At 29.4% G+C, this 72,089-nt stretch overlaps 2 protein-coding genes across 6 annotated transcripts; both read right to left on the minus strand.

Moving 5' to 3' along the window:
- Positions 1 to 4,849: 4,849 nt before the first annotated feature.
- On the minus strand, positions 4,850 to 26,331 carry LOC113376594 (epidermal retinol dehydrogenase 2-like). 5 transcript variants are annotated; one of them, XM_026616566.1, is made up of 9 exons: positions 26,206 to 26,321; positions 26,036 to 26,073; positions 25,202 to 25,389; positions 9,799 to 9,961; positions 8,628 to 8,779; positions 7,474 to 7,651; positions 6,697 to 6,879; positions 5,386 to 5,576; positions 4,916 to 5,042 (listed from the first exon to the last, which is right to left on the minus strand). In XM_026616566.1, exons 3-9 carry the CDS (start codon positions 25,237 to 25,239, stop codon positions 4,964 to 4,966), a joined length of 984 nt encoding a protein of 327 aa, XP_026472351.1. In that variant the 5' UTR covers positions 25,240 to 25,389; positions 26,036 to 26,073; positions 26,206 to 26,321; the 3' UTR covers positions 4,916 to 4,963. The 5 variants fall into 5 exon arrangements, with proteins under 5 accessions (XP_026472354.1, XP_026472351.1, XP_026472352.1 ...); XM_026616569.1 differs by lacking the exon at positions 26,206 to 26,321 and having other exon boundaries at positions 4,850 to 5,042; positions 26,036 to 26,174; XM_026616567.1 differs by lacking the exon at positions 26,036 to 26,073 and having other exon boundaries at positions 26,206 to 26,331.
- A 12,146-nt stretch (positions 26,332 to 38,477) lies between these two features.
- On the minus strand, positions 38,478 to 51,260 carry LOC113375291 (EF-hand calcium-binding domain-containing protein 1-like). Its single transcript, XM_026615231.1, has 6 exons — positions 51,062 to 51,260; positions 50,254 to 50,452; positions 43,090 to 43,213; positions 42,773 to 43,026; positions 39,952 to 40,054; positions 38,478 to 38,597 (listed from the first exon to the last, which is right to left on the minus strand). The coding sequence occupies exons 1-6, from the start codon at positions 51,258 to 51,260 to the stop codon at positions 38,478 to 38,480; spliced, it is 999 nt and encodes a 332-aa protein (XP_026471016.1).
- Positions 51,261 to 72,089: the final 20,829 nt, after the last annotated feature.

Here is a 72,089-nt window from a genome sequence, read left to right on the forward strand (position 1 = left end):
ATGTATTATATATATATATATATATATATATATATATATATGTTATGTATTATCTGGATGGATGCCTGTTAATCAAGTGATTCGAATCATCCCAATCAGGCCCTTAACAACCTGATTTAAATCACATTTTACTTGATGATCATTATCAGATTGAACCGAATCATTTAAGTTACTCTAAATTCACTTTACATTCAGCTCTTCGTTTATATAAATAAAATAAACACCGTCAACCCTAGAAGCCAAATGTTGTTTTAAATGCTTTAGTGATGCGAAAGTGTTTGGTTATCTATTATTGTAAATTAATTTGAAACTATATTTTAGCCATCTTCAGAATGAATTCATTTTTATTAATTTTTATATATATATTTTTATGATTATTACATCATTTACATATTTACTAAATAAATACATCAATAAGGCCTTTTTGCCTTTTGAATCAGGTTTTTTACTAATCCAAATCATTTGAATCAAGAAGTTTCCAGTCCGCACATCACTCATGTCCCCTTTACCATGCCCCCTTTCTGATTGAAATTATGCTAAGGATGTACAACGCACATTAACATTTTAAAGCTTAACATCAAGATTATACTCTTTTTGATTCACTATATATATATATATATATATATATATATATATATATATATTTTGAAATATGTGAGTTTGGTGTTGATATATATTTTGATGAGTTATTTAGAATCGGGCAGTAACACCAAGTAAAGAAAAAAAAACTAAAGTAGTTTTTAAATACTTTATTTATCCATACGTTTCGGTCTTCATCGAGACCGTCATTCAGTGGAAAACTAAAAGATTTTATATGATAACTTATATATAAGTACTTACAGAATTAATTATACAAAAATACACTACACTATTACACTGTGATAACCAGGCTATTAATAATTGGAACATTTAAACTAATTAATTTTTTAGACAATTTTTTCTTACATTCTAGTGTGTACAAATTGACTAACGTCTAAAAACTGAATGAATTGTGTTTACAATTTTTTTGAGAAAGTGTAAAAAAGACCGGCAGACATATGTTTTTTGTAAAATAATAAAATAATAAAAATACACGCTTCATTCAGATGTGGTGGTGTTTTTGAAAATAGTCGAGAGTTATTTTATAGTCATTGCAAAGCGAATTGTTGTCAGTTCTTAAATTTATGGCTGTATCCTTGTGTAAAGATATTAAGCAACCTTCGCTAAATCGTCTTTTAAATAAATTATTTTCGAAATGTAGGATCGTACATATAAATTTAAGAACTGACAACAATTCGCTTTGCAATGACTATAAAATAACTCTCGACTATTTTCAAAAACACCACCACATCTGAATGAAGCGTGTATTTTTATTATTTTATTATTTTACAAAAAACATATGTCTGCCGGTCTTTTTTACACTTTCTCAAAAAAATTGTAAACACAATTCATTCAGTTTTTAGACGTTAGTCAATTTGTACACACTAGAATGTAAGAAAAAATTGTCTAAAAAATTAATTAGTTTAAATGTTCCAATTATTAATAGCCTGGTTATCACAGTGTAATAGTGTAGTGTATTTTTATATAATTAATTCTGTAAGTACTTATATATAAGTTATAACTTTATATTATTGCCTCCTACATCATATAAAATCTTTTAGTTTTCCACTGAATGACGGTCTCGATGAAGACCGAAACGTATGGATAAATAAAGTATTTAAAAACTACTTTAGTTTTTTTTTCTTTACTTGGTGTTACTGCCCGATTCTAAATAACTCATCAAAATATATATATATATATATATATATATATATATATCAAACATTTTTAAGAAACATATTCGATAGTATAATTCAACAATTCATTTTAGCAGTACTAGTAATCAATATTGGTAAATTCATAACTAAAGCTATGAATGATTCTTGGCAATATGTAAAATATTTTTTAATTGTATACTATTCAGACCAACATTTATACATGACTTATTTGCAAAGCAACTTACTTACTTACGTGTACTCTTTTTGATTCACAATATATATAGATCAAACATTTTTAAGAAACCTATTCAATAGTATAATTCAAAAATTCATTTTAGCAGTACTAATAATTGATTTTGGTAAATTCATAACTAAAGCTATGAATGATTCTTGATAATGAGTCAAATATTTTTTAATTGTACGCCATTCAGATCAACAATTATAGAATATTTGCAAAGCAACACACTTACTTACGTGTTTGTAATGTGTATAGTATTTATTTCAAAATTTCACTATTTCTTACATATAGTATATCTTTTGCATCAGTTAACTAAACACTTGCCTAAATTGTCTTCAAAATAATTTCATTTTCATGTATCCAAATAATATTACTTGATATTCTTGATATTCCTGAAATATAATTTATTATTAATAACATATCTAAATTTTAATACACTTAAATTATTATTATACTTAAATAAAAAAATAGGCCTAAAAATTCAAAAACAAAAGGGCATTACCATAATATATTATGAGTATATTATATTCTCATATGGTCTAGGAGACATGGCAACCAGAAAGCAGAAAGAGGCTTAAGGAAGGTGACACGAAAAAGTTAAATGACTATTGAAGTTTAGATTATTGCGTGTTTTTAAAATGAAGGAAACTGTAACTATTTCGAAAACAAATAAATGATTACTTACGCTCAGTCAATTCACAGTATTAAAAGTCACTAATATTTTGAAAGGAAATTTGGTTTTGTATAAAACTTTAAAAAGAAAATTTGGTTTTTGTACTAAACTAACTGTGAACTTTTGACGTGTTCACAATAATTTCAATTCATAACCGTTTTTTATTCAAAAATTATTGTACGTATTTAAAGTCAATAAATTTGAAATTAATTTTTTGAAATGTTTCAATACTTTCAATTTATTATAAAAACTTATAACCAATTTTTATTCGAAAATTATACTGTCGTAACTAAGGGTAGCCAACATTCAGCATTTTTGAAGTTTATAACTCAACTCATACTCAACTTCATGCTTATTTATCTATACTCAACTTCATACACAACAGTAAACACGATCGAAAAATACGTTCGATATTTATCAATTTTAAAATTGTTGTTGAATGTAGTAGACAGTTTGAATCTATTTAGTGAAGTCATCAATTTGAATAATGATAAATCTTCTAATTTATTGTTTTATTTATATAGATTATTCATATTAATTTTTTTTCTTCATATCGAACCATATTATCGATACACTGATTCTTGTTTGAAAGAACAGTCAGTATAAAGCTTACCTTTAAACTTTATAATAATAGTTATTAGATTGTGTTAACTATTTCTTTTTCTGTTTCTTGTCTTGCTATGTTAAACTTGCTGAAACTATATCAGTTTTATAATTATGCATTTATAAGTATGCCAGTTGAAGAAAAAATGAAAAATCAACATTGTTCAGGTAAGCCCCCATAGATATATAAGTATAAAGCCCTTATCTATAATCAGCTATAGCTGATGTAAGTATACTTATATTTTGTATTTTTATAATGCATATTATTTCCAATAAATAATTGTTTTGTTAGTGTTTGATGATTGAGATTGAGATTTGAATTATTATTAGTAATCATACATTATATTGATATTTCTAATTTACTATATATAGTTATAACATTCACTTCGATATAAGCATAGATTCTTGCTAGAGGATTATTGACTATGTTTTTCTAGATCTATCTTATATACTTTTGATAAGAGATCTATTAACACTCAATTCGATATAAGCAAAGATTCTTGGTAGAGGATTATTGACTATGTTTTTCTAGATCTATCTTATATACTTGATAAGAGATCTACTATAACATTCAATTCTATATAAACATAGATTTTTGCTAGAGGATTATTGACTATGTTTTTCTAGATCTATCTTATATACTTAATAGGAGGTTTGGATCTACCTTATAAACTTAATAATAACATGTATCTTATTAAAAATTTCAATTGTGCATCAGGATTATACTATAAACTGAAGGGCCATAATATCATACTTCAACAAATTTCCATACACGATAGAGTTATATTACCTAAACAATAAAAGAATATAATATATTCATATTGTAATATATGTAATTATATTATTGTTTTATATATGTTATTAGGCTGTTGTGGTTAACTGGATTGGAAATACTTACCTATTATGCACTATATCCGGAAAAGAGTTTTATATATGTTTTATGAAGCATTACAAATATAGAATTTGCTATATTTGTGAAAATATATATTAAATTTTAAATATAAGTAAAGTAAGTAGTTTTTATTTGCAAAATTGAAATTTGTGTAAGAATTCATTAATGTTATGCAGACTTGTTCAGATATGAGGAAATAATAGACAGATCTATAATTTAAATCATAATTGCTGTATGATGCAAATCAAATGCAAACTATTGAACTAATATGTAAAAATTCTTATAATATTCTTTTTTTTACAAAATATCATTAGATACTGTTTTTATAACTTTATAACTATGTTTATGAATATAATAATTTTGCGCAGTCATCTGATATGAGTATTTGATTAACAGAAAAACTAATATGCAGCATTGAGTAGCATTCAAGATTTAAAATTTTTGTATTTTTTTGAAATGATATGTATATATATATATATATATATATATATATATATATATATATATATATATGTATATTACAGCATATAGTGCACATAAATTTGTTTCAAAGATTTCTCCAAACATTAATAGGATTTTATTATGATTTATTATGACATACTTTCATATGAACATGCATAACAATGATAATGTAAACTAATCACATATTTAACAACTATGTACACAATTTTATATAAAAATATTACAATCTTAAAATATATTTTTGCGCTTACGATAATATCATAGAGTAGTGAAACACAAGGCAATCAAATGAATATTAATTGTTTGTAACCTATTCATTTATAATACATCTTTAATAGATCACTAAAACCACTGTATTATTATTGCAGATGCAAATCTGAGCCAACACCACTATCAAAGAAGTCCTTAATCAAAATACCAGCTTTGATGGGGAACAATCTGGAATTTAAGAAAAATTTATATGTGGGAGTATTAAGGTAAGATTATCATTACACAATAAGTCAAAAGTTATGAGTAATAAGAGATGATCTTTTCATAGTATAGAAAATGATTGATCATTTACGCATAATACATTCCTTTAAATTTTGTTAGCAATGGTTCAACTTTTGCTCATATTTATAATACATTAAAAAGCTTCAGTTCGAGAACATAACATAAAAAAAAAATTTAAGCACCATAGCTTAAAAATCAAAAGTGTTTCAAATAGTAATAGCAATAGTAATAACTGTAGTAAAATAGTAATAGTAATAACTGATTTATCAATACTAAGTTATATACTCACCTAACGAAATTATTTAAATGCAACAGATATCCTGGAATTGTTATTTCTTCAATTCCTTGCCTTTGAGCTTTTATGATAGCACTAGCACAATTTTTAGGATTAACCATTGGCATGAAACCCGGGAAACGTATTTTCACAACTTTGCAAAGTCCTGTATCTACCATATAAGGGCAAACTGTGGTCAACTTGATCTGTAAAAGGAATAGTACTTAGTACAATTTTTTTTTCAACACTTTAAATATAGCAAAAATTATTTTACATTTAAATTTGATAATGAATAGTTTAGATTATAAATAGATTAGCAGAAAATGGTATAAAGCATATAGTTCATTGTTATACGTTGAGCGTCGTTGTCGCATTCTTGCCGCAGTAATCAATTCAAATGTGCATAGCGTTTTCAAAATTTTACTTGGAAGTCAATTTCATTAATATTTGTAATTATTTCTATCAAATTCAATAAGCTTATGCTTGTACAAGTGTCTACTATCAATTTACTACTAGCAATAATCAGGTATTTGAGTGGTTTTTTGGTGTTTTATTCTTATTTTTCACTTTCGGACAAAATGACATACTTATGCAATGGACAAAATGACACTACTATTTTGTAAGCGCTATACGGCAGACCGAAAAAAAAATGAAAACCTGCCAAAGGTGATTGTCTTTTAATTTCAACTCTAACTGCTTCTAAAAGCAGTCCACAGAAATCACCGCTTAAAACAAGAGACTTGCATCTATTGCAAAGATCTCTTTTAACGTTCTGAGCCGGCAAAAATTGGTTACGATGTATAATTTGTTCCCTCTGGGCTTATGCTTCATATGCTGATGTTCCAAAGAGAACCAAGCGATTTATTTGTGAACTGCTTTCTTAAAAATTAACATCACAATTTGTCTGTACCCTATATGTCATTTTATCCACACTATATGGTTTCCTTAATAAATAAGTTATTAGAGTTCCTACTTGATGAAAAACTATGTTACTTGTAGTCAAAGAACCAAAGACGACTAAAAACGATTGTGACTGGTTATAATATCATTAGTAATTAGTAAGTAAATATCATTAAAAATAAATATCGAACTTTAATCTCTTTCTGGAATTAAACGGTGAATAATTTCTAAGGTTTAAGTGTTATATTACAAAACCTTAATTGAAAATTGAGTGTTATACCATATTACAAAATGGCACAAACACTGTCGAACCTGCAATGTATTTTCTACCAACAACTTAAATGTTAACTTAAATGTTAACCATGAATTAATAATGGATTGATTAATTTAACTTTGCAGTCTAACAATAAGAAAATCGTTGCATACTTTCAACTGCCTGGGATCCTCGCGAAGTTCCTCGTGTAATGCTTCCATTAAACCTCGTACAGCAAATTTAGAACCACAGTACGGAACGAGGTTCGGAAAACCGCCAATGCCAGCCATCGAAGACAAAGCGACAATGTGACCTTTGTTCTTCTTGATCATTGTTGGCAAGTACGCCTCGAACATCTGAATGATATATTATAATTAATAAGGTTTTTCAAGTTGTTTATTTATTTAGACAACCAACTTATGATCTAATTTTTATTAATAATTTCATAACGAGGGACGTGATTACCAACTATAACGTCCCTTGTTAATCCATTACTGTCATTCATATAATTTTATATCCCTACAATACTTGATATCAAGCTTGCCAAAGTGGTTGCAAAACAGTTTCTTTCCACGCATCCATGGTCGGCTCACACTATATAAATATGTAAATAATTGGTCTTGGGACGAGTTTGGCGAATTTGCAGATGGGATTACGATGATTCGAAAGTCTGGGAGATTTTTTTTACAGAAGTTATTTAATCCACCTAGTTTTTATATGAAGCAAATGTTCATTATTACAAATTTCTCATTCTCAGTTTTATTTTCTTATATTATAACCCTTTTAAATATTGTTCAAACATTTATGATACGTAAGTTACGTAACGTTTCATGAGTTAGATAGATTCGCAATTTTTATTTCACTGTATATCGAAATGATTATTATGGTTTAAAGTTTAAATTATTGCATGTCTTTGATTTTTATTGTAATACTGTGTGTAATGTACTTACATGGAAATGTGCAAATACATTGATATCAAATATTTTCCTTATTTCTTCTGTGGTATGGTCCAGCATAGCATGAGAAGGCATAATTCCTGCATTGTTGATCAGGATCGTAACATCTCCAACTTCCTTTTGTACTTGCTTGGCGACTTCAAGAACTTGTTCTTTGTTTGTAACATCACAACTAAAATATCAGGCAGCTCGTTAATGTGATAAATATTTTTATGCGTTGCTATAAAATGAATTACTGATACAAAATCTAACATGCCTCGGCACATAACTAAATCATAATTAGTAAAATATATCTCCTTAGAAGCTATAATAATATTAGCTGATGAAAATTAGTGGTAAAGAAATCGGAAAATATTGGAAAGTCCCTTTCAGAAAAAAACTATCAGATATAAACTTTATTTTATATTTTTATACGTTTTTACTCATTGTTAAATCACTTATTTTTTCAATTACTAAACCATAATAGCACAGACTTTAAGCTTCAAAACTTGAATTTCAATTTTTTTCATATATTCATAAATAATTGAACATTTAAAAGCATGCGTTAAAAGCAAAAATACAAAATCTATTTATGAGTGGTAGATTTCAAATAAAAAATAGTGCATGATTTTGAATATCAAAGTAACTTGGCCAAGTGTTATTAATGCGTAAATCATGGAATAATATCATGTTAAACTGGTTTTTCGACTATTTCTTTGAAACTCTTTTATATAGTTTCTGTTGTTTAAAACAAAGGTGTTTGCGTTGTGCTATATACGCTCCTTCTCTGCTAAACGGCTCATGCATCCTTTTAAATGCTGTTTGGGAAAAATTTAAAAGTATATTATAAATAATACATTTTTTTAGGATTACAGCAAAAAATAATTTGAACAAAACGAGATGCATAAAATATACCAATATTTTTATTGATATCTCGACCATATGAGGAGGTAGAGAGTTGAAAATTCGTACATCGCATTTATCTGAATTTCCTTTAATGCCATAAAAACCATTTAAATATCAGGCTAGTTCCAATTATATATGGCTTTGGACACCAATTAGCTAAATTTGTAATGGTACGTTAGAATAGTGTAATAACCTTATTTATAGCTGACGGAGTATCTCATAGATGATCACAATTAATCAGTAACAAATAATTAATTACTTACACGTATGCATGTGCTTTTCCCATATTTGATTTGATCTCATTCACTGTTTGCTCATTATTTTGTTTATTTAAATCTAAACAGACCACGGTGGCACCCAAAGCTGAATATTGCAGCGCCATTTCTTTTCCTATTCCATGACCCGCACCGGTAATCTGTAACGTAACGAAGATGCATTTTGAATTTTCAATAATATATATATATATATATATAATCAAATGATCGATAATTAATTTATTTGATAAAGTAAAAATAACATTCATCTCATTTATCATCGCTACGTCGACTTTACTCTTAAAAATATGCGACCAAAAATGACGCACGATACCTTACTGTAATTATTAATCTTATATAATTATGCATAATAATATATTGTAACTAGTCCATCATTTTTTTTTTCAAAACAAAAAATCGCATCTAGTTCATATGAGTAAATAGTTCGCAGTTTGCAGAACCGGTGTCATAATTAAAACTCAATTAGGTAGTCGTGACTCATCTGGTTTAGTAACTTAAACTAGTTTTATGAAAAAATAAATTGTTGATAGTATAAAGTCCTTGCATATATATAATAAATTGAACAAAATTTATTGTAATTCCCAATTAACATGTAATTAGATCTGTTGTGCAACACTAATAACGTATGAGCAGCAATACTCGGTAGTTGTTACTCTTGAAAATGATCAAATCGAAATTATTAGAATACGATCTAAATGAGGTTAGTGTTAAAAGCCACAATAAAAAACTAACGAATTCATAAATTGTTCATTGCAGATATAAAATAGAAACGAATTGCAATATAATGATATCGTTTTGCCAACAAATAGCAACAATAAATTTTATTAATTGAGTGAGGTGTACGAATCGGCAAAATGTTATTAGTTTACCGTATTTCAATAATTATTTTCTATATTTAGAGTACGCAGTTCTTTGTAGCAAAATCTTTATTTTTTCTGACAAAGAAGTAATATAAATGCTGAATTAGTCAAAAGCGTTTCCTCGTTTCACAAATAACATATCTAGAAAAACGTACAAGCAAATGTAGACTGAAAGTATAATTCGGTGTCGTTCGTAATTAAAACATATATTAATTCCAATGAGTCATTTACATTCAGAATGTAATATTGAAATTATTGTTCGACGTCAGGTGATGTCCTTTAGTACCTGGATGACTTACCAATACAATTTCACCGACAACCGGCCTTTCTTCGAAAGGTACGAATTTTCTAAAGATGGCATACCCTGCTTCGTAGAAAACTCGCAAAATAAGCAGAAGAATTTCTAATGTTAGTGAAATGGCTGTGAAAATCTTAGCAGCTACTTGCATCGTGCCTCCTCCGCTAAAACAAATAATCAATTGTTAATGTCATGTGCTACTAATAATTTTTAAGTTGCTTGATGCAAAATGATCAAATTATCGTTTGATACAAAAATAATCGCAACGAAAATGATGAACAATATATAACCAAGATAAGAGGTGTCAACTCTACCTCTCTTACTATCTCAGAGAATAGTAGGATTTCCCATGCCATTTCAAGTGGCATTGAGCATATCAGCTATTTCAATGGAAATCACATTTTCAATCTATATTTTAACACCTTATCAAAATGTAGGTCTCGCCGTCGCTGACCACTGATTCATAATTGTTTAACATTTGGCCATGTAAACAGCCCCCGTCCACAAACTTTTATGTTTTTCTAAGCACTTTGATTACCGAGACTTCGCTGCTGACAATAACGTGAACAAGTGCGACCAGTTCAATAAACAAATTATATCATGTACATGCGAATTTAAGGACATCGACAAAATTCACCGGATAGAACGATTTAAAGTGGAAATAGATATTACTTCACTGTTTATTATTAACTGATTATTATTAACCCTATGCCGTCCGGCAGTGATGTCATGAGCTCAGTATCGTGTTTTTGACCTGAGCTAGAAATCTTTCCATTCTGCTGGTGTTTTATTCATGTAACAAATAGTTACACCCGTCAATATTAATAAGACCTAAAAATTTATAATTTTTCGATAATATCCAGCGCGAGCAAAGTAAGACGAATTAACTTTTCATACTTATATAAGTTAATTGAAACAAATAACTAAATAACAAATATATATATATATATATATATATATATATATGTATATATATATATATATGCAAACGATATTATATTATGATAGTATAATGATATTCCCAGAATAGGTGTATACAATTTGTATCTTTATATAAAAATCAATGTATATATTTAAAGGGCACAACTAGTGTGAAATTTTCAAAAAATTGAATTTTCAATTTTTCCATATTTCGATAAGATATACGTTTAAAAATAACATACCAAAATTTTAAATCGATATCTTAAACAGTTTTTGAGTCACAGCCATTTGAAGAGTATTTATACAGTATATACTATATAGTATAACGATCATTCAATCTTTAAACGCGTTTTTCTCGAAACGGCATTTTCGGAATTTGCTGCAGCGATTTCTCAAAAACAAATGATCCGATCACTTTAAATTTTTTTTTACATGCTCTATATATAGTTCTCCGTAAAATGAACTATCGATTTTTTGATCGGATCAAAAATCGAATTTTGGCAGTCCAAAAACGACCAAAATTTTCGGTAAAATTCGACTTTTATTTAAAAGAACGCCGTCATTTTGTCAATTTTCGATTTTTTTTCTTTATCATAGTTCATTTTACAGACAATATTATCTAATTTAACAAGATTTTTTTTTTAATTTCATCCACGTAGAAGGCCGCAATCACTGCAGCAGTGAAGAGCCTTTTTTTGTTGCGCCGTTGGAGATCGACGATAACTTAAAAAAATATTTAATTTTTTTTTTCAAAAATTTCACTGTGTATTCTTAAAACATGTATAAATATATTCCTTGAATTTTGAAATGATTGGTGAAGTAGTTTTTCTAATATAAATTCCCAAAAATCACCTTTATTTTAGGCGGTTACACTGGTTGTGCCCCTTAAGTCAAATAAAGCAAATATTCAAATTAAAAAAAAAAATTAAAAACGAATTAGCACTACCGTCGCCAAGCGAAGAAATTTTTAAGAGACGTGCGGACGGCAAAGTGTTAAGAACTAAGTAAGCGAGAATACATGTTTACCTAAAAAATAGAATTTAATTTATAGCTGTTTCTAAAATTATGTTTTGAGAGATTTTCGTAAAAGTCAATTCGTTTTCTTCACCCCAGACCCCAGTTCGATTCGCCTCATTGTCAGAAGTTTGACTATAACAAACGATTCTATTTCACGAGGGTCTTATCAGCTAGACTCTAGACTAGAGACAATAACCTGGACTTGCTTGCTATCCAGGCGATTATTTTTGTTATGTATATATTATATATATTCTTGAAATTTTCATTTACACCCTAAGAGTAAACAAATTCATTTACAATTTGTCAATTATGTGACTAACTAAATAATTTTATTATTTAACGCTTAGTTTATTATTTTATTTTATTGATTTTTTTTTTATTAAACAATGTCTTCCTTGTGTGTGTTTTTACTAGTTTGAATTTGTAAACTTTTTGAATGATACACATACAGTGTCGAAACATACATAACAAATAGTTAATTATGTATTGCATTTTATTTCGACTATTTGACTGCAAATAAACATTTCAAGAATATGATTAACGTCGACAAAAACATCTAAAATGTATTATGTTTATAATAACTAATAACTTTTCTTCCTTTATTTTATTACATTTTTTTCTTCTTTTTAATGGATACTTTAAGAGGCATGCTGCTACTACAGCTAAGCCCCCACTGCACATACGTATGCTGCAGCAATGCTCACACAAGAAAATAGCACATATGCATATATTAAAATCTTCAATAAACTATTTACTACTAGCAGTATTTAAAATTTGAAATGTTAATAGGGTCGTAAATTTTATACCATGTATTATTCACTATTTACAACTAGCTATATTTAAAATTTGCAATGTTAATATGATCATCAATTTCATACCATGTTTGATATCTTATATATGTTGTTCATACTCGTAATAAAAATTATGTCAAAGTCGCTTAAACTTCATGACAATGATGAACTGCCGCAGCAGGTTTTAACATCATTATATTATATATGAACGATGTATTGCTAATGAAATTTGTTAATATACATACAACTTTTATATGAAACTGACTGGTGTCAAATCATTACCAAAATGGTTGCAAGATTTTGCTTTCAGTTAATAAACAAGAATTGAAATATTTTTAAAAATCTTATTTTCTAATTGCCTACGCCAGACCGTTTTATTATAACATTTAAACACTTTTTCTTATTTTAAAAATTCTAACAAGTTTCAATATCATAAGTTTCACATGTGAAATATAAGATTGTAAAATATAACATGTGAAAAAACATAATAATCATTTATTATAAGTTTCTTTTATGAAAATTGACCTAACCGATTCTTTTTAATTTGTGATATAATCCTTCATCTCTTGTTTTTTCAGGATATCCTAATACAATGAGAAATTTTTATTGATTTAAATTGTCACTGTTGGGAATTAGCTTTATTAACTTTTGATAACGGTATGGGTCTAGTAGATGTAAGTTATTAGGTGTAAGTTAAGTCCATGAACTTTTCTTACATAAAATGCTATTTACATGTAGTGTATCTCTAAATATAAAAACCTCTTTCAATGTAATAATTGTAATAACATAGTATTTTTTTATTGTTGTTGAAACGATTTTCGAGCAGAGATTAAAAGTCTTTTCTATTTTAAATTTTAGTTTTTTTTTCGGTTTTAATTTTATAACAGACATATACTAATAATCACATAAATTTAATGAATATGTAATTATATTGCAATGCATTGCTCTTACCTCCTATTACTACGAATATTGATTTTGAATCGCAAACGCTGAAATATTTGTTATAGGCAACACATTCATGATAATAATATCAAGAAGATAATATTTATATAAAAATCCTATAGATTTATCAATTTGATAATGTTATCGCTTTTTGGATTTTATTATCAATATTTATTGTTACGTAATTTAGATGCGTACATTTAATCCTCATGCAATCAAGAAAATCTCGAGCAGATAAAGAATAATTTTGCAATATAAATAAAAGCCTGCTTTTTAAATTTATGTTATAAAAATATCGATACAAAATGTATTAAGGGGGTTGTTCTTTTTTTATTTTTCTTTGTTTCGGTTTTGAGATTTTTTGATATCATGAAAGCTAAAAACCTTAGAATTATTTAAAAAAAAAAATCATCTCAATATCTATTTTTTTGACGAAGTTATAGATATATATATATCTCTATACGTATGATCCTATGAAAGCGTTTTTTTTATCGTTCCGCGAGCTATTGTATGCCAGCTGCCTCTTTTTCATTATAATAACTCATGCACATGACCTTTTTAATGTGTCAGCATCTTTGAACACGATGGTGTATTTCGTACATTAAATTAAATGGTGTATTTAGTACATTATATTAAAAACTTTAAATACGTTTTTCTCAAATTGACTTTTTTCAATGCGGTGCCACAAATTAAAAAAAAACTACAAGTCGGATCGACTTGCATTTTTTTTTAATTTGTTCACCACTGCAATACCTAGTCCCCCTACCTCAGACAACTTGATAACATTACGCAAAAAAATTTTGCGAACCTTCTCGTCCCAAAAAAAGGCCTTTTTTGACACTTTTTTTTTTAAATAGCTGCCATTTTTTTCCTTCTTGCTTTTTTTCTTTCATTTTGGTAGGGGGACTGGATTAAAACTTCTTCTTCAACGTAGTTTCGTTTTTTTTTGTTTCAGGCGATGCGCAACGGATTTATCTGTGGCACCGCAAACGAGATCGATTTTGCAATGCCCACTTTGGCGCCCCCTGGTTAAAAAATGACGGCGAAAAAAAATAATTAAAAAATTTCTTAATATTCTATGATTTTGTAATTTTTGTTTAAAAAAAACCGCATGTCTTTATGATAAATACATTTCGAGAAAAACAGAAACAAATACCTTGCATGTTTTGTAACAAAAAAAAGAACAACCCCCTTAAAAAAATTTTTTGGATAATAAAAATTTATAACAGGAAAAAGCTGTTCGGCTTCAATGAAAGGAGTTATACTGTCGTTAATCATTAACATGTTCTGGTTAACATATTTCTTTATTGCTTTATTACTAATTGTGAGTAAATTATACTGATTATTTTCGATTCGTGCATTTAATATGATTTGTATAAAAATGTTTTAATTTAATGTTTATGTTCATAGATTATGAACAAAAAAAAATATTTTTTAAAGAATACTCAATAGTTGAATACTATATTGAACTATCTTCGGATTAAAGTAATCTAGAACTTCTATTAGTCTAATCTCCAACTTAAATTAGCAGACTATATTGCTTCTCAACTGTAAGTAAGATCCAGATCCAATGGCAGTATAAATTTTAAATAAAAATAGAAATAGAAGCCTATTAGAACTAGAAACTTTTTGTACCAGTTTATCCAGACGTCTACACCGCGTTTATTGCAGTTTTGGAATAAGACATTGAAAACCGATCAGCAAAAAATAATCAAAATTTGTTTAGTTATACAAAATATTTTAAAATAAACAAGTAATGTTTTAAACGACAATTTATGCGCATAAATTGAAACCTGTTTCGCTTTAAATTGGATTTATTGAATTATATCAAAACACAATATATACAATGTGTGCTAGTAATAGGAAATGACATTGTTAGTACCATATACCCAAAAAGTTTGCGAATGAGAATTTTATTATCGAGTCAGCCGTGGCGTAACCGGTAGTAACTAACAAGACATTGTAAAATAACTCTACTTAATATTGCATAGATAATAAAACAGTTCTAATGATACGCGTTTGATATTTGCCCATCCAGACGACATGTATATAAATAGACATAGGCATATTCTAAATTTGTTTTAAATAGTAGTTCTCATAAAAAGAGTTCATAAAATCTTTACACATCTTATACAAAACCAGATTTGACTACAATTCAAAAAGTTCACTTTCGGTCATCACTATGATGGAATTTCGGCACTTAATGCAATTACTATAACTATAAGTACATACTAACAATAAGTATTCGAGTCAAGCACATGAAAATGAAACGTTATATTTGATCACAGATACAAATACTTGAATATTATTATACCCAGCCAGGTATTGAGTCCGACATGCCCAGACTCTGGCGCTATATATGAAAAGTGGCTCGCCCGTAGGTAAGCGGTTAAGAACGACGGGACTTGTTACAGAGGTCCCGGGTTCGATACCGATTCCGAGCAGCCTTTTGTCAGGCAGCAGTGACTACGATTTTCACTTGAAAATATAAATAGCAATATGTTTCCAAGTGAAAATAGACCTTGCCCGGCATTGCTGCACCAATAAAATGTCAACCCTATTAAATTAATTCTAATAACAAAAAATCAACAAATATGGATGGATTAACCATTGGGTTACCATCTAAAAAATATGAAGTAAGGAGAAGTTCTGATTGCTGTTCAAAAAAAAAAAAAAGTATATGAAAAGTGATATAAGAAATGATCGGGAAAGAAGTATATAAAAATTTAATACAATAGAATGTTAATTCTCAAGGATTCGCCTTGAGGCACAATGTTTTTTTTAATTATTCAAATCGGTTAATCCGTGTTCTCGAAATTGTCGACAAAAATTTGTATCCATGCATCCATTTTTTCTAAGGTATGACAAAATGATCAGATTTGAAATGTAAAGATATATAAAAATTTTCATTTTTAATTTTTTTGCGATTATGTACTGTAACATGCCGTATGGAAAGTTTATAATGTATGTTGAAATCATTATGATAAATTCTCAATAATAATGTATATTTAGCTAAATAAGTATCGCTAATAAATAAATGTGAGGCAGAAGAAAAATCAAAATAAATTATTATATTAAATGACGAATATTAACGTATAATATTGAAATCATTAAATATTTTACTTGGCCGTGATTGTGATAAGCGTATTTTATCTTTCGCTTGACATTTGTTCTTCCATACTTTACTATTTAGTATCAGCATCCGTGTTGAATTCATACACAATGGAAAAAGCAATTTTAATCGTTAATTCGCATTATCTGCCGAGACATGTGTTCATACAATCGCTATTGTTGGAAACCATAGTCATATTCATTTTCAAACTGGGTGCCGTGGGTATGCACCGACTATGTTTTATATTGTATTGTATATGCAATGAACCAATTTCTCGAACTATTCACTTTTTGTTATTTGGTTCATTATTTATTAGAAGTATAATCTATGGAATCTGCCTTCTAAATTGACATATTGCTAGCAAAATTTGTAAACATTCCTTCGGTTCTTACCGTATAATGGAAAAAAAAAATTAAATGCAAATCTAATTTATAGGGTCAGGTCAGAACAATAGTATTAAAACAATATTTATTATTATAGTTTAAACATAGTATAGCTATTATAAAAATATGAATTTTAAAAAATTATTGGCAATAATGGAATAAAGGTTTAAAGAGAAACTACATTAAGAATACAGAACAAATATTTAGCTGATATGATTTACAAAATCGAATCAAAATAAATATCAGAACAAAATTGAAACTTAGTTATTAAACTTTACATTCAATGTATTTTTAATTTCATGGTTCAATGTACATGTTATCGATGTGTCATCGATAACGTAATATACATCATATGATTACTTAATTTCTGTGATATATATATATATATATATATATATATATATATATATCATATATATCATATATCCAAAGTCAACGCTCTATATAATTATCTGACGAGTCCAATGAAAATTTGGACTTCGCAAGATTAATCATATACTCTAGTAATGACTTTTATAAATATATAATTTTAATGGGTATATAGAATATCTATTATAAATTAGTATGCAGGAAATAAATGCATTTATTGAGGACTACAATGATTGTTTCATAAAAGATAATGTATGAATATATAAAAAACATTGCGAAGTGGTGAAATATTTATCTATAATGAAAAATTACTATAAAGTTAGATTTCAATTCTAATTAACTATAATATTCATTAACAATTATCAAAAATGTCTTATAAATATATATATTTTTTTTAAATAATACAATTATGTTTGGATTTTTTAAATTAAATACTATTTTGTAGTTTATAATATACGAATATAATATGTGAACTACTACTAATACAAAATATTAAAATCATTGACTGATAAATTCCAGTATGTTTAGCATTCATAGAGTCGTTTTTGGAATTAATTTTCGAAATATTTATTTTATCAGACAACTTGTGGCGGGTATTGTTCAGTCAGTAGCATGCCCGATTCACACACCGGGGTTACTCGGTTCGAGTCCTGGCACTGATATAAAATTGTCATTTGATTTGTTACATTGAAAGTAAGTAGAATTTGAATTGCTGATAGTATAAAAATAAAAGTTAGAGGAAAAAAGTCACTTATAAAGATAATTTTGAAGTATATGATATGTTAAAAAAAATGGTATATGATATAATAAAGATAGTATAAAATGTAAAAAAGTTGTAGGTATGGATAATGCTGCAAGTAATCGACGTCAATAAATAAATATCAGGCAACTTTTTATAACTAACTAAAAGATTATCTACAAATTTGATAAAAGAGGGAATATTTCGTAGTTTTCGGCACTCTATATTTTATTTTATTTTTATATTTCTCAAGTGTTGAATATATTCTTTATATAGTTGAAAATCGTAAATGCATTTTTAAAACATTACGTATAAATGAATTTTATGATATCTAAAATCAATATAAATTGGTGTTAAGTTATATAAATAATACATATTTGTAATATGTGAACGATGTGACAAATTTATAGTTTACAATGACAATTTTTAAATCTATAAAAATGATTTTATAGATCAAATTAAAAAAAAAAACACCTTGAATCAAATAAATCATTATCACTGCCACATATTAATCTCAAAAATATAATAGTAATCAACTATCTACTAATAACATACTTGTCTGTCATTTTTCTGATCAATATACAATAACTAGATAAATTCAAACACTTCAGCCGAACCAAAAAAAAAAAACACTGACACACGTTGTTGACTCTTATATGCAACAAAATGAATTGTTTCTGGTCGAGAACACAATCGCTTTAGCAATGTCCTTCTCACTGACAGAAATACGCTATCTAACAAGTTTTATGTCAAAGTCCCCTCTTTGGATCAGCAATAACAAACTCAGGTATGATAACAGAAAGATCTCATCAGCCAGTTTATCCTCAATAATTATTTTATTTTAATCTCGCCAATTAGCCTATTCATTTTTACACGTACTGCTTCTCCTTTACTCGCTTCGCAGATTAATCGCAATTTTATGCAAGGCTCAGCGCCCTTTTATACGCCTAAATTATAGCATATTCAAATATGTGAATTTCAGCAAATTTGGACAAAAAAATCTGATTTTCTGTTTTTCTCAGTATACATGCACACGAAAATAATCGCGATCAGCGATAACATTTCGAAAACAAGTTCTGTATGAGCGAAGATTAAAATGGACGAGTATATAGTTCAAGTGCGTTGAAACCAGTCCAGTCTGATCTTTGCCACGGCGCGACGTGTTCGTGTGATTGTAATAAATAAGACTGTTTTCAAAAGGAAAATTTTCATTCAGACAAAATGTAAATAAGCAATTATCGATTTATATATCGAAACTATGATTAATTTATTTCTACTAGGAAAAATTTCATTATGGGAGTATTGTATATGTAGTACAAAAAAAATAATTCTTCTCAATATTTATTCTATATAATTGTTTATTAAGTATATAGAATATAATTTATGATATAGAATATTATTTAAGATTATACGACAAAAAATTATGACGTATTACACGTCTTGTCAAGTAATTATTAAAGGCATTAAATATAAATTTAGAACGAATACAAATTAAATATTAATACAGAATATATATATATATATATATATATATATATATATATATATATATATATATATATATTTAGCCCTGATCTTCCATTTTAAATAAAATTCATGTTTAGTCACTTTCACTGCTCAATGAATCAACATTGGAAGAATCAAAACATTTTTTTCCAATTTCAAGGTTGGTTTCATTTCATTACTGGTTTATGCCAATAATCTGAATATTTAATAAGTTAATTAATTTAATTCCTTAATAACTTTGATATAAATAGTTAACCTTCCGCTACACGCGCGAATATTCAAATTCGAACCAAAGTCGGACTGTGAATCTGCATCGGAAAAACTCCAATTTTTTTTAATGATTAAGCTCTTATATGTGGATAATTATTAATAAAGCGGCTATTACTTGATTACAAGATTATCTGTATTTGATCTACATGTAAATTTTGATCATGTAAAAGAACAATATTCGGGATTTCAAAGACGGCGCAATAGGAATGGCGGGAAAATTTGTTCTCCGTGCGGACTGAGAGTCCGCAAGCGTGCAGAAATTAATAAAAGTTAATTTAAAAAAATGATAGGACAATTACAAACACACTATACTTGACAGCAATCATCTTCCTTCAAGACTTTTTGATTATTCAAATCAATCTGTATTTTTTCGTTGAAAATTAAATGTTGGAAACGTGTTCACAATTTCGTACAAAAGCGATCGAGTTACAAGTACTAAAAATCATGCAAATAGCAGTAATTTATTGATTTTTTTGGAATGTATGTATATATATTTGTTTGAACATAAAGCATTTTGCAGGAAACGTGTATACTAGAAAAATAGCAATTACTTTTTATTTGAATATTTATTTGATATAATAACATAATTGTAATTGCAAACATAAAATTTTAAAATCTTGTACATAATTATTGCTTTATAGATGCTAAGCATAGTGTTTGTAAATTTATCTTCGAATAACCGACTGTCCTGAAGTCGAGCCACTCGCGCCAATAAAATTCTATTGACGAGTAAAAACGCGAATAGCCATTCTGGGCTCGCCCGTAGGTAAGCGGTTAAGAGCGACGGGACTTGTTTCAGAGGTCCCGGGTTCGATACCCACTTCGAGCAGCCTGTTGTCAGGCAGCAGTGACAACGATTTTCACTTGGAAATATAGATAGCAATATATTTCCAAGTGAAAATAGCCCTCACCCGGCATTGCTGCACCAATAAAAAGTCAGCCCTATTAGATTAATTCTAATAATAAAATCATCAAATATGGATGGATTAACCATTAGGTTACCATCTAAAAAGTACGAAGTAAGGAGAAGTTTCAGCGCAACAGCTCATAGGACATAAGGTTCTGATTGCAGTTCAAATATATATATATATATATATATATATATATAAAAAATAGCAATTCTTGTTTTTTGAAGAAACAGCCTCGTAATAAGTTTTATAACAATTATGACCTGAAATCTTTGGCATCAAGCATCTTGCTAACATTTCATATGTTTATGCGATCGCAATCGCCACCGTACAAGATTTTCGCCATACAAGATTTGGGTGCAAGGTGTATGATGTTCAGGGATGCTTTTCGCTTTGCGATAAACTCCCTACTTCCTTATTCATTTTTTTTTTAATTTCTAACAGTGCAGGTAAGTATTAAAAGCTAAAGCAAAAACACATTAAGTTTAATAATATATTAATATAATTTTAAACTATAAAGTAAGCATTAAATAAATCTCTTTATCTCCAACTAGTCCCGTGTTTGCTGGTTCGATTCCCGCTACCGCCAAATCTCGACATCGGGAAACTTTGATGTCAAATTTCCACTTGAGGTGTTATAGATCTCAATATAATTTCAAGTGGAAATCGCCCTTCGTGGGCATAGTTGCAACGTTCAATCATATGAGAACTATTAGACGTAAGGGCATATAGAAAAACCCCACATATAGGGGAATGGTAAACCGATAGGTTTCCTCTCATGAAAACATTAGGTTATAGGTCGTCAACAAACAGCTCATAGGACATGTAAGGTTAAAGTAGTTCTGATAGCGGTTGTAACAATAACTAAAAAATAAAAAAAAAATGTATCGAAAAATGAATCATTTGATAAATAATAATTCACTTTGCTTTGTTTCATAGCATACAATCAGGCTCACACACCCGGGGTACTCAATAGACCCGGGGTACTCAATAGTTTTCCCAAAAAATGCAGCGGTTTCGTAACTTTTCAACACATACACACAAATACACACACACGCATATATATGTATATATATATATATATATATATATATATATATATATATATATATATATACTCCGCATGACCTTCGTGTCTAATAATCTGTTTAGACAACATATACAGAAATCAAAGGCATTTAGCGAGTGCAGCTATGATAATATTTATCTTACCGGTGCAGAGAATTATGGACATACAAATAAAAACTAAATCTTATATAATACTGGCCGGAAGATTGTAATTTAATTTCAATTAAGCTTGTTTTCTTGCTGGCTTAATTCTCAAAGCATTTTCATTATTTTTATTCGGTTCATGATTGATATCAGAAGCTAAATCCACTGCATTATTGTGAAATCAATTCTCGGATAAAATAGAAATGTTGTGGCAACGTAATGTTACGCAAAGCAACTATCTGCGTATGAATTGGCGAACTGTCAAAAAGCTTTATATTTGCTGAGCTTTACACATAAAACCTAACTTTGCGTACACGTTATCAATGAGACACCAAAAAGTTCTTCTTATGATAAAATTGTTATTTGACGTTTGTGCATTTTGTAGGTTAGATTTTATGAATGAAACGTCTTGTCGCAAGAATATTTACATATGGTTTTTACATATGTACTTTTTGAAAGTTCGTTACTACCAATTCATACGACGATCATTACTACAGTCAGCTATGCCGCCCATAGACCTTCTAAATTTAAATACGTATTATAAGGTCTATGATGCCGCCGCAAGCTCTTGAGAAATGAATAACGTTACTGATTGTTGACCTTTATGATCACATAATTTTTTGTACTCTTCTGGGTTCAAATTGAGGTATTTCAAAGGCGTAGATTAGAGCGAAGCCGTTTGCAAAACATAGACGGTGGATTCTTAAAACGGATTTCTGTTTTACTGTGCATACGAGAAATATTACCTTCTTCATTATTCACCATGAAAAAAGTCAGTACAGATAATATACAGAGTAATGTGAAATTTATCTTCATTAAAGGCTGTATTTTAATAATATTTTAAATATTCAAATCGCCACTATTTCAAGCCCTGAAACGACCAATTATCTAAATAAAATTAGCGCATCAATTCAACATCACGGAGCTTTGATTTGAACGAGTATTTTTATATGAAACAAAACAAAAACAAAAAAAACAAAAAATATTCAAATATTGCATTCGCATTTTAAAATTATTCGTTAGTTTTGTCACAATATATTACAATGACTTCTTTAACTGAAATTATTTTCTGTACTATTCTCGGAATAATAACTAAAAACGCTTTATTATATGTCATTTCATATTTTGGATCGGCATTTTATAACAGACGTTTCATGGGATGCTTTAAAACTTACTGGCAAAATATACCTTTGGATTTATTACTCATATTTTTGATTAATAACACTTTGAAGCGGGCAGTGATGAGCATTCTGAAACCTTGGTTTGATTCTTCTACGATTGATGAAAACGGCGAAGAATTCTATTTCTTCGGTGAGGTGCAACTTTGGAAAAAATTAGGAAGATTGATATTGTTTCGAGGACATTAAAATACAGTATTGAAATCGATTGATGTAGTATGGAATATTTACTATCAAATCCTACATGCATGATCTTGTAACATGTAATCGATGTTATAATTTGAAAATTGAGAGTGACACAGAACTTTTAATCTTTTGATGTATTATGTGTTAAAATGTTATCATGAAATCGATGGAGACTAAAGCAATCCATCTCCTCCAACTGCTTAAAACTAAAACTAAATGTTCCATTCAGCCCATGATCGCTCATGAAATATACTTTTATACATATTTATTATATAAATACTATACAATAAATCAGTTTGTCAAATTTTATTTCGTATTTAATTTTATTATTTACTATTAAAAAGTTTGGCCCACAGTGGCGTAAGTGATAATGTTATGGCAACGCTATATTACGACCCTTTCGTCGTGAATATAAATAAAATAAATAATGGACAGTACTGCCCTAGGGCAGGTCCGTGAGCTAGCTTAAACTCCAATAGTGTGAGAGAATATCCATTTCCATTTGACACCGCAGTGCCCGAAATGGGATATTTTCAATTCGAAACATTTTTCAACACCTAATACTGAATATAATATGTAATAACTCCAAAATTCTACTCCATATTATGTGAATATAAAGATCAATTAAAACTAGTGAACAACTAATAAACAAAACGTCTGAGTATGGCAATTTTCTATTATTAATATTAAACAAACATTACTAACATTACTCAAAAATCTTATACTTTTTCACTAATTATTATGGTAAATATAAATATGGGCATATCCCGCAATGCATTCTTATGTATAAAAGCAATACATAATTACTTTCAGGGATACGAAATAAATCAAAGTGGTTTTCATCGGAAATCTATGTTGAAATTTAGAACATATATAGTTATAGATCTGTGATTTCAAAATGTTTATGTACTGTAAATATGTTTTCTAAAAATAGTAGTACTAGAAATCTCAATGTTTTGTACGTACAAATTATTTTTTTCTGATTGTAAAATGACTATGACTATATGATTCATTATTATAACTGTATGAATATCGTCAGATCAAATTCTCCATATATTACAAATTTTAATGAGAGTGTATTTAATGAGATAGTAATAATATTTAGAATAAGTAGTACATTAATTTAGATACGTATGCAGTTTACATCATTGTTCTATGATCTATTATGATGTAAATCCTTAATCCAGCGTTATTGGGCTAGGGGACCCAGTAGATTTCAAAAGATTCTGCCGCAAATTAGACCAATGTTATGGTAAGGCTATGTTATGTAGCAGTTTACATATAAAATGGCACTAAAAACTATCAAAATCCTATGTGGTTGTACAGTCAAGGGTTTTAGATAGATAACCTAACCTAGAAAACGCACAAATGTCAAAAAAAACATGTTATCCTAACTGGATTTTTAAGATATGGCTCGATAAAATATCAGTTAAGTTGCATTTTATGTGTAAAACGCCTGATCGCACAGCAAATACATAACAATTTGACAGTATTTAGTAGCATTTTGTATAGAAACTGGAATGCAGCATAGCCTTGCCATAACATTGGTCTATTTTACGGCCCATAGTATTTGGGCAATACATCGAAGAGCTACTTTCACTTAAAATCATGTTTAGATCTACATATTCAACTGACAATGAGAGCTGATATTACAACAGCTTGTTATCAAGGTGTCCTGTGGTTGCAAGACCAAAGCTCTTACCACCAAACCACGAGAAAATTCTTCAGTAATATAGTGCAAATAAATGAAACTTAAAATTAGAATATATTCAAAAAAAGTTCAGATAATAAAAATATGATACAGATCTCAAGTTTTTGTGGATTCAAATTTAAATAGCGCTAGAACATATTAAATGAAGTTATTACTAACCTTTGCTCCTGTGGATGGCTTGTATATCCGTTCTGCATAATCAACTATATTATTTTCAAGTATAAATTGATAATAGTTCTGTTCATGCAGTTCACTCACAATATATGTATTATAAAGTTTAAACACACACAGCTCAGCTCTTCAAACCACTGACTTAATTACTGATGACTAATTTAACCTAATGTATGCTGTGAAAAAAGTAGTGATTATTGACAATATTGGTCGATAAATGTTCCCGAATATTATTTTCATAATATAAATATCCGTTAACAAATTTCAACGTTTTCAATTTTATTATTGGCAAAATATAATGAATTGTGAAATAGTTTTCACTCTGGACATCGATTGTTATCTCTGAAAAATACACAACATTCAAACGTCCTGCGTCACGCGACATGTGAGTTTATTAAACTCAATCTATTCTTTTGTTATTATTGATTAAAGCTGTTATGATAATTCATGCATTATGATTGAAATATCACATTACGAACCACTCATAATGTTTTTTGTATTAAGCAGTTGTATGTTTTCATGATTGCTGCACTAATAAAATAATATAGTTTTCCCCAGAAAATAATCAGTGATTAAACTCAATATTTGAGGAACGTAGCACACTCCAAGCTAACAATTAAATAAATATTTAACAAAATTCTTCCGGGTTTTCGCCATTCTCAATGAATTCAATGATTTCAAATTCATAGCTACCGATTCAGATTCTGTTGAATTGAATGAAAATAAATGAAAAGTTATTAGTTTAATATAACTTTCTAATTAGTAGTAATTCCGTTAATATTATTATTAGTAATACCGTTACCGCTAATCATAACAACATACATAAACAATAGTTTACACGACATCGAATACCCACATATCTGGAAATAACATACTATTAACACAGTATAATTAAAACATACTATTAACATGTATAATTATAATTTTAAATTCAGTTATATGATTAACAAATTAATTTATTAAACTATTGCTAGTTAACACTATCTGTTTACATTCTACCACAACCGGCTTCCATGTGATAATTTCACTTCGACATAAGCGAACTAAAACCGGCAAAGTCGCGAGCAAAAGCAGTTTAGCGAAACAACGTACTCTGGCTGCGCACGCACGAGTGCCAGACGAAATATGTCCGCCAGGGTAAAAGGTTGTCGCTAGACTGGCTGAGCGCATCAGCGGCTTGTCGACTGCGCCACCTGCCACACTCTATATTCTATGGTTAAAGCCGTTTGTCAAACTTTTTTTTCGGGATTTTTAGGAATTTTGAATCAAAATTTGAGTTTTAATTATTAACTTTCCGTAGGGTAGTTATAGTAATGGGCCGTGAATCGAAAATGGAAATTTTTGCATATCTTCACGTTTTGAAGGTTCAGAAAAATGGATGTATTCGATTTTAATGATCCTAAACATTCAAATCGTAATGATGGGGAGAAGTGGTGATTAGTTTTTGACAAAGGCAGGTCTAGTCGTTTCGAAGATACGGAGCTAAATATACAAATATTTGCAGTTTTTGAGAGAAATAAGCATCCGATTTGAATGGTTTGGAAAAAAAAATTAATTTTTGAAATCCGGGACAATCCGGGACAAACCACCTAAAACCGGGACAAATATTGCTTTTAGAAAAAGCCGCGACGCAAGGCGGAGAATCGGGACTGTGCCGGCCAATTCGGCACTTCGATAAACCGACACCCCCAGTAATTCGGCACTCACGTGATGATTTTTTTTGAAATTTTACGTTATATGTTAAAAATTAGTACAGCCTTAAGGTATCGTATAAGCGAGAGTCTGCTGTATATACAAACTTTGTTCGTTTGATATGCGAAGTATAGCTAAAATTTGAGATTTTTTTCGTAAATGAGAGTATTTTATTCTAACTATACCATTCATTTTCAAATTTAAATGCCTCATTAATTTAAGATGGTATGCTTTGTGTAATGCGTATTTGTCTCCATTCAAACTAGAACAATGTAAGCTGAAATTAATAACAATTTAGCATTTAATCTTAAACTATATCATATGCGATAAATCAAAAATATGTTGAGGCTTCAAATTACAGTTCCTTTTATTGGTACTATGTATTACTATTTTATTAGTCTTACTAGAGCATTCAGACAAATAAATTATTTTTATGTATTTTTTTTATTCAATGGCCTTGCTAAAATTGAGCATTAAGCCACCTTGCACATTACATTATTATCTATACAATATCTTTTTAATATTTTTTTAAATTTAATACCTTGTTCTTTTCAATAATCTGCGTTTGAATTTTATCATTATCTTTCTTTATTTTGATATTCTACTTTCATAATTTTTTATTATTATAATACTAACAATATCATATCGGTTTATTATATTGAATGTTTCATTTTTGCCTAAGTAATTATTCTTTATTAATTTATAAAAAAAGATTCGGTTAGATTCGGTTTGAAGTGTAATACCAGTGAATTTTAACACAGATATTTTGTGTTACTGTTCCTTGTTCGCGAGAACTAATTTTGTCAATTACCACATGTTGTCGTTGAGGGTGTGAATTATTTATTTAATATAATATAAATGTATAATTCATTATTAAATTCCATAGAAGAAGAAATATTGTCTTATGTATGGTGGTACAGTTCGAAACCAACTGCCGTACAGGTAGCATCGGATCAATAAATATTCAATATTTATTTCTTATCAGTTGACCTCAGTTCGCTTCGAACCTTCGGCCAGGTATACTGTGCCTCAAGTTAGTGTAAACAAACATTGTTATCATCCAAAGTGAAATATAAATTGATTTTAATTGTGAAGTGTTATACAATAATCAAATAAATGTACCCGTAAGGGTACATTTATTTTCGTTCATTGAATATATAATTTAAAAAACTGTTAATTAAGGCATAATTAATAATTATGCAAAATGAACCATATAATCCACCAATTCCGTTAGTTGAAGTTGATAAAGTGCTTAACTGCAGTCCCGAAAGTGAACATCTTTTACATGAGTCACAGCCAGCAATTAATTTCGTAAATCCTACAATATGCAACAACAACATGAATGAAGAACAAATGGAATCCTGCAACGAGCCCTCAACTTATTATAATTCCATTCCTTGGCAAGTTGTTGATAGTCCTAAAAGGAAACGTCCAAACCGACAAGTAGATCAGCCAATTCAACTAACAAATAGATTCAACGTGTTAACAAACAAAGAGCCTATTGCTGTTTCAGAAATATCAAAAAAAAATTTGCCACCACCTGTTTTTATTTACGGTGTAGTTGATTTCCGAGGTATGGTTGATGAAATCAAAACTATTCTAAATATCAAAAATTTTACCACTAAAACATTTCCTAATGATATAATCAAATTTATTGTTTCTTCTGTTGATGATTATAAAAACCTCGTTAAATATCTCCGAGGTCGTAAAGCAGTTTTTCATACCTATCAGATTAGCAGCGAAAGAGCATACAGAGTGGTCATGAAATATATGCATTACTCAACCGATATTACAGAACTAAAAACAGCAATTGAAACTTTTGGGCATAAAGTTAGGAATATAACAAATGTTATTCACTTTAGAAGTAAATTACCACTCAACATGTTATATGTTGATTTAGAGCCAAGCAGCAATAACTCCGATATCTTCAAATTAAATAAAATCCTAAATCAAATTGTGCATTTTGAACCTCCAATGAGATCATCAGAAATAGCACAGTGCAGTAGATGCCAAATGTATGGTCATACAAAATCTTACTGCAACCGGCCATTTAGGTGTGTAAAATGTGGTGATCAACATGAGAGTAAAAAATGTACAAAATCAAAAGAATTACCTGCATTTTGCACTAATTGTGAAGAGTCCCATACTGCAAATTATAGGGGTTGCCTAACTTATAAAAACCTCTTGAACAGTAAACCTAAAATAAACACCAATAGCAATAGTGCGACTAATCAAAATTATTCGAATAATCATCCAAATTATGCAAAGCATTCTACTTTTAATCATCGTAATGAAAATCTTTTTAATTCAGAACATATGTCATATGCTCAAGCAATCAAATCTAGTAAATCAGAAATTTCAGAAAGTATTAATTCAAGTCTCTTCCATTTTTTGAATGAGTTCAAAAGTATGTTCAATCAGCTCATGCAGCAAAACACAATGATGATAAACATGTTATCCACGCTTATAAATAAACCTAAATAATGTTCAAATTTCTAAGATTAGGATTATGGAATGCAAATGGGCTTTTACAGCATAAAAATGAATTGATAGTGTTCCTTAATGAAAATAAAATTGATATATTACTAGTAAGTGAAACCCACTTCACTAAATACTCCAACTTATTTATTCCTCAGTACTATATTTATCATACATGTCATCCAGATGGTACAGCACACGGTGGCTCAGCCGTATTGATCAAGTCCAACATTTCTCATTATGAACTCCAAAAGTATGACAAAGAATTCCTTCAAGCAACAACAATCCAAGTTCAACTTTCTTCTTTTCCATTAACTATTTCTGCAGTATATTGTCCTCCCCGGCATAAGATTAGCGCTTCACAATTCTCTGATTTTTTTGGGTCGCTTGGAAGTAAATTTATTGTCGGCGGAGACTTTAATAGCAAGCACACGTTTTGGGGATCAAGACTGATCAATCCAAAGGGAAGAACACTTTATGAAGTTCTTGATCAACAATGCTATTCTACTCTTTCCACAGGAACTCCAACCTACTGGCCTACTGACATAAGAAAGAAGCCGGATTTACTGGATTTTTTTATAATAAAAGGTTTAAATTCCAAGTATACTGATGTTAATCCAAGCTATGATCTTTCATCAGATCACTCCCCGATTATTGCCACTATTTCTTCTTCTATTATGAACGTCTGTAATCCTGTTAGACTTCATTCAACAAAAACTAACTGGGAGCTATACCGTTGTAAAATAGAAGAGAAGATAAATCTCAAAATTAGTCTAAAAAATCCAGCAGAGATTGACCACGCTGTTGACAAGTTTAACGAAATTCTTCATGCAGCAGCTGTAATAGCTACTCCAAAAACAACTGTCAAGCAGGAGCAATCGCTGTCCTTGGAAATTAAAAATTTATTAGCAGATAAAAGGAGAGCAAGACGCAAATGGCAATCAAGTCATTTACCTTCGGATAGAAATATTTTTAATAATTTAAGCAACAAGCTTAAATTGAGGCTAAGAGAGATTTCCAACCAGAACTTTAACAAGTATGTATCAAATCTTAATAGATTTGATAATTCAATCTGGAATCCTATTAAACACAAACAAAAACCTCAAATTAGAAATCCACCTATTCGATGGGATGAGCGCAATCACCTACACTGGGCAAGAAGTGACGCAGAAAAAGCTGATCTATTTGCTGAATATCTGAGTTCAGTTTTTCAACCTAATCCAGATCTCTCAAATACAGCGGACACCAGTTTGACTTCATTTACCTTAGTGAACTCTGAAAACAGTATAAACTTCTTCTCTTTAAAAATGATAGTTAAAGAAATTGCTAAACTGAAGAATAGGAAATCTCCTGGATTTGACTTGGTGACTTCAAGAATGCTTAAAGAAATGCCAAAGAAGGGATTTATTCTATTAACTTATATTTACAATTCGATAATAAGATTAAACTACTGGCCAACCTTCTATAAAACATCCATAGTAAAAATGATACATAAAAGTGGGAAAGATCCAAACATGGTTTCTTCATATAGACCGATCAGCCTTTTGCCTATCGTCTCGAAAGTGCTTGAAAAACTGCTACTCCAAAACATCTTAGCTAATACAAATATTTTTCCAGACCATCAATTCGGCTTTCGGAACCAACATTCTACAGTTCAACAGTGCCATAGAATTGTAAGCGTTATCAATAATACCTTTGAGGCTAAGAAATTCTGCTCCGCGATTTTTCTAGATGTGAGCCAAGCTTTCGACAAGGTGTGGCATAAAGGCCTTTTATTCAAGATTGGCTCTCTACTTCCAAGTAGGTATTACAATATTCTAGAATCCTACCTTGATGGTAGGAAATTTAGAGTCCGCGTTAACTCAAATACTTCAGCATCTCATCAAATCGAAGCAGGTGTTCCACAGGGAAGTGTTTTGGGCCCTTTACTGTATATTCTATTTACAAGTGACTTTCCAACATTACGATCGACCATAACAGCAACTTTTGCTGATGATATTGCAGTACTTTCAACACACATCGATGCATCTGTTGCATCAAGCAATCTGCAAAGCCATCTTAATATTATTGAGGAATGGACAAGGAAATGGCGAATAAAAATTAACGAAAGTAAATCGAATCATATTTCGTTTACTCTCAACAAGTCAACATGCCCAAGTGTTTACTTTTATGGACGAAAAATACCAAGTAATAATTGTGTCAAATACTTGGGTATGCATCTTGATCGTAGACTGACCTGGAGAGATCACATTTGCTCAAAAGTAAAAGCGATAAAAATTAGAACTGCAGAAATATATTGGCTATTAGGACGCAAGTCAAAATTATCCCTTGAAAATAAATTATTAATTTATAAAACAGTGATAAAACCTATATGGACTTACGGTATTGAATTATGGGGATGTGCCAGCAAGTCTCATATAGCATTAATGCAGCGTGCCCAATCAAAAATACTCAGACAGATAGTTGATGCCCCGTGGTTCGTCAGTAACAAGACCATACATGACGATCTGAATATTTTATATATCGAGGAAGTAATAAGAAACTTCAGTGTCCACCACTTTCAAAAACTAGAAGCCCACCCAAATAAAATAGTTGCACAACTGCTTGAGATGCCACATTCCAGGAGGCTCAAGCGTAAATCACCAATGGATTATTTTTTTTTTTGCTAGATATCCTAATCTAGCAAATTGTTTAATGGAACAATTTCTATATTTTTTAGAGTAATCATCAAAATATGTTAGTTAAGTTAATTTAATTTTTTTTTTGTAGTATTATTATATTATTTTATTATTTACTATTATTATATGTTACTATTATTATTAGTTACTATTTTTATGTTATTATTTTTATTTATTCTTATTTAGTTTATTCTTTTTAGTTTATATATATATAAGCAATGCAGCTCATAGAATATAAGTACTGTTCTGATTGCTGTAAAATAATAAATGAATAAAAAAAAAAAAAAAAATGTATGGTTAAATTTGTCTCGGAACTATGCCTATGCATGTTATAAAAGAATCCATAATAACCTACGTTTAGAAATTGCAAACTACCATTGCATGGAGTGCATCTGTAACGTATATACGGGAAGATTGCATATAGAAAGTTGAAATAAGAATTTACATAACATTTTATGGTAATAAATATTATATATTATATTATTTAATTAAACAACTATTGTATGTAGATGATGTAAGGTATATGGTGATTTTAAGGCATTTTTTTCAATTATATATTCATGTTATATTGCATGGCATATGTATACGACTTCATTACTAGTTCATAGATTTTTAATTATTTTTAATATTTCACTTAAAAATGGAAAAAATAAAAAATAAACTAATAAAATGTAAGATTTTGTTAACAAACACACACACACACACACACACACACACACACATATATATATATATATATATATATATATATTTATATATTTATAAAGATTTATTGGCAATTTTCTATTCGTGTAATGTTGCAAAAAAACAAATATTTCAAGAAAACTCGTAACGTTGCTGACATTACAAGATAGCCTGCGTGACCCATATTCTCAGTATCAATTATCTATTCATATCGTAGTTAGAACGCATTTTTGAATTTTATTACAAGCATAATGACACGAAAGCGGATGTCAAAACGACTTATATATGCCACCATTTTTTACTGCAAAGTTAATAAGGCTAATGGCATAGTCGGAGCAATGCAGCACATGCAATGAATTTGCCATATTACATAATTTGCTGTCGGGGGGATCCATATGGTTTTCTGTTTTTATTAATTAATTATATTCGAAGGGATTAGTAAACTAAAAAATAATTAATCTTCAGATTATGTTTTAGTGCGCCAAAAAAGTTAAAAGAACTGCCAAAGAAGTATCCTTCTAACGTATATATTTCTTTTTTTAAAACATTTATGGTAAAAATGATCTATAAAAGCGGAAAAGATCTTAATATGGTTACTTTATATAGACCAATCAGCCTTTTGACAATTGTCTCAAAAGTGCTCGAAAAACTTCTGCTTCAATATATCTTAATTGACGCAAATATATTTCCAGAACATCAGCTTAGTTTTCGCAGCCAGCACTCTACAGTTAAACAGTACCGCAGAATTGTACCAGTCATCAACAATACCTTCGAGGCCAAACAATTCTGTTCTGTAGTCTTTCTAGATGTGAGCCAGGCCTTTGATAAGGTGAAGCACAATGGGCTTTTATTGAAGATTAGATCTCTACTTCCAAGTGGTTATTATAATATTCTAGAATCTTATCTCGCCAATAGGGAATTTAAAGGACGTGTCAACACTGAAACTTCAACATCTCATCAGATTAAGGCAGGGGATACGCAAGGCAGTGTTTTCGCGCCATTTCTGTATATTCTCGTTACTAGCGATTTTTCAACTTTTCAATCAACCACAGCAGCGACCTTTGCTGATAACATAGCAGTTCTTTCAACACACGCTGATGCATCTAAGGCTTCGTTAATTTTACAAAAAAATTGGACAAAAAATGAAGAATAAATATAAATGAGTTCAAGTCTAACCATATTACGTTTACACTCAGCAAGACAACATGCCCAGGAGTGCATTTTTATGGCTAAGCAATTCCAAATACTGATTGTGCCAAATACCTAGGTAAGCATCTAGATTGCAGACTGACATGGAAGTATAATATTCGCGCAAAATTAAAAACTATAAAAATTTGAACCCCTGAACTATACTGGCTTTTGGGAAGTAAATTCTATCTATTGATAATAAACTACAGACAGATTACTAATGCTCGATGCTTTATAAGCAATAAGATCTTACACGACGATCTTCACATTGAATTTAAAAACAAATTTATAAAACTAAACAGTGTAAAACATTTTTAAAAACTAGAACATCATTCAAATTTTATAGCCACTCAGGTTCTTGAGACATCAATTTCAAAAAGACTGAAGAAGAAGCTGCCCTAAGATAATATTGTAGACTTTTAGCACTAACACAACTTTGTATATGCCCCCTGGCGCCGAAGCTGGATCCGCCACTGGTATATATGAACAGAATTGTTGAATCATTTATTGAGCTGATTCTCTTACTATTAACATAATAGGGATAAAAAAATAATTTTTGAGTTTGAGGTACATAACATCTTTAATACAATTAAAATTCAAATTATCAATCCAATAATATAAGTATTAGTAACTGGTATCGAAATTATATTCAAAACAAGTATTACCACAAAATTTTTTTTAAAAGCATAAATTGTGACAGTAGACTACAGGTCTTGTGATTGGAATAAATTACGACATAAAAATTACTATAATCGGCAATTGCTATGAATTATAATCATATACAATTATTTATTTATTCTTATAATATTTATAAAGATAATGATATTTGTCATCGCTGTATGCTAAGTATAAAAATAAATTATATAATTTAAAAACTATATATATATATATATATATATATATATATATATTAAGATAGGGCGGGGCACAAAAGTCTAATTTGATTTTGAGCAATTAAATATATTTTGAAAACCTAACCAATTATATCACCATTATCAGTGTCCTATGAGCTGTAATTTTTTTAATTTATACTACATTATATATTATTGGGATGCAACTTAATGATTGCTCTGGTTCCAAATGGTTGTTTTTACAGAGGTTGAGGTCCCCCAAGTTCGATATCCGCCTTGAGCAGCCTTATGTCAAAAAGTAGTGACAACGGTTTACCCTTGAAATTATAGGAAGCAACTTACCAGACATTGCGCCATCAATAAAATTTCACCAGTGTTACAGAAATTAAAGTAATAAAATTCATCACATAGAGATAGGACAACTATCTCTAAATCGACAGTTAAATTTTCGACCCTTAAGTTCCTGTTGTTAAAATAATATAAAAAGCGTATACAAACGATGCTTGAGATATTTCCATGGAAATAAATGCGACTGCGACGAATTTGGGATGTGAGACAAAGTATTATAGGTGTATTGAGTTACTCTATTTTGTCGGATTCGTATCCGACAATATCTAACAGAATCTAGTAGGTGGGAGGCAGAAATGTTTCAATTTATATTTAACCCTTGCACTCTGTAGTTATACGGTGCATACGGTGCAACAGCGGCGATTACGAAGTGCAATGGGTTAAACTAATTATAAAACTAAAATTAGACTTGACTTAAATATATCTGCTATTATGTAAGGAAAGATACATAGACACGATGTAAATATTAATTATGAATAGATACTATCTCTCCCTATGCGTTTATTCACTCATTATTTCTGTCGATTATAGTCGACCGTGGTAAAAACATATTAGGTTGTCAAATATCTCCCTTCCGCTTTTTTGCTCTTGGTTTATAATACAAAAAGGCGGAAGGGAGATATTTGACAACCTTATAGATTAGCAACCACTAGCTCAGCAATATCGGGTTGGCCAATTTTGTGCCAAAATCAGTAATATTTAATTCAATGAAATATTTCGCAAGATTGAAAATGAACTTTTAAGGTCTAGAATTATGCTAAAATGTAAGCGGGATCTAAACCAGATCGAATATGTCGTTTTAACCAGTTCTTTGGCATTGATAATAAAGTAACAGGCTCTGAAGTAAATTGCATAACTTTTATTAATTTAATACAGAGCGTTGTACACTGAAGAATTTAGAGGTCGTATGTTACATTAAGGATTAGATGCAGAATGATATTCGTCGAAGTTTAATTTTTTTCTTCGCATTCACTTTTACTTACGTATTACATATTTGGCCTCTTTAGTTCCTTCTTTTACATATTACATATTACGTTATTATGTATTTACTTATATTAATGTGTATTTCTTCCGAAAGCAGATGCGTGAGAAATTTTTCTTGAAATTTATCTGGTCTGGAGATTTCGATCGTCATTTGTTTTTTTGTGTTGATTTACATACTCCTGATGAAAGAATGATGAAATTTTCAACTGTGTTCACGGTTAAACAATGGAAGAAAAATTCCGTCCTTTCGTGTTTTTTTTTTAACTTTGAGAACAGGTAAAAGTTAACAGGAGCCATATCTGGTGAATATGGAGGTTTTCCTTTTAAACAAAATATTGAGTATTTTCAACAAAAAGTAATATTTTGTCTATGAATGACTTTAGATTTTAATCTAGTTTCATCTATATAAGTAATATCAATGTTGATGCATGACTATTGTATTGTTTATAGCAAAAAAATACGAACTGCAACTATGCAATAAATTTTGCTGCCACTTGTTTCATGTTCAATTTAAAACAATATTATACCATAAGCCAATTGATATGCCAACTTCTATAATTGTGATTCGGTGATAATTTTTAACCATTTTTTCTACTTCTTCCACATTTTAATCCGTTATTGATGTGCTGGGTCGACCGAAGCGTTCATCATCATCAATGTCTTTGCGACAACTCGTAAACATTTGTTTAATTTAGCAGACTCACCATAGGCTTTCTGTCTTTGTTATACTTTGTTTTATTTTTTACGCAAAATTTAATATGAATTCTTTGACACTTCAATTATTCCAACAAGCAAAAATTTCCGAGTCATAAAATGATGTCGAACCTTAGAGACTACCACAAAGTAAGCAGTGAATATAGATGAAAATTTCAATATATTTTACCAACACAACAAAAGAAAATTTTGATTTTTGGATTTCCCAGATCCAAGAAATTTAAAAATTCCAAGTCTATAATTTGATTTGAATAGTCTTTATTACTAATAATTATATATTATGTATTATTTTTTGTATGTTTTAATACTATTTATTTATAACATGACACAACATATATATGTGTGTGCAGTGGCGTCGGAACCGCGTGGGCTGCGTGTGCTTGAGCCCACCCATGAATTTTGATGGGGGGGCTCAGCCCACCCATCAATTTCAAAAAATTATATGGACTAATATCTCTAAAAAAAACGAGCCCACCGGCTGCCTATCAAAAAAAAAAAAAAACGAGCCCACCCATCAAAAATTTGGTTCCGACGCCACTGTGTGTGTGTGTGTGTAAGTTATCTGCACTACCAGCATCCTGCTATCCAGATAATGTTATTTAAAATATATAAGATAATATAAAAATAATCAACAATGCATACTCTTTATACAATGCAGCGGACCTTCAGATAATTATAAAAATAAACAGATAAAACTAATTGAGATAGAATAATAACAATCTATTTATAGTTATTCTTGTTCATTATACACCCTTACAAAAATATAAACTTAAATAGGTTTATGATTTTCTCATAATATTGTATAGAATTTGAATATTTTTAATTTAAAATTTAAGAATGCGCAAAATATGATATTTGCCATTATAATTAAAGCTTACGTAAAATAATTATATATAGATGGTGTAAATGAAAAGTACTTTTGCATTGATTCATCACAAGACAGTTAGCTAATATTCATTTATTATATATATATATATATATATATATATATATATATATATATATATATATATATATATATATATGTGTGTGTGTGTAAAAATATATATATATATATATATATATATATACATATGTACATATAATAATTGTGTTTTGATCAAGTTATGTGAAATGAGTAAATAAATAAATAATAAGTTTTATTTGAAATATTATGAAAATATATTTTTCGTACAATTAATATATTGTCTTGTGAATTATTAGCGGAAGACGTTACAATAATTTTTCATGAAATGGATGAAAAAATTATCATATATTTAGTAAAATAGTATATTTATGTATTTATTAAAAATAGAATTTCATTTGTTATTTACTACTTTGAATGTATTTTTAATACTATTATATCTTATTTATATAAGAATATTTTAGACTGTGAAAAACGTGACTCAGATATGAACATCAATTGCAAGTATTCAAATTAGGCGTTCATTAGCTGACTAGTACTCATCGAACTTGAATAAGATTAATTTTATTTGTATTCTAATATTTTCAAAAGTTGAACTTACATTCCATTTCAAAAAACATACGTAAAGTTAAATATGAGAATTGGGATCTATTAGCATCATATTAACTACGATAACTTCCTAGCAGCATAAATGAAAAAAAATCTAATTTAATATTGGAATACATAATTTTGTTTTATTCTTTTTACAACTGAAGAGTCGATAGAAAAGAATCTCGAGCAGCATCTGTGGGCATACATTGCCCAAAAGCTTCCAGAAGCAACGGTTCAGCATCAACTGCTCCTTGGAAATCATCTAATGACACCTGTGTAAATAACAAATTTAGAAAATTAATTTTTGTAATTTATTTCAAGATACTACTGCAGTAAACTGATGTGAAATGATTCGGAACTACTTGTAAAGAGGGTGACATATGCTAAATAACTTAAATATGATTTAAAATAACAAAAACTTTATGGATTCAGTAATCAGTTTTTGTAAATGAATAGTTTTTTGGAATCAGAATTACCGACTTTTAGTAGGCATTTATTATTCGATTATGTGGTTCAGTCTTGTATAAAAATTTGTCCAATTTTTCTCAAAATTAACTTATTTAATAAAAATTAGCACTTGTTCTAATCATTCAAAATGTTCCATTTTTTAATTTTCCTAAAATTGAAAATAAAAGTTTGAAATAATTAATGTGAAAAAACTATTTTACCTTTGGAATTTTGCATTCAACAATTTTCTATTTCATAATGTGTTGTTTTATATAATCATACTCGTTGTATATATTATGTTCAGATTTTTGATGAGTAGTTACGAAGAATTAAGTAATTGCAAAGAATCAAATTAAACCTATACAATCATGGACAAAAGATCCAAATCCGCTATAAATATTGCTTTTGGAAAAACCCAGGACACAAGGTGAAATTCGCGCACCTTACTAAACTGTCAAAGTCGGTAGTTTATATAATATGAAAATATGTCCAACATGTAGTTGCTATAAATTAGCAAATTCAAATAAATCACGAATAAACTAAATAGGTAACTTTATATGTTGGCTTATTTTCTTTGGATATTCGCGTCAAGTTTGAGAAAGACACGTCATTTATTGTGAGTTTGGCAGGGGTTTACTAAATTGAAAAATGAAGCGTCAAACAAAACATTTTGAGATCTTATTAGCAATAAAAAATTGAAAAATCTTCGAAATGTTTAAAAAATATTCGATGTGAAGGAATTGTCGAAAAATGTACAGTGCTTTTATTTTATCAAAATTCGTCTTTTTTACGATGGACGCATATGATCTTAAATTTTCTACTGACCCAAAATATCAACATTATTAATAGCATTTTTTAGGCATGGAGATTAAAATAGGTTGACCTATATAGAGATAGAAATAGGCTACTAAAAAGAAATTTATTAAATTAATTACATATAAATAGTATTGAAACAAATTTCTGGTGACTTATTTGGACTTATGAGCAAACCACGTGAATGAAATTATTTATGTGTAAACTTTCATTGAACGCAGTTTTTATTTTATATAGTTATATTGCTCTACTTTATAAACTAATGCTATAATGTGGTTGGTAGATGATCAAATTTAAAAGACATGAAATGCAATTGCTAAATAGTTGAAATATAAACACTTAATGATATAACAAATATGACAAGACCTTTCCATCTTTGTCCAAATCCAACTTTTTCAAAACCAATTCAACAAGGTCACGAACTCCTTCATCAGGATCCTCGTCTTGGGGCTGTTTTATTAAACAATTCCTATAATCATGATTTAGATGATTAGATTGGCAGAATTGAATATCTTTTTGAATTTTGGTACGATTTGATAACCTAAATAAAATTATAATACTTACGATTTATCATTATTATTTTCTATGGATTAGCGGGAAAGCAGAATATAATCTATAATTTCATCATTTAGTTATTAAACCATTTGACACATTTTTTTCGAGTAACTGTATTTTAATTTGTAGATAGTGATTAGTCAAAAATTTAATGTTTCTTAATTATTGATACGATACAGTAATTTCAACTTAATAAAAATAAATTTAAATTAAAATGCATATATTTTATTTCAATTTTTTTGCAAAATTCGAATAGAAAATTTGTAAGATTTTATCTGGCAAATAATTGTAGGCAAATATATAATTAAGTTATTCAAATTATAAATTTGAAGAATTTGTATTTATAAAAGTTAATCAAAGGTTAAAATGAGGTCTATTAGTTTCTTATAAAAAAAGTTAAAAACACATTATTAATTATTAAATTTTGTTGTTGTTCAAATTGTAGCATTTATTTAGTAATTGCGATGTTCCAACTATTTTGCCAATAGGCAATAATAATACGTTATTTTTTAAGAGTTTTTTTTTTCATTTTCAATATAATTGTGAAGTTTGTTTATAGTTATGATTTTCAAGTCTTATATTTTATGTAATAATGATAGATAAGTTAATTATCGCGGAACAAATTTGTATGGTCATTTTTTATGACAGGCGAAAGATTAACCTTTGGCCAAAATAAGAAGTGATTAAAATGTTACATTTATAATAGATATCTCGCTAAAATTATTTTAAAACGATATATGACATGAAATGAATTTTAGCGAAAAAGATCATTGACCAGCAGTATTTGCTGTTCAATGCGGTAAAAATTATTAACAAACTACAAAACAAACATGAAAGTAGTGGTTATACTATTGTACTTATGTATTGGGACAGCATATGTAACTTTTTATTTTACACATAACTATATAGTTATATTAACTATATTAATTAGCAACTATATTAATTAACTTTATAAACAATATAAACAAAATCAGTTTGAGTTATAACATATGCCTCTGCAAATTTTAAATTTATAGTTCAACAAAAAGTCATAATTCTTAAAAACTTGGGGCAATTGTATTATTGTTTTTGATTATGGTCTTAGGAATGCTATTCACGACGGTTTCAAAGTTTAAATGAACAAAAGTAAAATTTAGTGACAATAACCAAAAATTGGTCATAATTTCACCAAAGCTCTAGCTTGTATTTTCTAAACAGGGTGATTTTTTTGGGGCAGTTAAGGTCAATACTATCACATCGTTTTGGCTTGACGTCAAGGTCTGAGACACCCTATATATTTATATATATATATATATATATATATATATATATATATATATAGCATATAACCAACGCCGTCTATCGCGCAAAACGAAACAAACTTTTTACTCTACCCAATATATATATTATATTATATTAAATATATATAATACTGAAAGAAATTGGTCAAGTAGTTCAAAAGTTATTTGTATTTGAAAATAGAGAAAAATGATGAAAAAATTCGCTATATTTTGCAATATTTTTATGATAAAGGTAAGATCGCTGCGCAGGCTTGTGAAAAAAAATATGCTGTATAAGATGAAGGTACTCTATCAAAATCTGCTGCTCGAAAATGGTTCGATCGCTTTCGTTCTGGTAATTTTGATGTGAAAGATGTGCCACGCTCCGCTCGTCGAATCAGTAAAAAAGTTGATGAAATTCTTACAAAAGTAGAGCAAAATAAGTAAATCAATACTATCGATATTGGGACGAAACTAGCCATTGACCAGAAAGCTAATTACATAAAGCTACATAGCTACAAAAGGAAGCTTCATGAGTTGGGCGCAACGCACTGCTGAAATGCAATGGAATCTAACTAATTCTGTAACATTTCATAACAGGTGATGAAAAGTACATTACCTACTGCAATCGGAGGCAAATTAAATCATAGTTAGGTGATGATGAGCGACGACAAATGTTTACAAGTAGAGAATGACATTGAAGAAGGCGATGTTGTATTTGATTGGAAGGTAATTGTCAATCGTGAACTACTTCTAATTCTAATTGGTCAGACGAATAATTATCAACCCTACTGTAAATATCTAAAGAGATTACGCCAGATAATTGAAAGAAAGCGGTCTGAATTAAGGATATTGTCTTTCATCATGACAAAGCCTGGCCATATACTTTTTTGATGATCTGCCAAAAGTTGCGAAAGCTTAGTTGAAATTTGTTTTACATTCACTGCATATTCCAGGCATAACTATCTTAATAGAATTAAATTGATTTCAAGAAGAGCTTATAGAAAGCACTTAGTTCAGTTTTTCAACCAGGAACCATAGAAGTTCTTCATCGATGGCATCATGGCTCTACTTGAAAAATACCAAAACATTGTTGATATTAATGGAGCTGATTTAGTTTGAATAAATTTGTTTTCACCATATAAAAAACTTGTTGTGTTTCAGTAAATAAACGAAACGAACTTTTTACTTGATATATATATATATATATATATATATATATATATATATATATACAAACCATGTACGGAACGTAATTTGTAAATTACGATTTTTTGCAAACTGATGAGTATTCAATATTAATTATTTTGACCAGTTAAAATATTTTAAGTTGAATCTATACAAAAATATCAATTTAAATCATTACGACTCACTTGAGAAGCTGGAACATTTCATCTCGCATGATGTAACCGTCCGCGTTCAGGTCGTACACGCGGAAGCAGAACGCGGCTCGTTCTGGCCGCGAACCCCGCAACACGGTGGACAACCCGACCAGCCAGGGCTCTAGACGGAGCGTTCCTTCGCCAGCGCTATCCCACGCACAAAATATTCGTTCGGTTAGTGAGTCTTCTGCCACTAAATCAAATGTACTGTGCAAAACTTCCCGGAATAGAGTTCTATCTATACCCTGTGCGCATAAATAAAATTTATTTTCATCTTTATCATTTCATGAACTAGTTTAGAATCTAACCTCAATTGTTGGAGCAGGTTTAGCTAGAGCGCCCCCAGCAGCAGCCATCGCCGAAACCTTTACAGCCATTTTATTATTTGCTACCAGTCTCCTGTATATTTTACACAATGCTTCTAATTCGGGTCTATAAAAATACATTTTGATGTATAACTGAAAAACTGAAAATGATAGTAACAGAGTATAGAAATAATTGTTACTTATTGTTAGTACTACTGAATGTGTGTTTATATAATATTTAGTTCTAGGAAGACTGTCAATTGAAGCACTTGGTAGGCTTTTATAAATTGCAACCTTTGCTGAAGATTTCAAGCGCTTTAAATTTTTATTTTATTTATACATATTGTGGATTTTCAATTAGTTTAACTAATTCCTGAAGAAGGAGACAAGCCGGATTGCAAATTAATTTTATTGCTTTCACTTTTATTCGAACTTCAATTTCCTCAATATAACTGGTTTTGGTAACATTTCCTGTCGCAGGTCAACTAAGTTGAAATAAATAATGAATAAAAATATGCTCAATTATATAAGCAACTTTATATCAGGATTTTTCAGATATTAAAGTTGCCAAACAAAACGGTATGATTTTTTTTTTTTTAATTTTCCATTTGCTTATTTTTAATTTGAATTCATGATATTATACTGTCTTTTATTTTGTATTATATTTTATTGATAATAATAATATTTTTATTTTGTATATTATTTCTAATTTTCATCTAATGTTACTTGATGTTTATCAGTTGTAACTGATATTGAAATTTAAAAAAAAATTTATACTATTAAATATTAATCATTGCATATTATTTAATATTTAATAATATTTTAGAATGTCCGTTTATACCATGAACTCTATCACTATGCAAAGTTCCATTTATATATCACCTCAAATAAAAAATCAATTATTAATCGTCCCAATCGTCAAAAAAAAATGATAACGACGAAATTTCTCGGCCAATCTTTACCAAAAATTAATCAATACGATTCTCAACAGATATCTTTCGAACAGTTTTGATTTTTCAAAACCAGTTTAAGATTTTTGATGCAAAGATTGGCGATAAATTTTGCACTTTACAGTTAATTTTAAAGAAACGGCTCGACAAAACTAATGAACTCGAATTGTTTGGGTTTTATGATTTAACCGGCAGCTGTTTTTTTTTAGAAAATGACACTTAATTAATAATAATAATTAATTAATTTATAAAATAGCAAAACTAAAACTAAATATGAATAACAATGTTGGGTTAAGAATAAAACGAGATTTATGGGTCGCTATTCAGCTATGAATATCTCTTACTTTATATTTTAAAGGAAGTAATAAATTATTATTACAAAAGAAAATTTAACTTCGCTCCAATTTACGAATTAATGAACCAATTTCATTTAATAATCATTACCTTACATAGAATGCAATAATGAAAGCTGAGATTCCATAAATAGCACGAAACTTTAATATATTAATAATCCCATGCCTCTGCGAAAAGAACGGCTGATCGTGTATTGAAATAGGGGCTATGGTGAGGACGAGGAACGTTAAGGAAAAAGTTTGACAGGCGAGCAAGTAATGAATTCGTGCAAGTCCGTCCCGGTCGCTTTGCACCGCGTGCTGCCCACATGGATGAGACTGGTGTGAGGTAATGATTGTGCGACTGGAAATCGCAACGGAAATCGAGGAAGCATTTCTGTATAGTAGGCAAACCGATTAACTGCGCTAGTTATTAACTTCCCGTAAGGTAAGTTATAGTAATTGCAAAAAAATGGAAAATGAAAATTTTTGCATATCTTCACGTTTTGAAGGTTTCTGAACATTTTGGCATACCTAAGAAAAAATTGATGTGTGTGTATTTTTGGATACAAATTTTTGTCTACGATTTTCGGCGCACAAATCGACCGATTTGAATGATTCAAAAAAACAATTTGGCAAAAAGTGCCAAAAACGGTTCTTCAATTTTTGAGAAAACGGTGACCCGATTTAAATAATTCAATAAACATGTTACTTGTATTAACGAAATGAAGAATTGATTTTTGGTAAAGCATGTTCGCGCGGTCAAAAATGATCATTAGACATATGCACACCAAATTATCAGATATTTGATAAAATTTTCAAAAATGGGTCTAATTTTGTTACAATTTTGTTGGGTTCCGTACCAAGATCGTTTTTAAAGTTTACTTATACAGTTCAAGCAAATTTCAAAATTTTCAGAATTTTTTTTTTCAAAATTTTCAAAAATATACAAAGTTTTATACTTCAAATATGATTTTTAAATTTACAAACCAGTTTGAAAATGTAGATATTTCATATGCGTTATTCTAATCGTCCACAGATGGATAATATCCCCAGATGGATTTATTCGGCATTTATTCGCCATTAGCATTGCTAATGTAAACTTGCTCAAGTTTTTTGAGCGAGGTCGTCACTGTACATTTTATGAAAGATAAAATATATAGTGATTATAATTATCAATTTGAAAATGTTTAAATCAATTGTTATTAATCATTGATCAATACTTATTGATTACTGATTTTTCCTCGAATATTTGATTCTAGTACGGGAAGTTCCAGCCATTTGCCTTAAGGCACGATGCCATGCACCACTAGTTTTACTTTAGTTCGAAACGTATCGAGGTTAGTTAATCTAAGGTATCAATCTAACAATAAGATTATTTTTTACTTAAATGTCATACCAATATTTGTCTAATAGCTATGCTTTTTTATCGGTATTCAAACTATTGTGAATAATTAATTTCTCATGTCTGTAACAAAAGTTGTAATTTATAACTCACTTCAAAGTTAATTTGAGTCATTAATTGAGTGATTACAGGTATAATTATTTCAAATATGTAGTGTAGAAAATAATGAATAGAAAAGAATCGTCAAAATAAACTACTATTAACTGTCTTACGATAACATTTATACTTGTTTATCTATGAAAAACATATTATAACTGAAAACGTTGCTTTGAGGTTTTGTGCATCATGTAAAGATATTTTTTTGCATCTACTATTGCATGAGAGTATTGAAATTTAAAAAATGTTTACCTTAGCTTTTGGAGGAGAAAAGTTTTTGAAGTAACATTATAGTAGGCACAAGAAATTGCTGGCTGCTTTTACTTAATCACTTTAACCTGGAATATTTCGGATTCTGAAGCGCCTTATTGATGGTATTTTTGTATGGTTTACCATGCCTAACTATGTCACAGTTTTCTGAGTTCTAAACTAAGAGCAAGTTCATAATGACACAGATTATGATGGTTTGACACTTGTATATTTGTTGTTTTGCAGTATGTATTTTAAAAAAAATTTGTTCAAAATTGACAAGCATCCTAGAACGTTATTGCGTTTAAATCTATTAGTTGGCAAACATCAACCTCAACTCATTAGCTTTAATGGCAATAATACCATCAATTGATTAAGTAAGATTAGTTGTAGAAAAAATTGGTTTCGGATGAATAACATTTTAAAATGTAAAATATTTTTGGCCCATGGGGGGATCGAACCCGCGACCTTCGCGTTATTAGCACGACGCTCTAACCAACTGAGCTAATGGGCCGTTGCTTGCGGCATGTTATCATTTGAACTGAGTGAATGCAACAATAATTGCACCCAAACGGCTAAATATAGAAAACAATCACGATTTTATACAAATAACTCTGACTATAATGAAGCGATTAGTTTTTAGCTAACAATTCTTTTTAATTCTCTATGCATAATAAAAACGCATTGCCTCAAGGTGTAAAAATATTAGGATTTATAACAATTATATTTTTTAAATCGGTAAATAATAATCTCCACAAAGAAATATTAAAACTGTTTTCGACATTTTGTTTCTTCGAAAATTGTAGTAAATTTTCTATACGTAAAACTACTAAAGTTTGAAGCAAAAATTAATAATAACCAATATCAAATTAGCGAAATAAGATTTATTGATATCAAACATATCTGAATATATACAGGTTTTCCAAGACGTCAAGCCAAAACGGAGGAATAGGTTTGACCTCAACTGTCCTGAAAAATATTAGAAAAAAATGTCGCGTTGTTTAGAATTATGAGCTTTTAAGTGCAACCTAGAACTTTGGTGACATCATAACTATTTTTCGGTTAACCATTGAGGTTAACTTTTATTAATTTTGTTTATTTAAACATTTGAGCCGGAACTGTGAATAACATTTCTAGTTTGCGCTCTTCAAAATCTTCTTTTAAATGTATCAGCAGTTACTGTTAATTAATTAAAAAATATCATCAAAATGATTCATAATTGTGTGTGAATAAAAATCCAGATCTATTTTAAATATATAAATACAGATTTATTTCAATTGATACCCGGTATTTTTAAAGCTCAATTACATGAGATTGTCTACCGCCAGCTAGTAGTCCAACGGATAGTCATGCTGTCAAATTCGATTGTCAGAACGACAGTTTTGGCGTGTAATCTAACTTTGCACATAAAATGGAAACATTTCAAATGTGGTACAATAGCGTAGTTTCAATAACGAAAACATGCAATACATTATTAAAGTTTTTCGGACATGTCAGTTTATGACAAATCGAAATATCGCCTTACACTCATGTTAGAAAGACTTTTGCTATGTATAGGACATATATATGTAAATAATTTTAATTGTGAATCAGCATGAATTGTAAAAGTTGAAATAAAAAGTTATTGCCATACTTTTCGATATATATATATATATATATATATATATATATATATACATATATATGAGCAGTGCCGGCTTTAGGGTAGGGCGAGTTGGGCGACCGCCTTGGGCGCCGGCAAAAAGGGGCCCCTCGGCTTGTGCTCATAGTTCGAGGTCTGCTTAGTCGTAAATTCCCTAAATTAAGCGGTTTTCTGTCTATTGTTAAAACACATTGTCTATCTCCTTTTAACGTTTTGGTTAAAAAAGCTAGCGTTATTGTAGCGAAGCGTAACAAACTCAGCTCATTCACTTGGCCAGTCACTCGAAATGGCAAAATCATTGATCACATAATTACTAGTGGCCCAGTGCAAACTCACATTGATAATTATCCGAAGAATGATACAGGCCGACATTTCTCTAATTCTCATTTCACAAAAATTCTTGCAAACAATGAAACAATTCTGCGCCTTTGGTTAATTTACTCCGTTTCTAAGGATCGAGTTTATTGCTTTTGTTGTAGACTATTTGATAGTAGCTCAACGTCGAACTTAGTATCTGAAGGGTATAACAACTGGAAATACTTGTCTGAAATATTAAAAAATCATGAAAATAGCACTTTTCATAAGAAGTTTTACCTTTCATGGATTGAAGCTGAACTACGATTAAAAATAGGGAAAACAAAAGACTGCCAAAAGCAACACTTGATTAGAAAGGAAACTACAAGATGGAATAATGTTTTATCTAGATTGATGCATATCACACTTTATTTAGCCGAAAACAATATGGCGTTCAGAGGCACTTCTGACAAACTATATACGCCAAATAACGGAAAGTTCTTAGGCTTAGTACAACTACTAGCCAAATTTGATCTAGTCATGCAGGAGCACTTGCGATTAGCTATGAAGGGTGATATTTCAGACCAATCAGCTTCTGTTCATCGATGGAAATTTCTAACCGATCACTTGGGACTATATACTATAAAAAAGCACAGTGACACTCATTGGGAAGCAAGAATAAGTAGCGTCAAATCAGTCCGTTATCAAATTAGTACTATCCATGATGCTTTGATTACTTTGGCTCGTGAAACTCAGAAAACTGATGTTCAAGTGCCTCATGAGGCTACTACACTAGCCGAACAACTGAAAGATTTCTGCTTCACAGTTTCATTGGTTGTTTGGTATGACATACTTCGTCAAATAAATCTTGTAAGTAAATCTGTACAGTCAACAGATATGGATCTTGGTAAATGTACACAAATGTTGAAAAAATGCTGCAATTTTTTGGAAGACTACAGAAATACGGGCTTTAAAAGCGCTATTTTAACTGCGAAGGAGTTGGCCGAAGAACTAGAAATTGAACCTGAATTTCAAGCTACAACAAGAATTTGTCGTATTAAGCGTCAAGCTGGTGAAATTGCACGCGATGACCCTATAACTTCTCCAGAAAAAAAATTTTCAACTGTCTTTTGGACACTATATAAATTTCAATCAATAAAAGGTTCGAACAGTTAAATGAGTACTCGGAATCTTGGTCTTTTTTGTACAATATTAAACAGATTCCAGAACAATGCGACCTTCTCAAGCTCTGTAGTGATCTCCAATTAAAATTAACTGTAGACTCTAAATCAGACATAGATGGTTGTATGTTGTGTGATGAACTTATAAGTCTGGCATCCTTTTTACCTGATAAAAATGTGGTTACTTCCATTTTTGTATTAAATTTCATCAACGATTTCAACTTACAAGAATTGTATCCAAATGTATGGATATCATTGCGAATTTTATTAACTATACCTGTAACGGTTGCTAGTGGGGAGCGGAGCTTTTCAAAGCTGAAGCTGATAAAAACCTATTTTTGATCAGCGATTTTTTATAGCAAAAACCTTTCTTTTTCTCGAAGCCTGATGAGGGATGGTTACCATATATTATTTGTTCGCTTTGGGCTGTCCCAGAAAGGTCCAAATCATTTGTGAACTGTCTTCTTTAAAATTAATATAACATTATGTCCCTATCTTATATATCAATTTGTCTCTATATTATATGGACAAATTTTTTTTGTGATTAGTCTTATTTTTGCTTAATAAATATTTTTATTATAGTTATAATACTATTAAATTTAAATCTGTTATGGGTAGTCAATGAAACTATGATAAGTAAAAACGATTGATACTGATTATAATATTGGTAGAAAGATATGAATCATTGAAAAACCAAACACCATGATAGTTTGTCTGTACTTTTCCTGCTTACAGTTGTGTATAATGTACATAGTTACATGTATACGGACACAACTAAATGGCACTAAACTTGCACATCTATAATAACTCACAAACTTAAAATATTACAAAATCATACCGTTTTTGACAGCTAAATTAAATGAAACCTCGTTACTTTTATAAATTATTTGATTTTTTTCGATGTAATTTCTTTGAAGATTTACATACATAGTGTTGACTTGCGTTCATTAACCAAACACTTCATCTAACTAATACTACGTTCAAATTTTAATTAAAGGAAAGACACGATATCACATACTTGGTAAAATGTGTCTTCTTTTTTAGCGTCTCAATGAGTTTGGGATTCGTCTTACCGCCGGCGATCTCTTCCATGCTAACGCGCCGCGTGGACTTCCGAGCGCGGCGGACGACATCGCCTCGTTTACCTTTATTCTTGGCGCGCGCTTGCTCCGAAGAGCTGCCCTCTCCGGTGCCATTGCTTCGCGTTGCGCGTTTCCCTATTGAGGGATCTCGGATTAATGGACCGATTCTGCCGTAAAATAGACCAATGTTACGTAGCATTTTTCATATGAAGTGGTACAAAAACAGTCAGCTGCAGTCAGGCGTTTTAAATAGAAAACCTAACCAGGAAAATGCACAAATGCCAAACAACAATGTTATCATGAATGAATCTTTGTGATGTGGCTAACATATGAGTGAAACTGCTTTTTATTTTTTATCTTATTAGAATTTCCGTACCATTGTCAGTATTTAGTGCCAGCGCTACGTAACATGACCTTGCCATAACATTGGTCTATTTTACGGCAGAGTCGGCCCGTAAGACTCTAAACTATTTATTTAAGGATTAATTTTTTTGTGTATTAAAAAACTGTTTTCTTCACAAAGTTTGTTGGCATATATGTACATATATGAACAATTGTACGTGAATATCATAAAACTTTATCAGATTTCATATATATCATATGTACTATATAAATAAATATCTCTAAAAAATCCATTGAAAGTTATAAAACTTGTAATCCAGTGAGAAATGTGAACGTATGAATATGTTTACAACTAGTATTTGACCGTTTTCAAAATTTGTAATTACACTTTACTTGATTTACCTCCGACAATGAAAAGTGATACACTGCGAACGATGGCCCTCGGCAGGGAAGAGCGCACCGTTTTTGGACGCTCCGCATCTTTAGATGGTGATCCATCTATGCGGACTTTTTGTGAATCTTGGCCATTGCCGATTTTGCTGTTTTTGTCGTTGTTTCTTATTGAGACCAAAGATCCGATCAATTGTCCCCAGGCATCCATTTCCAATTTCCATTCACTTAGAAATTTATAAATACATTACTTTTACTATAAAACGAATTTTTTATGATTATGATTATTTGTGAAATGCCTAAAAGATGTGATTGTATGGTTTTAATGTTCTCATGCAGTAGTGATATAGATTTTTACTTGAAAATATTTTTTTGAAAAGAATTTATGTTTTTTTAACTTTCCGTAGGGTAAGTTATAGTAACCGTCCAAAAATTTAAAATGAAAATTTTTGCATATCATTAGCATTAGTTTGTGTTTTGTGTGGATACAATTTTTCGTTCACGATTTCGGGCGCGCGGATCAACCCAAATCGGTTAAATTATTTAAAAAACATTTGATTCCTATTGATAGGGAGATGTGCTGATTAGTTTTTGGCAAAGACATGTCCACCCGTTTCAAAGTTTAAGAGCATAAAGTGCCTATATTAAAATTTAAAAAAAAAACGATGCATCTGGCTCGAAGGATTCGAAAATCAAATTAGATCTAGAAAAAATAATAAAAAAATCAAATTCTTCAAAAAATCTAATTTTTGCAAAAATTTCAAAGTTTTAAAAAAAATTTAAAGCTATTTTAAAATTTTAGTTTTGGTACGGAAAGTTAAGGCAATTTGCCTCAAGACACGATGCCATGCACTACTAGTTACTTTGATATGTAAATATTTAAAAGAATTCATCATTTATGGTATCGGATCGCCCTCTTATTGTGGGTAACGTAGCTCAGGCGTCGTGGTCATACAGTTAGTGAAAGAGATAGTGCAAGCACCAGCGCGAGCAAAAAGCTCAAATTACCAAATTCGATAATATTTACGCGTGACTTTTTAAATGAAATTAAATATCAAATCTACTATCTACTTTATTATTAAGTTATATAATTTGGCAAATATCTGTTTTTATTTATCTTGTGATCTATTTAAATATTTATTCGAAATCTCATCTAATAATGATTAAATGAATAAACATTCATTATTGCTTTATAAAGTATGTTTTCTTCTAAAGAATGTTTGATCAATAGTAACGATTGCAAGACCTCTATTTCCTCGAATAGGTAGTGCACAAAGTAGTTTGCAGACAAAAGTATATATGTATGTATGCTTGTATATATTTTAAGAATATAAATGTATATGTATGGATATAAATATATATGTAGGAGGACGAAAAAGTATGCGTGTATTTGTATGATTAATATGCTAATATTATATACTATCGTGCATCATCCAGATACGCATTTTTCTTTCATGTCCCAGTCACAAAAAAGACAACAATGACTAGGAAAAACACGCAAACAATCGAATATATTCATTACAGATATCATTAGAGTATCGTATATAGCGTGCTTACCTTTACGACGTTATGCAATATATTATATAGAATGAGTTCATGCAATGATACGGCATTGCATGCGCATTCCTTGCGCCCCTTTGGTGCACGCAACACTTTATAGCGACCGTTGTATACGCACAGCTGTCTTTGTTTACAACCAACTAACAAGGTTAAATAACAAAAACTATAAAACTTAAGTTTAACGGTTTGGCTCGCGCCGAACGGGAAATTTGCACCCACTGAATCCTGATGAACTGTTTGGCTCGGTTTAAAATTAGCATCGAGGTGTTGCCATAGAGAGCGAGAACTTTGCAATCGAGGGTGACACCGTCATCGGTTTCGACAACAGGTGTCACAAGAGATTGTCATTTTATTTTTCAATCCTTTTAGATAAGTGCTTAGATAAATACTTGTTATTTCTATAGCTCATATTTTAATTAATGATATTAATATTATAATTTTTTTGCAGTTTTTTGATAAAAATCAAAGTTTAGTCAGTATTTTTATACAAATTATACGCTTTCTTACTGTGTGATACTCAAATTTTGATGAATGTTAAACTACCAAGGTCACGTTAAAGCAAATCTAAAACATTTAATTGGTGTTTGAAAATTAATAACATGATAATCTTTATCATTCAATATATTATTACTTATATGTTTTTTGATTTTGTCAAGAAGCAAACAAGCGCAAAGATATTTGTATAATAAATATATTATCTAAATATGGAATAGGGGACACTGGGTACAGTTGTGCCAATAATTTTGTTAATTTACCAATTACTTCGGAGAAATGTGATTTAAAAGGTAATATGTACGTTTGTCTATGTGTAAAGATTGAAATACTGCCTTTATTTAACGAGGGATTAGTCAATCCAAACAGACAAGAAAATGATGAGTGACACAACAGTCCACACCTCCAGAACGGTTGTGACAGGCATAAAAATCGGCAATCTATCTCTACACAAGTAACAGTTATTTTTAAAATAAATCGAACTAAGAAACTTTTTTTACTTTAAAAGCAATGCGGTAGATAGAGATGTTAATGTAGGGCGAGAACATGTTCAAACAAACGTACTACATCTTTCTCTCTTTGGACCCCATGTCAAAATCAGTATAGTTTTGCTGTTATGGTGATCGTACTCTGACCCAACCGTACACAGACTTTACTACTACAAAATTTTATTTTGATATCCACGAGAAATTTTTTAATAATTATTATAATATTCACAAGAAAATGATTAAATATGATTTTAGTACCACGTATCTTGATAGAGGATGTCACTAAAATATTCGATGATATCACACAAGTAAGGAGTGTATTTTTTATCGTAATTAATTATATTCAAGACTTGCTCTAGAGAATGTCGAAGTTACAAGATAACGCAATATGAATTCAATATCCAGAAATCTAAAATGTTCATATTTGAAAAGAAATAATTTCCTTACGGATTCAATTTGGAAACAAGATAAACAGTAGAACGTCAAATACTTTAGGAGAATTTTAACCAAGAAAAAGAAAACTATGCTAACATGCATATTGAATCCAGACTTAGAAAATTAAATGAATGCTACATCTATAATATTACTCTGTTAGATCAGATTGAAGCAGATTGAAAAAAAGCTGACCAAAATTATATTGATAGTTTATAAATAGGATACTGAAAAAATGAATATGCCCCTACGAAGTTCTGTTTGAGGAAGTGCCAGCTATCAAAGAGAAATGAAAAAGATGAAACTCTATTTTGGCGTACAATTGAATCTTGAAGATAAAACTCGATTGGGCTTATAATTTTAAATATAATAAAAATCGTATTTAGCTTTGTCACAAACTATCAATGTTTAAAGTCAATTAACTGTTGTGTTCAGAAAGTAAAATAAAAAATTGCAAAAGCATTGTTTAATATTTTTAGAGAAAAAAAAAACTGTAGCTATTTGCTTCTAATATTATTAATTTCAAAATACGAAAACAGAATCTCCTGCGTATTACTGGTATGATACGAATCTTTGTAAATATCTGTTTTTGCTAATCATGCATATAAACATTTTATTTAAAAATAATATACCTATAAGCTATAAAGACAAGTATATCAAAATAAGCATTGATCAAAATTGATGAGTATCTAATAACTATAATCATGAATATAAATGTATTTTATGTGAAATGCTGTCTATGACAAAAATATGAATATATACGAATTTTATATTTAATCGATATCTTTATTGTAGAAGAATATAAATGTAATATATTTAATATTGTACATGTAGATATATTTTACTTGTGTATGAATCTTTTCTTTTACAAACACTTGAAAATTTATGTTGTTCTACTAGCTATTATCTATAGTCCAAGGTTTACACAGTATCAGTTATCTTATATTTTTTATTTATAATTAGTCTTTTTATTAAAAAACTAAAAACGTAAATATTTCAATTAAGTAATATATCAAAATACTCCATGATAACTAAATGAAAATATGACGTTTGATTGGTATTTTCGAAGTTTAAATTTTAAATTATTTTCGGAGATATAGCTGTTTGACCCATGATACTCCACAGTTTCCTTCTTTCCTGTTAAAGAAACGCGTTTTTTTCGAAACTGTGTTATTTGATACGATGCCTACGACTTCTCAATTTTTACTGGACTGATTTACTTGAAATTTTTACTGAGTTTTATTTTACAGACTTCTATTTAAAATGCACTAAGCTAATCGCCAAATTTCGATTTTTACTGTTCGAGAAATCGAGATTTTCAAGAAAACTATTAAAATTTTGTTTTCAGACAGTCCCTGTTTTGTGACAAAAATTTTTTTTGACTTGTTCGTAGCTGACATTATTCAAAATAAAAATATATAAATATTTTTTCTTCAGATTATTCGGCGGGCTAAAATCTTGGGTATGGTTAGGTGTAAATTTTTTTAAACTCTCCACTTAATCATTAGAACTTTATAACTATTTTGAATTTTAATCTTGTTTTATATTCACAAAACATTAATTAATACCAAAAATATAGTAAAAATATGGTTGTCCTTTTATTGTGGTCTTTCAAAAATCGAATAAATTGCATGCCTCTAGACCAGAAAACTCCGTTAAGAAAAATGAATTGTATAATCCAAAATCTAAAATTTAAATTAATAAAGTTTTATCTACATGATATAAAAAAATATAAATCGCAATATGAAGGAAAAGATCAAGTTTAATCTCAATGGAATTTTAAAAAAGCTTATTGATTTTACAAGTGAATTTTAAAGTACATAATTATTCAAGTAAGTTGCCCATGTGTTTATATTCTACGCGTATTAAATAGTTTAATTTGATTAAATTGTTCTGTTTTCGTGACATAAATCTTATAGAACATGATATTGAGTTTTTAGAAATCTATTGTTATTTGGTTTTAAACTTTCCCCAATATCACATATTGCTTTTGGCCGGTTTGCGTCAAAATTTTAGAGTGCATCTTCGGCGTCAAAATTACTTCATACAAAGTAATAAAGCATAATACGGCGATGGAGATATGAAAATACAAAAAAATCATTTTTACTGCAAGTTAAGTTAGACGCTCTGCATTATATTTTTTAATATAAATATAATAATAATTTATCTATGAAAACATTAATCATTATTCTTAGAATATTTCTATTGCATAAATATGTAAAGTCATGAAAGCATTCTTGCAGATCGAACTCGTTTACTTGTTTTTGTATAATTTTCTGTTCAAAGTTTACATATTATTCTATTTTCAATGATTCTTGCTTGGAAATCCGGTTGTAATAAAATTTTAGGTATTTATTCTCTATTATTGTTTTTATTTTCCGCCGCTTACGGGGAACTTATTTTCAATCAATTCTTTTGCATTTTGCGCCTAAATATATGATACTGCTAGGACATGATACATATAAGAAAATAACCACACATAGAAATTTATTTCACTATCATATTTCATTGAAAAAAAAAATTATATTGTATTGATTACTGTTAAAATGTAATTATCGAAAAACTAGGTTTCTTATGTGTACCTTGAACGTTACTTCACGCTACTTACTTTGTGAAATCTTTTATGTTATCTCAAATGTATGTAGAAAATATAAAGTGAAATATTAATGATTGTGGAAATTTATTTGTTGGTTGCATTATATTAAAAAAATAAAACATTATTTCTTGAACGTGAATGGCTACTGACATCTTGTGGAAATAACATGATAAGAACATATTCAAACCAATGTTATGCTGTGCTGTATCTGTATGTTTCCTGGTGTGTAAAATATTTTTTACTGTTTTAGCTGTTTTGCGAATATTTATTAATCGACGAAAACTTTCAAATATCATCTTTCTAAATTTTCAACTTCTGTGCTTTGCATTATTTTACTCTTCACCCTTGTTGCAATAGGCATTACTTTGTACAAATAATAAACAATTATTTGAGAAGATAAGAATATTATTAATTCCCGTAGGGTAAGTTATAATAATGGGCCGAAAATCAAAAATGAAAATGTTTGCATATCTTCACGTTCTGAAGGTTTCTGAACATTTTGGTATACCTCATAATCAGAAAAAATGGATGTTTGTCTGTGTGTGTGTGTTTTGTGTGTCTATATTTTAATAATATAGACTATTTTATTAATAGGGAGATGTGCTGATTAGTTTTTGGCAAAGGTAGGTCCAGCCGTTACGGAGATACGGTGCAGAGAGTGCAGAAAATAGAAATCGTGTTTTTGAGAGAACGAAGTATCCGATTTGAATGATCCAAGAAACATTCAATCTGTAATGATTAGGAGAAGTGATTATTAGTTTTTGTCAAAGGCAAGCCATTTCGAAGATACAAGGCTAAATGTACGAAAAATGGCAGTTTTTGAGAGAACTAAGCATCCGATTTGAATGATTTAAAAAACTTTCTGCTTGTGTTGACAAAACAATTGCTTTTGGAAAAAAAAATATTTCAATTTTTTTCTAATTTCTTTTAATGAGATTTAATTAAATAATTCAGATTTTAACTTCAATTCTGGCTGAAGTTTCACTCACTTATACTTGAAATAAGTAATTTTAAATTTGTAATTTAGATAATTCTTATAAATATTAAACAATATTACAGTATTTATAATAATCTATGTGAAAACATTTAATATTTTTCGAACAGTTCGTTACGGTACGGGAAGTTCCAACAACTTGCCTTAAGGCACGATGCCATATACCCCTAGTTTTTTTTTCATCAGAATTTTATCTTATAAGTCAAACAGAGGTTGTTATGTACAGACTATCAGATTTATTGAAACTGTGTGTGGCTTTATGGCCTATAAATCAATTAATCTTCAGTATTTCTTCTAAAACTGTATCTAGATTGTTCATACACATGAGTTTTCAACGAATCCGTTTTTGACATTGAAGAAAAATAACTTACAATGTGCTAATCAGTACTACATGACAAACACAAACGCGCGATATATTTTTGAATTTGTTAATGAGGTGTTTCGAATCATGTATAATTGAATATAGTAATATTAATAGCTTCATTTAACTTGCGATTGAAAATTAGTTAAACTATTTTTTTTTCACTATGCATGTTATGAAGATTGCAATGTTATTGAAGATACCAGTAAATGATTTTTTGCATGGCCAATTATATGTGGTGTGTTGAATAATTGACAAATTAATGGGTTTGTTTATTTCTAGCGGATTTACGCTAGAATAGTGTTGCTGATGAATGTACTAAACAAGCTAAAAACTATTTAAAAAGATATTTCCAATTTTATCCAATGCAAAGTTTAATAGTATGCAATTGACATGATTTTTAAATAAAATTATGATAAATCTGAATATGAAAAGAATATATATCTATCAAGTTGACTATTTTACAAATTTATGCGTCTGAAGTAATCAAGTGAATATGTACTTAATACAAATGTAAATGTATAAATATACATTTTTATAAATTTATTGAATTGAAGAGACACTATAACAGCATACCTAACACTGACAATAAATGATTATTATGAACAATGTTAGGAAATTATATTTAAAAATTATTGTTGTCACTTAATACAAAATAGAATTAATAGACTGTACTATGCAAGTATACATAGTTGTAGTAGAAAATTTTTAAAAATATTGAATTTTTTTCAAAACATTTAGGCTGCGTAGCCGTTTTAGAGACGAAATATCGAAGCGCGTAAGAGCCGCGGTCTAACGGTTAACTATTATAAATATTGGTATGGAACCCCATATAAATGTAAACAAAATTTGTACTTGTTATTAAAATCTCTATAAAATATCTGATAATTTGATTTGCATTTGCATATGATAGTTTTTGACCGCCAAATAGCTTTTTTTACTTATTTCATTGTATCTTCAAAACGGCTTGACCTGCCTTCCTAAAAATTTAATCAGTTCTTCATTTCGACAATACAAGTAAAATAATTTTTGAATGATTCAAATCTTACGCTTCATTGTCCCAAAAACTGAATTACGATTCTTGGAACTTTTGCCAAGCAATTTCCACTTACTTTTGAAATTCCTTTTCCAGCTCTACAACAGCAGATTTACGAGAAGTAACTCTCGTAAATCTGCGTTTCATAACAAAATTGTTACACTTTATCATCACACAACCTACGCATTTAATTAATTATGGAAACGAATAGCATTATCTTATCATAATAAAATATGATAGAAAACAGTAAAAGCTCTATGAAAGCTTGATAGATTTTTCGACATGGCATCCATGAAATTGATACTTAAATGTACTGAATTTGTTGGCGGAAGTTTCTAATTAGAAAATTTGCTTGATAATAATGCAGTATGATTAAATACCTCTATTTTATTTAATAAATGATTTGCGCGATAACATAACATGATGTGTTTTTTTTCTTGTTTGTATGTCTTATATATAAATTGTAGGGAAATTAAAAACAAAATGGCATGGTATTTCGTTTTATTATTATGATTTTATAATCAGTCTCGATCGTTTCTACTCATCAGATTTATTAAGTGGAAACTAAAATTAAATATTAATTAAAGCAAAATCAAACTAATTATAAAAACATTTGGTCCATATAATTTGAATAAAATGACATAAGGCAAGGACAAACTGATATACTTATTTTCAAAAAGACAGTTCAGAAATTAATCATATCGACACATAATGTATGAGCCGAAGGTAACAAATCATCACAACAAATGTAAAAGTTTTTCTACAAAATTCTCTTCTTTTAGTGGATCCTTTGGTCTGTTTTTATAAGTAGTTAAAGTAAATATGAAAAGTCAAATCATCTCTGACAGGTTTTGATTTACTTTTTTTGATCTCGAATAAATTACGCTGTAGTATTTGCAAAATTTTTTTCATTGTATAAGTAAATTAATAATTTATCAGAATTCCATCAAAATCTTGATAATTGCAATAAAATTGTTCGAAATCACTAATACGGCTTAAGTTCATCGAATTTATTAGAAATAATTACCATAGTAATGAATAAGTCCCAAAACGAACATGAAAAATCACTCTCAAAATAAACTTTTGAAGGCGAGATTACTTCGACAAGACTGTGACAATGACCAGGGCCGGATTTGAAATTTGGCGCCCCGGGGCACTGACAAAAATGCCGCCCCATTCCTAAAATTTTACGAACTTTGGAACTTTTTTTAAAGCAATCGCGCTGCTTTAGCTGCGAGGGACAAAATATAGAAGCGCGTAAGCGCCGCGTCGCAGTCTAACGGATAAACAATGTTACAGAACTATATAAATGTAAACAAAAATTTATACTTATTATTATAATATCTTTAAAATATCTGATAATTTAATGTGCATATGTCTTATGATCACTTTTGTCCGTCAAATGTTTTTTTTTTCAATTTTTTTTATTGGATCATCGAAACCGCTAAACCTGCCCCCCACAAATTTAAGCAGTTATTTATTCTGTAAATTTTTTTGAATATTATTCGACGCTTTTTTCTCAAAAACTGAATTATCATTTTTGGCATTTTGGCCCGTATTCTCGAAATCGACTTGAATAATTAAAAAATATTAGATTTGTATTGATGGGGAGACGTGCTGATTAGCTTTTGGTACAGACAATTACGAAAAATCGTAATTTGGTTTCGATATTTCTTCTTTGAAACAGCGACGTAGCGCGTTTGCTTTGCAAAAAGTTCATAATTTTCGAAAAATTTCAAAATACAAAAAATGTGTTTTAGAAGTCTTTTTTTTCATTTTTCAATAAATTTAAAGCTCTTTATAAAATGTAATTTTCAGTACGGGATGTATCAGTAATTTGTCTTAAGGCACAATTCCATGAGTCACTAGTTTAAATTTTTTTTTCGACGCTATAAGCTTGGAAGTGCACAAATACGTCATTTTAAGAGGGCTCGAGAACTGAAGAACATATTTTTCTTAAACTTCCAGCTTGTTTACGGATCTTTATATTAGCAAAATTGTCAAATTTGATAACTTATTAACCAATTTGATAATTTACGTTCGGAGAGGGAGGCAAAGCAAAATAATAAATTAGTTATCGTTTATTTCAACCAAAATTTTGCATTGCGATCGTATTATTTTTGTTAATTATATTTCTTAAAACAAAAAATGTTGTTAAAAAAGTTGATTATATTGTATAGAATTTTTTCTCACTATCCAAATTTTGCCGCCCCCCAAAATTTGCCGCCCTGGGCAGTAGCCCCGATTGCCCCTACTGTAAATCCAGCACTGACAATGACGCTCAATTTCTGACAGGATTGTGATTATAGCTTTCTTCAAGTTTTACAGTCGTGGAAACGTAACTAAAACTAGGCAATATATAAATAAGGCCACTGTGTCATTTTGTTCATATATACCATTTTGTCCGTATTTCCTCTATTTTTAGGATATTTGTTGCAAAGTATTGGTACTTTTCCTAGTTCTTTAGTAAATTGGAAATATGTATGTAAAGAATGCCGATAAAAATATTACACTGTACACGATCTAACTGAATTCTACCCCCTAATACTGCATTGCAAAACTTGTGATAAAATTTCATATGACGATAAATCATAACGACTATCCAATTATAAATGGTATTGGCCGATATTCACTAGAAACTAATTGATATGGTTATTACGCATAAAATTATTGACTAACATGTTCAAATCTATATTTATTTTTCCTTGTTTCATTTTCTTTATCTTGCTATGATAAACTAAAATGTTGAAAATATTCAACATGCAATTATAAATCGTAAAAATTTTTGTGCCGACTTTGAGTTGCTAGAAATTATTTCATACGATGAATACGTACATTCTAGAGTCTAACGTTTTTTCCAAAGCTATTGATCAATTCGTGTGTTCAATTAATAAGTGCGGGGCGTAGAAATATATGTACGGAAAAAATATAAACGATCAATCAAATTTTACGGAGACGTAGGCTCGGTATAGTATTTATTGCGGTCTTATTGCGAATTATGATTTTTAATCCACTTTTGTAGCGTTTACGTCAAACATTAACTTAAATTTATCAATACATATTTAATCAACGAAAGATATTTTAATTCAATATACGAAAAATAATAATGACTTTATGACAATTTGTTAGAAAATGTCGTATTCACTCTTTACCTATTCTAGAATTCATTTCGTTTTATTCGTACAGTACGATTTTGTACTCTTACGTTAGAATTAGTAATATTATCCAAATGCTCAAAGTTGTTCAAGCAGTAAGTACCGCTCTTCAAGTAAGCTCTAATTTTACCGCTCAGGATAGAAAATATAAAAAGACATCAGACAACGAATGAAGTATCTGTGAAGTTATATTCTCATATTGTATAATTTTTATCCTTTCACTCCTCCTAATTTGCCTTCGACGACGTCGTGTAGAAGGCACGCTTTTTGCAGAATGGGTCCGATTCAGTTTTTTTCTGTTCAGGATCGTGCTCAGTAGAGTTCTTTCTTCGCCCACTTTTCCCAGGCTTTTTCATTTATTATCTTGGCCCACTTTATTTTCTCAATTTGCCTCCAGCCCCGCAGCTTTCCTTCGAGTTCAAATCTCTGATTCGGACAGATCTATGCTCCAGATATAACACTTTATCAATCTCTTTTGCAAGTCGAGACTTAGTCGTCAGTAGTGTTCATTTCTTCTTGAGCGCCGCCTTGGCGCTTGCGATCCTTGGCCTGATCTCTCGTGCAGTATCTATCTCTGGTCAGAATGCTTACTAAATATTTAAAATGAACAACGTCTTTCAATTCTCGATTTCCTACTGTTATCTTCAGAGGATCATCTCGTTTTGATACTCTCATTACTTTCGATTTGTCGATGTTGATCTCCCTTCCGTATCTTCTGCCCACTTCAACGATTCTGTTCATCATGTTTTGTAGCTCGATTTCGGTTTTCGTATATATATATATATATATATATATATATATATATATATATATATATATATACACACACACACATATATATATATATATATATATATATATATATAGTTTTTATATTATACACATATTAATATTTAAAATATACTTTAAATCAATTATTTTTACCATGTTTAATAAAATAAAATGACTATTTTCTTTATATTAAAATTAGTTTATTCTTAAATTTATTTTCAGATTACATACATGCAAACTGAAATACCAAATCAACTAGAAGCAGATCAAAAATGAATTTGCGTAAGCATAGTAGTATGTGCTTACTTCAAATGATGAGAGACAAGGCTCAATAATTATAAAAATTACTCTCATGTAGTAATTGAACAGCAGCCTTAAACTTGTAAGTATGTACAAATGTCTCAAAACAAAAAATATATCAGCTAATTTTGAGTTGGACAATGAGCGGTATCAAAGTTTTAATAAACATGTTGAATTATGTTGGGTAGTTTGCAATATGTTCTTCGTTATTATGCAATGTAGATAAAACCGTTATTATAATATTTCAAGAGCAGCCACGCCTGAATGGTCTCTTATGCGGAAATCAAATAGGAGCAACTTAAGAAGCCTTGTAAGAGCTATACAAGATCCAGAAATTTATATTAACATAATTTATACTTAAAAAGACAGTAAATAAAGGTTTGCGGGCAAAAAGGTCAACTTTAATTTACTACAACTAAATATAATTCATTAGTATACGTTCTTTAATTGTTTTATGATACGATTGTTATTAACTTCTTGTAGGGTAGTCATAGTAATGGGCCGAAAATCGAAAATGGAAATTTTTGCATTTCTCGACGTTTTGAAGGTTTCTGAACATTTTGGCATACCTGTGAAAACCGGATGTGTGTGTGTTTTGTATGTCCGCATTTTTTTATCTTAGATTCAAGAGATTTTTTATATAAGCTCAAGCTCAACCACATGTTGTTAGGCTGAAAAGTACCAACTAAACCTTTACACTGGCGAAGGTGTAAAAATGAGATAATAGTAAATGAAAAAGTTGCATTACAAAAAATAAATTAAATTAATAGTTATTCCAACTCAATAAAATAATTTATTAGTGTAAATTTTGATTCAAGTTTTTGTGCTCGTTATTTTTAACTTACCGTAGGGTAAGTTATAGTAATCGCAAGAAATCCAAAATAAAAATTGTTATATATCTTTACGTTTCGAAGGTTTCTGAACATTTTGGCATACCTTATAATTAGAAAAAATTGATGTATGTGTGTGTGTGCGCGCGTGTGTGTATGTATGTGCGAATATAATTTTTTGTCGACGATTTCGAAAACACAAAACAACCGATTTTAATGATTCAAAAAACATTCGATTTCTATTGATAAGGAAACGTGTTGATTAGTTCCTGCCAAAAGCAGGTTCAGCCGTTCCGAAGATATGAGACAAAAAGTGTCAACAATGGTAACGCAATTTTTGAGAGAAAAGAGCGTCCAATTTGAATGATTAAAAAAACATTTTATTTGTACTGACAAAATGAATAACTGATTAAATTTTGGGAAGTTAGGTATAGCGCTTTCGGAGATCCAATAAAAAAGTTAAAAAAATGCCATTTGGCGGACAAAAATGGTAATTAGACATATGCACATCAAATTATCAGATAATTTATATATATTTTAATAAGAAGAACAAATTTTGTTTACATTTCTATGGGTTCCGTACCAATGTTTACCCGTTAGACTGCGACGCTGCGCTCACGTGCTTCGATATTTCGTTTCTACACAGCTAATGTATCGCGATTGCTTTGAAAAAAAGTTCAAAAGTTTCAAAATATTTCAAAGTTAAAGAAAATTCAAATTTTTCAAAAAGGTCAAATTTATTACAAAAATTCCAAAAATCTATTTTTTTTTCAAAGTTCTGAAAAAAGTTTGAATCTTTTTTGAAAAATTTAATTTTTGGTACGGAAAGTTCCAGCAATTTGCTTTAAGGCATCATGCACCACTAGTTATTATTAAAATTGTGTACATAATGAGCATTATGATATGAATACAAACACCGTAGTTAGATATATACTATAATTTTACGTGGTTTCCGAATTAAAATCCAACTATCAACTATCTATCGGAGACCTTCGATTCTCCAGCAGTGACCCCCTCTGCGCGTGTATCGCTGCACGCCGGGCTCGTTCGACAAGAAAATGGTGGCTCGCGCCGCTAAACAGCGCACCGTGCTCCATGATCATTGCCGAGCGTCGCGTTCACAGAGGTGCATCACGCCGCTACGAGAGCGTGCGTTTAACAGAAAAGAAAAAAAAATACTTCGCTGACAATGTAACAGTGCATTTAGTGACATTTTATTTAACGAAACATATCAAATAAATGGAAATTACATAATCATAAATAAGTGATCAAGTGTTTTGACCATTGTGTTTAAATTTTAGTGCATAAACGGAGAGAAGCAACAACAAACAACAAAACGTAAGTTGTGTGTACAATACATGCACCTGTGTTTTACACTGTACCTGCGCGCGAAGCTGACTCACGTACAAAAACAATCGGTTAACAACTAAAGTTACTCGATTCATAATTACTAAAAAATATCGTAGTCGGTGAATTTTTAATTAAAAAAATACTTTAATTGTTTTTGATTAAATTGCCGCGCCTGATCAGGTGGTTGTTATTCGATTGTTGTCAAAACAAGCAGGTGTGAATGAGAGCAGCTTTGCCAATATGTGTGTGTGCAGTGTGCACTTGTATATAAAGCTATATGCCCGAAATAATTCGCATGTGCTTCCCTATGCACGCGTAAGGTTAAGAATATAGCGATCGATATCATATGGTTGATGTGTAGATTTCAGAGATATCAAAATATTACTGCATCAGAATACTATAAATGAATACAGGAATAGACTGTAATTTATCATTCATTTTTTATTGCCTTAGCCTGCGAGATAAAGTACAAATATATGAATCATTGATAAGTTGTAAGAAATTAATTCAACTGAATTCTTAATAATTTACACATTCATATAGTAGGCCAGCGAAGATGAAATGTATTATGTTTTGACTCTTAAATTTTATGTAAAAATTTAAATTTTACGTAAATGTATTTCATCCCTTTTTTCTGAATCTAATGTATATCACACATGTTTGTGCATAATATATATGTCTTTGCATACGCATAAATAAGTAAAATATATATATATATATATATATATATACATATATATACACACATATATATATACATATATATATATATATACATATAATTTTTTGGAAGAATTTTTTTTTTGTCAATCAAAACATTATTAAAGTTTTATAATAAAAAATTGTTGAGGTTTATAAAAAGCAAAAAATTAAACCTAAATACAAAAATAATAATAAACAGAATATTAACAAAATAAAATTACAAAATATTGAAATAATAATCTTATAACCTAAACTTTGGAAGGATGTAAGTAATATTTGTATTTCAAAGATATTGCACAAATATTATTTTTGTTTTCATTCATGTGTATGCTCATTAGTTTGTCAAAATGAACAAAATAACAATTGTTATTTTACAACAATTTATCTAACAATCACCGAAGCTTATTTCCAATATCACATGTCTTTGAATGTACTTGAGTTTCTTTTTAGAACTTAATAATTATATATGTATATATACATATATATATATATATATATATATATATATATATATATATATATCCTTTCTTCAACATGGTGGCAAACAAATCCAATGTCTTCCAATTTTAAAGGGATTATACAAAATAATAACTATATCAGCCAATGCAAAATATAAATTTCATGGGTAGCTTTTTTGCAATAATGACACTGTATATAACCTTGATTATTTATATATTTCGTAAGAAATATTCATCTGCAAAGTTGGAATGACTATTTATTTAATTTATCTCTTGTAAAATTACTTTTTTCAACTTAATTTAAATTTCAACTTAATTTTTTTCAACTTAACTTTTTTATTGTTTACACGATGATCAGGGTAATGGTTCAGTTATTCCTTTTTACCTCACCCACATGTAATCTTTTACAGATATTGTATACAAAACTGTTGAATCCAAATTAAAAATAACAATCTTATAAAACAATTAAATAGCATAGACCTATAAATTATATTAAGGTCTCGAAAGCTAAACAACAGTGCTTACAACCAAGACAAACTAGCAACGAAAGAAAATACTTTAATTATGTATTTTCGAATATTGCCGTTTATCTCCTGATAGCGATGCCGTAAGAATCAAGGTAATGCCTGTGTATTTATCTTTTGCCATCTACTTTCAAATATTGTTGTTGAAAAATTCCTAACTTTACTTGTTTCTGAAATATCGGTGGTGGCCCTTTTTACCCGGGGAACTTTAAGCTCCGCTCTACCTTTATATATAATATATCGCTCCGGCGACAAAATACATACAAATATTTCCCGAGTGGAAAGGGTTAATATCTTTTTCTGGCGCAAATTTTAATTATTTCATGATACTTCTATTAGGAACATAGAAAAATAAATACAAATCAATGTATTATTGCTTGGTATAGTGAAGCTTTTTTTTAATAAAAGATTTTATTTAAATTAAATGCAATAGATACTATGATCAATTAATATGTAATAATGCGTTGTAAGAATCAATATGATTATCTAAAAGTATCCGTAACTAATAATGTTCAGAAGAAAATTAATTTTGAAATAAACATGTGTTAATGGGAGAAGTGCCTTTAGATTAGACTAGACGCCTTAATATCAACTATATTACTTTTCAATTGTGGTCGAACAAACCACATGTGAAAGTAATATTCGTTGTAAATATTACATACATAGAAATATTTGATAAATATCTGTAATTGACTTTAAGAAACGAGTGGTGCAATAGAATCATATCTAATCGTAAGCGGCTCATAGCCTACGCACAAAACTATACAAAAGCAATTAGTCAAAGCACAACGGCGTTATTTTCTCTCCAAGCGTTAACAATAACGCACTACTGCTAGATCTAGATTAAATGAGAATAAAGCGGTGTATCCAGGAGCCCGGCTAATTCAATATGTTTTAATTGATTTTTTAGAACACATGACAAACTTTTTGTTGCTTATCTATTATCTGTGGTGTACCATTGCACAAGAAGAGCGTATCGAATTCGTTTATTGAAAGTTACGTACAAATGCGAATTAAAGTACGTTTCTGTGGAATGTTATGACATGTCTTGCAAAATTATTCCCGTGGATTTGACAACATTTTACGTTTTAGTTATATTATTGCACATATTTTTTTGAATTGCATCTTATATAGTTTAAAACTGTCTGATGAACCCCAAGAACGTTTGTTGGATTTTTTTTTGTTCATTGCATGCTTGGAAAAAATTACAGTATACTCCCTTAATGAGAATAAGAGATATAAGCTTCTCGTGATGGCGTTTCTCTTTTCAATCTGTTGGGATATTTATTAGTGGAAATACGGATAAGATGGCAACTTATGTGGCCTTATTTATAAATTGGCTAGGTTCATTAACGTTTTCGCGACTGTATTGCATGAAGAAAACCATGATAACAATCCTGTCAGATGTCTTGTTGCAGTAATCAGTTCCATCGTGTATCGTGCCTTGAAAAGTTTATTTGGAGGGTGTTTTTCTCATGTTTTCTGTTCTAACCTATTTATAAATAATTGTAATTATTTTAATTAAAATCAATTAACTTATGTCAGTACTAGTGATTTCGATCAATTTTATTGCATTAATCAGGTGGAATTTTGATTAAATACTCATTATTGTTCGATTTTGGACAAAGTGGCACACTTATACAATCAACAAAAGGACATAGTACTATTTCGAAAACATTGCAGGGCCAAGAAAAAAAATTAAAATTTGTCAAAAGTGATTGGCTTTTAACTTTTACTCTAAATAAAAAGAAGAGACTGTGATAATGTCCCAAAGAAGACGAAACGATTTATTTGTTAACTGCTTATTAAACATTAGCATTTCAGTATGTCCTTAACCTATATGTCATTTTGTCCGTACTATATAGACAAAATGGTTTTTGTTATAGGTTGCATTTTACCTTAATGAATATGATATTATAGTTCCTGCTTAATTAAAATACTATCTTACTGGTAGTCAATGAACCAAAGATAATTAAAAGCTATTGAGACTGTTTACAGTATTATTAAATAAATAAATACAATTAAAAAACAAAACACCATATCATTTTGTCCGTACTTTTCCTACTAATATGGAAAAATCCGTTATAAAAATATGAAAAACGTTATTCTGAGATGTTTCATTACGCTTTGATAACCAATTAGTAACAAATTAAGAACCAATACCTTTGATATATATAAAATTATAAGAAATATTATTAATTTTTAGCATTCGTTTTCATAGTTGACATACTGAAGCAGGAAAATGTAGATTTTAATTTTGACACGAAGTATTGATTATTTTTTGGTATCATGCTTATCGAAGGAGAGTTTTTCAAATTTATTGAGTCTCATTGATATTTTGCTAAAATTTTTAAGAAGTGGTACTAAAACTTATGACCTTTGACAATAATACAAGTATGAATTTTGCAGGATCATGTGTACGTGGGCCAACTGGCAATAAGAGTATGATTACTGTAATAAATGATGTTAATGTAACAGTTATTAGTAAATCATAACGATCCAAAATATAACTTGTAATTCGTGTATATATGCGCATACCTCATACATTATTCATAATTTGCTAACAAAGGCGCGCCGAGCGTTTCAAATGATTCAGATACAACACATTTCAGCTTTGGACATCAACCGATCAAACCAGCAAAACAAAGCAAGTGGAACATCTTCAATATTCTGTATACTAAAAAATTTGAAGTTTTTTATTTAGGCGAATTATTAAGGTAGAGTGGGGATTAAAATCCGCGGGCAAAAAAGTCCACAGCAAAGTTAAAATTTTTTCAACAACAATATTTGCAGGTGGAGGGAAAAAAATGTATAACCAGTCATTGCCTTGATTCTTACGTCATTGCTATTGGGAGAAAAACGGCAATTTTGAAATCAATAACAAAAGTATTTTGTTTTGTTGTTAGTTTCCGTGCTCGTGAGTACCGTTGTTTAGTTTACGAAACCTTAATATAATTTTTAGATATACGTTATGTAATTGTTAACCTCTGTAAGAATCAACTGAAAGTGTGAAAAATAAAAATAAGCAAATGCAAAAGTAAAATAAGTTAAAAAGCTATTATACAAGAAATAAATTAAATAAATAGTTACTCTTACTCTGTTGGTGAATATGATTAACGAAACACCAGATCAAGGATATTTCAATGATATCTCTGTAAAAAATGCATCCATGAAATTTATGTTTTGCATTGGTTAAATAATATATATATATATATAATTTTGTAAAATCCCTTTGAAATTAAAATAAGACATTGGACCTGTTCGCCCCCTGGCCGTCCTAATTTACCCCGCCTATGGGGTTAAAAGAACTAGGCTACACATTTTCTACAAATGCTCGTATTACAAAATACACATTTCTACAATGTTGAGGTTGCTGAGAGTTTTACTGAACATATCAGATAATTGTTTGTTTGATATGTGTTATTTATTGTAAATATAATTTGTTTGATTTGACCATATATATAGGGGGCGTCCATTAATCACGTGAGCGGGTTTTTAAAGATTTTTGGACCTCCCCTCCCCCTTGGTGATACATGGTGATATTCAGAATTACCCCACCTCCCCCACCAAACATCACGTGTATTTTTAGTTATGTGAAAAAACTGTAAAATTTTTGAATAAAGTATTTTTTTTTAAAATGCTTGATATAAAAAAAAACAGTTAAAAAATAAATACACGTGATATCATACTATACCCCTCCTTCCCCCACGTGATATTTTGTAATTTTTTCTCAACCCCCCCCTCCTCCTGAGAACCTCACGTAATTAATGGACGCCCCCTAACATATAATTACCATCACTTATATTTATTATATTTGAATGAACCTAATATTTTTAATTTAAGTTTTTTTTTTTAATTTAATCTTGTACATATAATTTATATATAGAATCTATTAACGTGCGACTCGAACTCATTCAGTGCTGGTATTTAGTGGTAAATATTTTTACTTAAAATATAACTTTATTAATATGTGCAATATAATGTTTTTATATAATATAATTTTTGCTGAAATTGGGTTAATTAAATTAGTGCGCGCGCTTACTTTTATGTAAATTGCTTATATAATTATTAATAATTATTTTCGTAATGTTTTATATTATGGGAATAACTTTCTCAATTTCAACTTTTATTAATAGACAAACGTAACATGGATGGAAGCATAAAATAATATAATAAATGCGCTGTAATTAGTTTAATGCACTCCCAAGAGCTCATCAAAAATAAAAACATAACTTCATCTCATAGAGTCCAATTTTGGTACATGTGCTTTGATATATAACTTTTGTACTCTGAAATACTGCAATTAATCTTGAATATTATTTATCGATATATAGTCTTCTTATTTGTAAATTTTTTTCACTTGCAACTTCTATTACAGCAATTCACATTTTTCACGCACGTACAACATAAATTTAAAAATGATTTTTGAATTTTGGATCACCGGCTTATATTTTGTAATGGAAATTTTCTGACAGATAGATAGATGTAATATTCTTACCTTTTGTGTTTGAAACTCTACAAGTTGTGCATTGATTTGTTTTATAAAATTTTTACTGCATATATATTTTAATGTTAAAAATACTATTTACATCTGATATTTGTTTTTTTACATATGCATTTTTTTTTAAATTTGGATATTAGGAAAATATTGTTTTAGTTTCAGAAATTTGTACTATTATATATGAGCTGTTAAATGATTCTTTGAAATTTCTCTTGTAGTTAGTTTGACTATAAAAAATGGGGAAAAAATCGTTTAAAGAATTAATAATAAACGAAATATATAAAATATGGGCTGAGTTGAACTCTAACTCGATTCAGGGAAGAATAGTATGAGAATTCTCATTGCCATTTCACATCGCAGTGTCCGAATTGGGCTATTTTCAATTAGAAACATATGTTTTATTTATATTTTCAATTGTATGTACAAATATTGAACGCGATACACGAATTCCAATTAGATGTTGTAGGATTCCGGCAGAAAACATCCATGT

This window comes from Ctenocephalides felis, unplaced genomic scaffold, assembly GCF_003426905.1.
Source record: "Ctenocephalides felis isolate EL2017-DRISC unplaced genomic scaffold, ASM342690v1 CF-g0.4_SCAFFOLD_01886, whole genome shotgun sequence".
In the NCBI taxonomy this organism is placed as follows: Eukaryota; Metazoa; Arthropoda; class Insecta; order Siphonaptera; family Pulicidae; genus Ctenocephalides; species Ctenocephalides felis.

What these genes read in the sequence shown, in the direction of transcription:
- LOC113375291 (XM_026615231.1), bottom strand. Translation starts at nt 51,260, where the DNA reads ATGGATGCCTGGGGACAATTGATCGGATCTTTGGTCTCAATAAGAAAC. An exon ending in ATCACTTTTCATTGTCGGAG is followed by an intron (nt 50,453 to 51,061) that starts GTAAATCAAGTA and finishes ATCCCTCAATAG; the next exon opens with GGAAACGCGCAACGCGAAGC. An exon ending in AAGAAGACACATTTTACCAA is followed by an intron (nt 43,214 to 50,253) that starts GTATGTGATATC and finishes GTATTTTTATAG; the next exon opens with ACCCGAATTAGAAGCATTGT.
- LOC113376594 (XM_026616569.1), bottom strand. Translation starts at nt 25,239, where the DNA reads ATGCAGAACGGATATACAAGCCATCCACAGGAGCAAAG. An exon ending in AGCCATCCACAGGAGCAAAG is followed by an intron (nt 9,962 to 25,201) that starts GTTAGTAATAAC and finishes TATTTGTTTTAG; the next exon opens with CGGAGGAGGCACGATGCAAG. An exon ending in CATTTAAATAATTTCGTTAG is followed by an intron (nt 5,043 to 5,385) that starts GTGAGTATATAA and finishes CTTAAATTCCAG; the next exon opens with ATTGTTCCCCATCAAAGCTG.